The sequence below is a fragment of the Apium graveolens genome, unplaced genomic scaffold (genome assembly GCF_009905375.1).
Source record: "Apium graveolens cultivar Ventura unplaced genomic scaffold, ASM990537v1 ctg100, whole genome shotgun sequence".
Lineage (NCBI taxonomy): Eukaryota > Viridiplantae > Streptophyta > Magnoliopsida > Apiales > Apiaceae > Apium > Apium graveolens.
This window is the reverse complement of record NW_027417058.1, coordinates 34487-106575: the sequence shown is the minus strand read 5'-3', so window position 1 is coordinate 106575 and position 72089 is coordinate 34487. Positions and strand designations below refer to the sequence as shown.

General features: G+C 32.3%; 5 protein-coding genes across 5 annotated transcripts; 3 read left to right on the top strand and 2 right to left on the bottom strand.

The window, feature by feature from the left end:
• The first annotated feature begins 4289 nt into the window (after positions 1–4289).
• LOC141699662 (protein FAR1-RELATED SEQUENCE 5-like) lies at positions 4290–4715 on the top strand. The gene has a single exon (XM_074503510.1). The coding sequence runs from the start codon at positions 4290–4292 to the stop codon at positions 4713–4715; it is 426 nt and encodes a 141-aa protein (XP_074359611.1).
• Positions 4716–4751: 36 nt separating this feature from the next.
• On the top strand, positions 4752–5449 carry LOC141699661 (protein FAR1-RELATED SEQUENCE 5-like). Its single transcript, XM_074503509.1, has 2 exons — positions 4752–5330; positions 5384–5449. The coding sequence occupies exons 1-2, from the start codon at positions 4752–4754 to the stop codon at positions 5447–5449; spliced, it is 645 nt and encodes a 214-aa protein (XP_074359610.1).
• Positions 5450–13102: 7653 nt separating this feature from the next.
• LOC141699660 (uncharacterized) lies at positions 13103–16160 on the bottom strand. The gene is made up of 11 exons (XM_074503508.1): positions 15786–16160; positions 15128–15412; positions 14969–15031; positions 14824–14889; positions 14661–14729; positions 14499–14567; positions 14343–14405; positions 14115–14225; positions 13638–14027; positions 13287–13535; positions 13103–13117 (listed from the first exon to the last, which is right to left on the bottom strand). Exons 1-11 carry the CDS (start codon positions 16158–16160, stop codon positions 13103–13105), a joined length of 1755 nt encoding a protein of 584 aa, XP_074359609.1.
• A 19479-nt stretch (positions 16161–35639) lies between these two features.
• On the top strand, positions 35640–37067 carry LOC141699659 (uncharacterized). The gene is made up of 2 exons (XM_074503507.1): positions 35640–35780; positions 35877–37067. The coding sequence occupies exons 1-2, from the start codon at positions 35640–35642 to the stop codon at positions 37065–37067; spliced, it is 1332 nt and encodes a 443-aa protein (XP_074359608.1).
• A 9418-nt stretch (positions 37068–46485) lies between these two features.
• On the bottom strand, positions 46486–47297 carry LOC141699663 (uncharacterized). Its single transcript, XM_074503511.1, has 2 exons — positions 47145–47297; positions 46486–46975 (listed from the first exon to the last, which is right to left on the bottom strand). The coding sequence occupies exons 1-2, from the start codon at positions 47233–47235 to the stop codon at positions 46614–46616; spliced, it is 453 nt and encodes a 150-aa protein (XP_074359612.1). The 5' UTR covers positions 47236–47297; the 3' UTR covers positions 46486–46613.
• Between the last annotated feature and the right edge of the window lie 24792 nt (positions 47298–72089).

Below are 72089 nucleotides of genomic sequence, written 5' to 3'. Positions count from 1 at the left end.
ATTGATATTTATATGGTTGGATCATGAAATAATATTTTTTTAAAATTGAAATTATCAAAAATTATGTGTTAATTTATGAAGAAATCCGTCATAAATTATTATCTGCAAAAAAATTGAGAAAAGACAAATTTACCGCCCAAATTTTGGGAAAAAGTTAAATTCCCCTCTTTGATAACTTACGACGAATTTTAATTTCCGTCGTAAATTGGATGTTTCAATATTTTCCGTCACAAATATTTCGTAGTAAATTTAGATGAAATATTTTTTTATTTAATTTCAAATTAAAATTTTAATAAAAATATTTAACTTACGACGAAATGTTCAAATCGTTGCAATTTCAAATGATTTTTATTTTCCCGCCAATTGTTTTTGGGAAAAAGTTAAATTTCCCTCTTTGATAACTTACAGCGAATTTTAATTTCCGTCGTAAAATTGACGATGCGATATTTTCCGTCACAAATATTTCGTTGTAAATTTTGATAAAATATTTTTTTATTCAATTTAAAATTTTAATAAAAATAATTAACTTGCGACGAAATGTTTAAATCGTCGCAACTTTAAATAATTTTCATTTTTATTTTTATTAATTTTATTAATCATAAGTTGGGCGCGCATTTTTTCCCGTCGTAATTGGCCTATTTTATTGTAGTGGAGTTACTCATGACTCGAGAATTGTTTGGAAGTTTTGTTTCTGTTATTTGAATTCGCGCACAACTAATATTTGTTGTATATATATATAGAGTCTTATTTTAATACAAACTAAATTAAAATACAAACTACACCTTCCACACACAATTACACATTATTCCCTCCATTTTTAATTGAATTTTTTCCGTCAATTAGTGAACTCTTTTTAAAATCTAATTTCACTATATTTTTCTACATCATCCAATAATCAGTATGAATACCATATTTGATATGTTTCGACGATAAATCACTAATTATGTCTACGAGAATCACTAAAAGTACTGGTTCTGAAATTAGTACTGATTTCAGTTTACTGATTCGGGTAAGTTGAATAACTGATGTGTCGTCAAAATATAGCAAATTTGCTATGCAAATCGATGAGTGGGAGATGAATAAAAATACGGTATTTTTTTTTTAAAGTTAACCAACTAATGGGAAAAGTAAAATTAAAACGAAGGGAAAAGTGATTAAACATGCGGGTGTAGTTTATATTTTAATATTGGTTTGTATTTGAGTATTTGCCAATATATATTATATACTAAAAAAATCACATCCATTCATATCACTGATGATAACTAAATAGTCGTCAAAAGAGAATATCCAGAAAATAATATGTATTCAGATTTAAGGGAATTAATCAGGAGCCAACGTGGGTTGGGGGGCAGTCAGCCAACCCACAACAATGAAACATTGCGGGAGGAAGCAATGTTTCAATACGGGTCTTGACTTCCGCAATATTTCATTGCGGGATGTCGCCATGCACAGGAAACATTGCGCACTCCGCAATGTTTCATTGTTGGGTAGGCTCCCGGTTTTTAATGTCCAAACTGCCTCTCTCTTTAGCTTATTCTAATATTTAACTTATTTATATAAGTATAAAAATAATATTAATGTTCAATAGTAATTAATTTTTTAAAATATGTTAACATTAAATATAAGTAGTAGTAATATTTTAAAATATTATCAATTTTAATAATAAATTTATCAATTTTATTTTTTTCTGTACTTTTTCTTTAAATTATCGTATGAATAATTTTAGTTTAAAAAATAATATTATTAATTTTATACTTTTTAGTGAATTGAGTTATTTTAGTTTAAAAAATTTATCAACAGTCAAACTTATTTTTTGTGCAAAACTTATTTTATGTGCCAATATTTAATAAGAATTGACTGGTCACACACCGCAATGAAACAATGCGGCAGTTTGGACACCCCGCAATGCTTCATTGCGGCAATTTCAACAGTCAAATATTAATAAGAATTGACTGGTCAACAGAGCAGAAGCTTGACGGACACACCGCAATGAAACAATGCGGCAGTTTGGACCCCCCGCAATGCTTCATTGCGGCTATTTCAACAGTCAAATGAATTTTTTCAGCAAAATTTTTTCTGTGCTAAATTTAATTTTGTGAATTTTAAAATTCAGATTTTCACCTATAAATAGTCCTGCCTCATCTCATTTTTTTTCAACATTCTCTTCTCTATTTTCATTCAACATTATCTTCTCTAATTTCCGAAAAATGGTTTGCTACTATGATTATGACAATAATAAGGTAATTATCGATGGTGTGGCTTATGACGGGCCTGAAGGAGAAGAAGACATGGCAATAGCTCTCCGCCGTATTCAAATGGCGCTTGAGCGCAAGAAAAAAAAAAGAAAATGAAGCTAAAGCGAAGGCGGAAAAGTCGAAGAAAAAAAAAGACGACGATAAGGGTGATAAAGGCGGTTCTTCCAACACCGTTAAAGTTTGATCATTCCCGTCGACATAAAATGTTATTATGTATTTTTTTTGAAAAAATATTTGAATGTACTCCATTTATGTTTGAATGAAATAAATTATTTAATGTTTTATTTTTCTTGTACTTGTCCAATTTATTTTATCAAGTTTAAATTTTAATAAACAAATATAATGCTAAAATTTGAAAATGTGAAAAACTAAAAAAATGAAAATTTATCGAATTTTCGTTATCTATAAAAAATATAAAAATGGACATTTTACCTGAATTCTTTCGAAATAGAAAAGGACACGCATGCTTCTAATTTCTCATGTCCACTAATAATCTCTCAATATCTAATTCTTTGTTTAGATAATTGCATGAGATAATTGATCCGACGTTGATATTATTATTAAGTTACTCTTATAAACATTTATATTTTCAAAATAACATTTAACATATTAAATGAAATATAATAAGTCTAGAAACTATTTTTTATAATTATTTTTGATTAATTTTCTAATTTTAAAGAAAATAACAAAAATAAACAACCCAACCGCAATGTTTCATTGCGGTGGACACTTCCCCCCGCAATGAAACATTGATGGGGTACGTTGTAAAGTTTTTTTAAACTGCAAATATTTACAGTTGTTGGCTTGGGGGTTTGTACAGTGCCGCAATGTTTCATTGCGGCCATCGCAATGAAACATTGCGGCCGTGCATTTAATGCACACACCTACCTTAAAATATCTGTATTTTTGAAACATTGATGTTTTTACTGCTTCTTAACATTCTGCTCAAATTTATTCTTCTGAAAAAAAGGTTAGTATTCAATATCCATGGCTTCTTATTTATTTGATTATTCAAGTTCATCTAGTGATCATAACGATTCTAATTATGTTACCCCCCACACAAAAAAGAGGGTTTATCATAAAATCTTTAATGATGATGAAGTAATAGATGTTGATAGTATTGAAGATAAAGTTAATGATCCGGGGAAGCGAAAAACACATAGTGATGATGATGTTGGTTTCGGTTGGAAGAATCACGATGTTCACGGTGATTCCGATGATAGTAATGATTCTTTTAATGGCGATGATGATAAAAAAATTAATGATGAAAATTTTATTGGAAATATGAATGATGTAGTTCCTTGTGTTGGTATGATGTTTGATTCGTTGGATGAAGCGGAAAGTTTTTATCGAGGTTATGGTCGAAGTATAGGGTTCGAGGTAATTATTCGAAGTAGTCATAAGCATTCAAGAAATGGTGGTATATCGTCACGTTTGTATATATGTCGAAAGGGTGGAAGATTGGGCCCAAAACCCTTGGAAGTTGAAGATAGGGCTAAAGGGAAACGACCTCGAGATGTTATTCCTCGAACTTGTTGTCGTGCTCGTATGTGTGTTGCTCACAAAGTAAGCTCAAACAAATGGGAAGTAACCAAGGTCAACCTAGAGCACAATCATGCTATGGTTACATCGGATAAGGTAAATTTCATGCAAAGATCACGCAACATAGATCCGTTTACCCGATCTTTGATTGAGTTATTCAACAGATCGGGTATCGAGACCCCGAAAGTGATGAATTTACTTAGTGAGACGTGTGGTGGTATTGAAAAAATTGGTTTTTCCGCTCAAGACGTACGAAATGTAATACGTAACATTCGAAGACGGGTTTTTGATTCCGGTGATGCGGAGTGTGGATTGGTTTTGTTACGAGACTTGCAAAAACAAAGTGATGGCAATTTTTTCTACCGAGTGGATGTGGATGAGGAGAATCGGGTTAGGGGTTTGGTGTAGGTTGATCCTCGTTCGCTTAACGCGTACAAGAATTTTGGAGATGTGGTGACTTTCTACTCGACATATCGGACTAATAGGTATGACATGCCTTTTATTCCAATTACGGGAGTGAATCACCACTACCAAAATATTTTGTTTGGATTTGCACTTATAAGGGACGAGAAAGAGACTACTTATAGATGGGTTTTGAAGACTTGGTTGGAAGCGGTCGATAACAAGCTACCTATTACCATTATTACGGATGAAGACATCGCTTTAAGAAATGCCATTTCCGAGGTTATGCCTAGCACCAACCATACATATTGTACGTGGCATATTAGTAGCAAGTTTGCCGAGAAACTATCTACTTTGTATACTCAATACTCGGAGTTCAAGACGGATTTTAATGCATGTATCTACAAGTCATTGTCACCAACGGAATTTGAAGGTAGGTGGGAGGACTTGAAAGAGAAATATGATCTTGAAAATCACAATTGGCTAAATGATATGTATGCAATTAGACGGCAATAGGTTTTTGCTTTCACGAAACAACATTTTGCCGCCGGTATGACTACCACCTCAAGGAGCGAGTCTATGAATTCATTTTTTGATGAGTATGTGAAAGCGTCGATCGGGTTGAAAGAATTCATTGAGAATTCACAAAAAGCTTTGGACTCACAATATTTACGGGAGGTTCAAGCCGATTTTGACACCGAGTACAAGGAAAAGAGACTATTCTCTAACTCGTTAATGGAGATACATGCCTCCAAGATATACACAAAAGAGATGTTTAAGCGATTTCAAAAAGAGCTTCAAAAAAGTCAATCTTTTGTTGTGAAAAGTATGAAAGGTTGTGGAGATTATCTTTCAAAGATGTATTTGGTAGAAAAGTCCACATTGCCGGAGATTAATAGAAGGAAATTTTTCTTGAAGGTTTCCATCGACGAGAGTTATTCTTGTACAAGTAAAAAATTTGAACATTCCGGGATGATTTGTAGACATATGATCCATTACCTTAACAAGAAACAAAAGACGATGATACCGCCAGATCTTGTAACAATGAGGTGGACAATAAACGGAAACAAAGTTGCGGGACCTCTACCGTGTACCCCTTGGATGCTTGGTAATGTTGTAGAATCTCAAACGGCAAGATATAGTGGATTGTGTAAAGCTTTCCAAGGTTTGTCCGTTGTTGGTAGTTGCTCCGTTCCGCGGTACAATTACTTGATGAGCGTGATCAGGAGAGAAAAGGAGTATGTGATTAAGTCTTTTCCGGGAGAAAAGAGAGAGAAAAAAATAAATGAGGACTATGAAAGTGATGAAGAAGATGATCCGTTATTAGATCCCCCAAGGTCACAAACAAAAGGACGTCCAAAAGCGGGTAGATTCAAAAGTGGTATCGAGACGTCAAGTTCAAATAAACAATTTCGAAAGTTAAGCAAGTCAGTGATGGAATATTCATTAGTCAAACTAAATATATTTTTGATCTTTTAAAGAAGTTTGATCTAATGGATTGCACATCTGCAAAAACTCCCATGATCACTGCAACTAAATTTGAACTAAACACTACTGAAAAGTCTGTGGATATTTCAAGTTATAGAGGCATGGTTGGCTCACTTCTATACTTAACAGCTAGTAGGCCAGATATAATGTTTGCTACATATTTGTGTGCTAGATTTCAGGCTGATCCTAGAGAGTCTCATTTAATAGCTATTAAGAGAATCTTCAGATATCTCAAAGGAACACCAAACCTTGGCATTTGGTATCCTAGAGATTCTGGCTTTGATCTAACTGGTTATTCAGATGCAGATTATGTAGGTTGCAGAATTGATAGAAAAAGCACAACAGGAACCTGTCAATTTTTAGGAGACAAGCTTGTGTCCTGGTTTAGTAAAAAGCAAAATTCAGTTTCTACTTCTACAGCTGAAGCTGAATATATTGCTGCTGGCAGTTGCTGTGCACAGATTTTATGGATGAAAAATCAATTGCTAGACTATGGTTTGCAAGTTGAAAGGATTCCTATTTTCTGTGACAACACAAGTGCAATTGCCATCACTGAAAATCCAGTGCAACATTCAAGGCCAAAGCATATAGACATCAAGTACCATTTTATAAGGGAACATGTAATGAATGGTACTGTAGAGTTACATTTTGTTCCAAGTGAGAAGCAACTTACAGATATTTTTACCAAGCCACTGGATGAATCCACATTTTCTAGGTTGGTAAGTGAGTTAGGTATGCTTAATTACTCTTGAATTTATCTAAATTATTTTGCAAGTTGAAAAGTAGCCAGAAATTTAACTGATTTTTAGTATTGGATGAAAATTTTGGCTAAGTCAAAATTTGCATCTCGACGGATGACCGTTATCCATCGAGTTGAGTCATCCGTCGATATACAAATTGTAAATAAAAATCAATTACTTTTCTGGAGTATTTTAAAGCTCGACGGATATCAACTTATCCTCATCCGTCGAAGTGTCTAAATCTTAACCGTTAATTCCCTGAACATTATTCATCGAGTATACTTACAGTTTGTAAGCATTACACGACGGATAATGGGTGGAATTTTTACAGTTTATTTTAAAACGGCTATTTTAGACAATTTCTATTGGGTAATTTACTTCTCTTTATTATTTTTATCAGTTGATTTTGAGTAAAGTATAAAAGTTTATTTCATTCTAATCATTTTCTTTTATCATTCTCAAATTCAACTGTGATATTTCATTCTCTCTCAAGCAAAAATCCTCTTTCTCTTCAAGCTTTTCTTCTCTAACAATGGCACCCGTAGTTAAGATCATGTCACAGACTGGGTTCATCTATGAGAAGAACAACTTCACGGCCTTGATCAATAAGGGGATTCAGCAATCTGAAGACTATCATAAGATGATGGACTTCGTGAACAACTGCAAGTTAAGTTTTGCCATGCTGGAATCACCCACAATTTATTGTGAAGTTGTTGAGGAGATGTGGACAACAGCAATCTACAACTCTACTGACAAAACCATCACTCTAACCATCAAAGGTAATGATCTCTGTATCAATAGTGATGTCATAAAAGCATGTTTCAAGATTCCTGATGATAATGTAACTGCACCACACACTGACACTGATATTGTCAACATGCTCAATTCCATTCATTATGCACTTCCTACTGCAAAATTAAGTGAAATTAGAAGACTAGGTCTTAAGAAGGAATTGAGTTACTTGTGTGATGTAGTAACTAAAGTCTTTTCTGGAAAAATCAGTAATTTTGATTCTGTGAACATTTCCATGCTTAACATGCTATACATGCTAGTTACAGACAAATATTACAATTTCAGTGACCTTGTTGTGTATGAGTTAGGTTTTAAATTAGGTGACTTAGCCAAAAGAGGAAAGAATATTTACTATGCTAGATTTTTTATGCTTTTGGCTAACCATCTTTGTCAAGAGATTGAACTTGAGAACCCAAACAACAAATTAGCTTGTTGGGTTCAAGAGAGAAGAATCATTGTAGACTTGAACAGAGCCAGCCATCACAAGGATGTGCCAATGTTCTATTTTCCTGCAATGCTTACACCTCAGGTAAGTGAGGTAAGCTCATCCAGACCCTCAACTATTCCAATCTCTTCTATTTCTTTGACTTCAGGCATAGCTATGGCAACTGTGACAATGACCAAACAGTTGCCTACCAAAGCTGCCAAAACAACTGCAATTTCTAAATCCAAATCAAAGAAAACCCCCTCTGGTATCTCTCAAAAGGTACCAGTTGAAAAATCTACTAAAGCCAAAGAGGGGAGTGTGAAGGAGGGTAAGATAGGTGAGGGAAGGGGTGAACATCAAATAAACCCCAAGGATAAGGTTGGAGAATTGAGTGAATCCCAGCCTAGCCACACTGCAGTTTCCCAGCAAACTGTAGTGCTTAAAAAGGACAAAAGCTCACTTCTAGCTGCATCCTCCCAAAAGGATGTGGCTATTGAACAAAGCTCACATCCAAGAGCACAGGCTAAGAGGGTTAGGGACACAAGCTCACACCAAACTTACACTAGAAAGAAGAAATCCAAAACAACTGGGGATGCACAGGGCACACACTTAGTGCAAACTGGTGCTAAAGACACAGTCCCTGCACCTTCTCAAATTCAGATTGATGTGGCTCCAACAAATGTGGAGTCACAGCCAAAATCTCTCATTATAGAAGCCACAGAAACACAATACTCACCAACTAACTCACTGGAAGTGGACATGATAAACACTTCAATTCCTGATTCCCCTTCTTTAACTCTGTTGGGGAAGCCAAAATCCAGTGCAAGTGAGCATCATCTTTTAGATGATTTGTTGGCTCACTTGCCAATTCTTTCTGATTCTATTGTGACATATGTGCCTCAAATAACTTCAATCAACACAGAGTCAACAATAGTTTCTCTTCCCACCTCATTCATTTCCACTCTCTCGATGGATATTGCTCATCCGTCGAGTAGTGATTGTATCCCGACGGATAAGCTTAACAGCAGTTATCCGTCGGATAGCTTTACCACTCACCCGACGGATATCACTTATCCGTCGAGTGTCTCTGCACAACTTCAAACTTCAATAATTTTAAGTGCAGAAGATTTGGTGGTAATACAATCACTCTTAGGACTGAGAGAGGAGAGTGCATTGAGTGAGAGGCTGGGTTGCTCCCAGGCAAAAGGAGAGGAAAAGAGTGAATCTCAGCAATCCATTCATTCAGGATTGGCAAAAGTGAGTGAGAGGAGTCCCACCTTAGTAGGTGAAGGTGAGGGTGTGAGGGTGGGGAGCCAGGGTGAGACCCTGATGCAACAAAAGAGAGAACATGAGAGAAAGGCAGGTACTGGAGAAATAAGGATGGAACCAGCCATTGCTAGTGAGTCAATGATTGTGGATGATGCTGAAAAAGAAAGACAATTTCAGCAACACTACAAAGCTGTAATTGATAACATTTCCGTGGATGCTGACACTTTTACTCATCCTGTTTCAGCCTATCAACTGTTGGCTGCTCAGGGCAATGTGGAGGCAGAGCAGACTTTGAATTTAGTGCACACCACAGAATCTCTTCAAAGAGATAAAGCTGCTGTGAACAGACTGCCTTCTCAAGCTGGAGAGCCATATGAAGAATTTGGAGTAAATTCTGATGATGATGACTCTGGTTCTTTGGATTGAAGCATGAACATAGGGGGAGCTGAAGACCCAAGTTCTGCTTTCAGTTTACCTAAATGGGCATGGGCAAAGGAATTTTCACAAGGGCAATTTGAGGTGTCTTTGGTAAAACAAGTCATAGCTATTCAGCAGGCCCTTCAGGAAGCTTCAGATGCTGGCACCAAGGCTGTTCTTCAAGCTCACCTAGACTCTTTGCACTTAATGAAGATCCAACACACAAGACAGAATCTCAGTATGGATGAATTGAAAAAGGAGATAGCTGACTTAAAGACATATAACTCTGAGAAGCTGGATTCAATAATGCCATATGGTACCATGCATGATCTATTACTAAGGTTGAGAAGAGAATCAGATTCTGACAAGAAGATAGCCAAGCTGGAGAACAGAGTTCAAGTTATTGAGAATTCAGTGGCTCTACTTCTTCAAAATCAACAGACTCAGATAAATCTTCTTATGCAACTGGCTAAAGCACAAGGCCTAACTCCTCCACTTGATGATAACAAAAAGGGGGAGAGAGAATCAAGTAAGGGGGAGAAAGGACCAACTGAGGGGGAGAAACTTCAAGTTCAAGGACCAACTGAGGGGGAGAAACTTTAAGTTCAAATCAGCAAAGTAATTGTACCTTCAATTTCTATCTCCAAGCCACCAGTTGCAGATGGTATAGATCTTATAAATGCAGCAGCAACAAATTTGAAAGATGCTGATAAAGAAGAGTTGACTCTGATCAACTGGAAAAAGATTGATGAGGAAATACAGAAAAAGTTTCAATTAGTCAAGGAACCAGATCAGTCAGCCATCCATCACTCTCATGTCAAGCCAATCAATGTGAATGAGATGAGCATGAACTATCTGGAGAAAGCACAATCTTCCTGCATCAAGACTACAAAGGCTGAGATAATTCTTAAACCAAGGGCAAACTATCCAAAGTTATCTTTGAAGAACCCTATGGATTCTGTGTATGAGACACCCAAGCCTGATGAAAAGAAGCTTCTGTCAAGATCTATTCTCCTCTACAAAGATCCAGCTGATTCAGCCTCAAGAAAGAGAATTGCAAAGATATTCAGAAATGGGAAGGAAATTTGTGTGGTAGCTGGACATCCACAATTTGCTCATGCAAAGGAAGAAGAAAAAGCCAGATTGAAGCAGGAAAAGAGGCAAGCTGCTCTAGATGCAAAGAAGTCTAAACAAAAGAAAGAACAGCTTGCTATCTTGGCCAAGCTACAGGCTGTGAATTCTTCTCAACAAATTCCCTCTCAACCATCTCAAGCTGCTGAATTAGAGAAGAAGATTGAAAAACAGAAGAAATCCCGAAGAAAGAAAGAACTGGCTAAAAGAACAAAAAGAAAGTTGGATGTTGTTGACAAGGAATTGGAAGATCAATTTCCAAAGGAATCCACTCAAGCTGAAACTCAAGCATCAAAGCCCTCTGTGGTGTTTGAAGACATAAGGGTGGTGGACCCCTACAGGAACATACATGGAGAGCCTATTGTGCCAAAGGATGAGCCAATAGAGTGGGATAAATTACCAATTCCTGACTTCAACTTGCCAATCCTTACTAAGCCAAGAAGGACAAAATCAAGGGCAGTCAAGAAAGTGAAGCTGTCACCTCTCAAATCCAAGTCAGTAGTCAAAGCTCAACCCAAGGTCAACAGGGGAGACTACTTGTACTTGTGTGACATCAAAGAATTCTCAGATCTAAACCTCTATCTGGAGGAGCTGGATGAGGTAAGGTTAATTGATGCATACAGAAACCTACCTGAAAGGTTGGTGTTCAAGTACAAAGGGGGAAGGGAGATTCAGTGGCCTCTTCACAGGATACTTCAAGAAAGCCAAGCTGTGTTGATCAAAGTCTACCCATCCTTTAAGAAAAACTTTGGGTTCAATGTAACTGCAAGAAGATTAGTATTGAAGAAGATTGAAGAGCTAAGGAGTGTTAGAGCCAAAGATGCACTACCCAAAACTCTTATCATCCCATACACAGGGAGAAGAGTGCATCTAAGGCCCTACTGGCTGATGGAATTCATGGATGACAAGGGTGTGAGAAGATTCTTCAGATTAGAAGTCCAATTGAGTATCTCTAGCAATGAGACTCTCTTGGAAATGCAAGAAATGTTAGATCTCTCAGAATCTGATGAATTAGAATTCCACAGACAGCTCCAGAATCAAATTGAAGAAAACAACAGAAAGCTTGGAAGAAGATCCAGACCTTCAAGAATCTAGAAAAATCTGCTCAGACTAGAGGAGCATCTTGAACTGACTGTGAGCCAAACCTTGTACATTTTTGTTTAAATTGAAGCACTTTCAGTTTTATCTACTTATCTTTAAAGGTATATGTTTAGGATGTTTTGTTATCATCAAGTATCTCTTAATTTATGGCTACAATTCCAGTAGACATAAATTGGGGGAGATTGTTGTGAATATGTTGTGTACTTGATGATTACCTAAACAAAACATCTAAGTAGATTTTACTTAGTGAAATAAAGTAGCACTCGACGGATAAGAATTATAGTCCCGACGAATAACTCATTATAGTCCCGACGGATGATTAACTTATTATCCATCGAGTGAGTAGCTTATGTAATAATAAGTTTGTAGCACAGTGTTGTATGCACCTTTGTATAGAATATGAAGTAGCATATAAGTCATGTTGACTTTAACTAGATATGCAGAATAGGTTGATTAACTGTACATAAGCAATGTCTTCTAATTCTGTATAAGTGAAATGAAGTCAAGTGCCAAAATAGCTACCAACGGATGATTAACAAAGCTTCGACGGATGATCAAATGACTATCAACGGATGTTTAACATAGCAGTCGACGGATGATCAATCAAGTCATCGATGGATGATCTGAAAGTCGACGGATGATCATATCAAGAATTCAAACATCAGTTGAACAGTGAAAGCTGACACACAGCCGTTGAGTTGGATACGAACACACTGTGGAAGCCCATTAACTGGGTAATAGAGGACGAAAAGCAGCAAAGATCAAGACTGTTAGATTTTATATTTGTTCAGTCTTTTTGACTTTGTAATCTTGGTAATATATAAACCAAGAGAGTAGCAAATAGAAAAACAACTGAGATAGCTAAGAAATAACAACAGAGAAATCTTTGTAAGCACTATCTTTAGCATTTCCTGTGTTCTTAGCAGTTCTATTTTGTGTAAGCAGCTGTGAGCATTTCTGCACACAGAGTCCTCTCGATATATTAAATATATCTCTGGTGGAATTGTTTAAATCCACCAGAAAGTTTTTAAAGACTCTTGTTTTTAATTACTTATGTTTAGATTCATTCAAGTTTACATTCCGCATTGTGCTAATCAAAACAAATATATCCATAATCTAGTTGAACATTTTTATTTCAAGAAAAAGGTTCAAGAATTCCATTCAACCCCCCTTCTGTAATTCTTGCTATATTGTTAAGGGACTAACATGAACCTAACAAGTCATTATTTAATTATTAATCTATTTAAAACTACTGGTAGGGAATTAAAGAATGATATTTCACGGGAAATGAACCTAACAAGTCATTATTTAATTATTAATCTATTTAAAACTACTGGTAGGGAATTAAAGAATGATATTTCACGGGAAATGAACCTAACAAGTCATTATTTAATTATTAATCTATTTAAAACTACTGGTAGGGAATTAAAGAATGATATTTTACGGGAAATGAACCTAACAAGTTATTATTTAATTATTAATCTATTTAAAACTACTGGTAGGGAATTAAAGAATGATATAGTTACCATAATGATATTTCACGGGAAATGAACCTAACAAGTCATTATTTAATTATTAATCTATTTAAAACTACTGGTAGGGAATTAAAGAATGATATAGTTACCATAATGATATTTCACGGGAAATGATCCTAACAAGTCATTATTTAATTATTAATCTATTTAAAACTACTGGTAGGGAATTAAAGAATGATATAGTTACCATAATATAATACTGGAAGGGGTGAGCGATGTTCCCTGTTGTGTCTTTGTCGTCCCTAAGCGGATCAATGTTTAGCACTCTCATTTTGTTGAGATTAACAACAAACAAGAACCAATGAGAGCTATCACACGTGGGGAAAAATGCAAAGTCACAAAACTGAAGAGGCAAGCTACCCCCCTTGTTAGCATAATCTCTAAAGAACCTCTCCATTGACTTCTTGGCATCACCTTTTAGGGTACTCGGAGAAGCCTACAATTACAAGTCAAAAAATAGGTTAACATTTATACAGCATAATTGATATCTGTTTATAGAAAAGCAGGTTGGAGCATTGCTATTTGTTTAATAGAGTACCTTCAAGTTAGGACAAAACTCAAGTGCCATCGCCATGAAAAAGCTAGGAGCAATGAAATACCGCCTGGGCTTGAAACTTTCAGTTCTGGGAATTTTTTCCCATTTTTCCCAGAGTTTATCCTCTCTAAGTCTCAAGAGCTCACCATAGGCATTGAGAACATCATCCTCCACCCAAAACTCTGGTCGCAAAGTTGTTACTTGGCTATGTGTAAGAGGATAAGTAATGCCCCGCTCACTGTGATCACGCCAAATGTAATCAACCTCTAAACTCCAGAAATGCCGATACAACCACCTCACTTTCCGATTTTTTAGTGGCCTTGTCATATCACCACGCCGCTCAGGACCACCTCGTTTCGCCGCATCCTCCGCCAAATCTTCAATTGAGTCCATCTACAAAATAAACAAAAACACAATTAGCATATTTGGAACTAGTTAATCTAAGGCCATTTACTTTAAAAAAGAGTTAAGAGTTATTACATCAAACATGTCCCGTAGCTCACTAGGAACAGAAGACTCGCCTATGCCCAAATGTACATATGGAGTGACAAGGGAGGAAGAGGCCTCTAAAGATTCTGGAGTAATAGGCATCTGCAATCCATAAATTAAGTACACATTTAACACTTAGTTTAATCCATTTGTAACTAGTTGTAGGGAATTAATCCATTTTAATCCCATTTAGTTGACATAGTAGGGAACAAATAATACCTTTAGTGGAATAGGTTGAAATGTCATAGATCTGTGGAATGGTGTTGGAGTAGTATAATCAACCTGCAATTGGAAGCCGATACATAAACATATTCAACACACGAAGCTAAAATATTTTAGGTGCATAGAATGACAATATTTGTTAAATATTTGTACCTGAGGGGGAATGGATACAGGTGTCGGAGCAATGGTGGGTGAAAAATCAGCAGGAGATTGAACCTCAACCTGCAATTTGAAGCCGATACATAAACATATTCAACACTCGAAGCTAAAAATGTGTAAGTGCATAGGAGGACAATATTTGTCAAAGATTTGTACCTGAGAGGCAATGGATACAGGTGTAGGAACAGTGGCGGGTGGAACATCACCAGTAGACTGAACCTCAACCTGCAATTACAAGCCAATACATAAACATTATTCAACACAGGAAGCTGTAAATATGTAAGTGCACAGGAGGACAATATTTATAAAATATTTGTACCTGAGGGGGAATAAATACATGTGTAGGAGCATGGGTGGCTGGAATATCACCAGTAGACCGAACCTCCTGCAATTACAGCCGACACAGACATATTAATCGAAGTTCTATGATGCATGAAATGAAAGCTTTTGTTAGAAATTTATACCTCACGTGGACGTTTAGGGGGGACAAGTATTGCGGTATCCTCCTCGGGACCACCGGTCTCATCCTGCCATTAATGTAAATTAAAGACACACAGGTCATTTACATATTCAATAGACGAAATTAAAAAGATCACAAGTTCGTGAATGATAGTTATTAGTACCTCACGAGGACGCTTCTGAGAGATAGGGGGCGCTGTCTGTTGCGAGCTACTAGGAGCTGTATCATGAATGTCTACCTCACGTGCATCTCCAGCAGGAGGCTGACGCTCAACAAGAGGCTGCTGAATATCTTTCGGTCTGATGAAAGCGGGCCTACTGTATCCAAGACCCTTCCACTCAGTCATTACCCGATCATAATGTGCGAGAAAATCGGGAATGACATCATAGAACCAGCTAGGAGGGTCGCGCATGTGGATCATGTATGTCATCTTCATAGCACTCTCTAACTACAAATAAATAACGATAATCCATTTTACAAGTAGTTGTAGGGAATTAACGATAATTCACGGGAAAATAACCTAAATAAGTCCTTATTTTCATTTTTAATCCATTATACAAGTAGTTGTAGGGAATTAACGATAATTCACGGGAAATTAACCTAAATAAGTCCTTATTTTCATTTTTAATCCATTTTACAAGTAGTTGTAGGGAATTAACGATAATTCACGGGAAATTAACCTAAATAAGTCCTTATTTTCATTTTTAATCCATTTTACAAGAAGTTGTAGGGAATTAACGATAATTCACGGGAAAATAACCTAAATAGTTGTAGGAAAACAGGTAAAGACTACAATTGGAAACAAGTGAAGAATACCATACCGCATCACCCATCATCTGTTGAGGGTACCAGTCACGGGGCTGTATGATATCGCCCTCAGGGGGTACACAACGAGCGATCCTCATCTTACTTACCCGTCTATACCACTGCATATACTCAGCGAAAGATACAAACCCGCCCTTAACAATCTCCGGCCCGCCCGTAGCCACATAACTCTCCCACTCGGCAATATACTGCTGATGCATAGCAAGACGGTGAGGCCGCTGAAAAGAAGACTGTCTCTCCAACCTCAGAACAGCGTGGTCAAACGGATCATCCGGTATATGCTGGCACATCCCAAACTGTCTCAGTACCCTATCAGAATACTGGTACTTAATGATCTCAAATGCTACCAGCGGGATACGACCAAGAGCCATATGACGACACACCGGGAAATGAGTAGCATCAACATCATCAGGATCAGCCTCTCTCTCGTAAAGTCTGGCATACGGCTGTCATGTCACCCAGTGTAGCTGTAAACTGTCCAAATCACCCCGGTAGTTACGTGTATGGTGGTGGGGGTTTACTCTACTAACCTTCACTGGCTCGGCCCACGCGCACGCCCTCGGCCACCAAATCTCCTGCTGAGGCGCAATCTCCGGCCTCCCGGGTGCCAATCTCTCGTAAGCCCACAACATCAATAGCAGACTACACCCGTTAAAGGTGCGAACAGACCTATCAGCCGACAAAGTCAGTGATCTGTACAAGTGTGCCAAAATAGCTGCACCCCATGCATAATCACGAATCTCCGACTCCTCCATCAGCAGCTGCATATACCGGGGATGCACCACGTCCCGCGAAGATGTAGGGAAAAGCACGCCTCCAATAATAAATAACATATAGGCTCGTGTATGCACTCTGCACTGCACCTCAATCTGAGCAGCATCCATATCTCTGGTATCAGCTCTCGCCCCGTACCGGTTCCTCAGCTGGTTAAAATGCAGCCCATCCTTATAGAACTCCCTGCGCTCCTGCTCTGACATAGACGGATCCTCCCAGTTCTTCATGAACCACGCCTTCGGGTGCTCAAGCTCGTCCTGGGTGAGAGGACGGCCAGTAATCGGTAATCCCATAATCATATAAACATCCTCCAAAGTAATAGTCATCTCCCCACACGGCAGATGGAATGTGTTAGTCTCTGGCCTCCACCTCTCAATCAAGGCCGTAATGAGTCTGATGTCATTTTGCCGAACCACTCGGGGGTTGCCGAACGCCCCAAAACCAGCTGATCTGGAAGTATATGCCACTCACCCATCCTCGCTGTCAGCTGTCTAACATCTACAGTATTCCTGTCCCCGCCCTCCCAGATCAGACTGCTAATATGGCGGTCCTGCATAGTCAGCAAGGATCGATCAAGAGGTCCACACTCCATGTCCATAGTATCTGCAATATTTTAAACCAAAAAGCACATCAGTACAACTCCAAACAAACAGTAATTACGAAAAAGAAAACAAACATTCTTTCAGCTTAAGAATGATACTCTTCAGCTACTTCTGTGTTTTGAAACTCCAGTTTTCGATATGTCAAAATTCTGATTTTAGTTGGACTAAACCTGTGGCTCTTTCTTTAGCCATGGAACCAGCATTGAGAATCTTGAGTAGAAATTTCAATGCTGTTACTAACAACACCAATCCCACACCTTCTGAATGATAATATTATTTATATGGACTCTTATGACTTGAGTAGTAGATATAAGATTAGATAATGTAGCATGATTCCACAATTCTTGGTTAAAATACTGGTTATACATTTGTTTTAAAGATTCTCTTATTAGATATACATGAAGAAAGAAATTAGTGAGGAATGGCAAAGAATACTAGAATAAGATATTCACAATATTTTTGTATCAATCTGGTGTCTCAACAACTGCAGAAGATATAGGTAATGACAAGTTTAAGAATTCTTACTATGTTCTTATAAATAAATGACATTCTAATGAGTGGAATGCCATCTTGTAGAGTTGCATTATCACAATTTGTGGACATAAAAACTCTATCCAGAATGCAACAAAAAACAAAGTTTACTGTCAGATAAATTGTACTTGAATTCAAGCAATGATCTTAAAATATTGTACTTCACACCTTAACGGTTTAGACAACTGATGTAAAAAATCTCAAGCTTAAGAATGATACTCTTCAGCTACTTACTAATGTAAAAAACAAACTAATTCTCAGAGGACTTTCATCAAACACTTCATTAGCATTAATAAAAAATTAGCTTAAAATAAAAAAAACTACAAAATACACACAAAACCCATCTAAATTACCCCTAATTCGAAACCTAATTTAAACTAATTATTAACTAATTTACCCATAATTCGAACCCTAATTATCATATAATCAACATAATTTCGAACAAATATCACATTCACATAAAAAAATTGCATAGTAATCGAATAAAATCGCACTCAAACTCAAACTCATTGTATAATCGTGTGTGTGTTGGTGTAATCGTGTGTATAAGTGTGTGCATAGCTATAAATCGTTTGTATACCTGATGAACAAGAAGATCAGTGGAGTGGTTGTGATTGAAATTGTCTCAAATCGTTTCAATGTCGCTGATGGTCGTGTTTGAGTGTCTGTTTTTGAGTTTCTGCGTGTATATGCGAGTATCTGTGCCTGAGTTTCTGTGTCTGTGTGTAAGGGAAAACGACTACCGCAATGAAACATTGCGGGGCCGCAATGAAACATTGCGGAGGTATAATATTTGTGTTTATTTGACATTATTAATGTTTAACATTATTAATATTTTCAAATTTTCAAATATTTTCATTTATTATTAAAAATATTGAATAATTAAAATATTTAAATATCAAAAATATTTTCCTTCATTATTTTAATATATATTATTATATATTTAAATATATTAATTTCATTTTAATGTTTCAATACTTTTAAAATATTGAATATTAAATATTAAATATAATATTTAATATTATTATAAAATATTTTATAATATTTTTTAAATATTATATTTTTAATCAGAAATATTAAGAATAATATCTTATTAAATTAATATTTATGTAGTTAAAAAAGCATTGATAAATGAATTAACATAGGAAAAGGGTAAAAAGGGGAATGGAGTATGTGGGCCACTCCCGCAATGTTTCATTGCGCCCTCGCAATGAAACATAGCGGCAATAGCGGATCCTAGCCATTCATTTTTTACTTCAATGGTCCTGATTTGTTGGTTGGATAGGGTCTCTATCCATACCCTATCCAACTATGCTGTGGATAGGCACCCCAGATTTAATATGTATCCAACATTTGTATATACCTTAAAGTTTTGCCTAATCATCCATTACAAGAAAATACATTAGCACAAATGCATCTTTTGGGGGAAATGCACTATAAAACCAGTTTATTTCATATATATCAGAGACAGATCTACAGATATTACACAATAGTCTTTCAAAGAAATTGCCATGGCAGGCATATGTTTCGCGATCATACAGATTGATACCCCGTAGGTATCAAACATCGTAGATTTGTTTCATGAAGAGTTTCCAGAACTTGCGCAGTAACATGGAAGCACAGGAAATTTAGTGGTCCGAGATTCTGCTTGACCGGAGCAGAAAACGGGAGACAAAAGTTGAACGGATTATATCAACCAGAAGGCGAAACTTTAGAAATATAAAAATGATTGGTACAAGAGCAAACAAAAAAAGTACAGGAGCTCCAGTTGATGTATGATGATACGATAGGAAAATGGCAGTGCAAAATGCTATGACCATGGACACTATTGAGCCGAACAATGTGGTAACTCCAATCATCAATATACAGGGTAAAGAGTGTTGAAATGCAAATTTATTGACACGTGATGTGAGGATAGATAAAAACATTAGCATCGAGGTCGAGGATAAAAACATTCCAATGACTTCTGATATGTATAACAACTCCAAAGATACCTTGTTTAACAAAGAGGGATACCTTTCATTATCATTACCACCAGGTACTGTAAAGGCCGCAGTAAACAATACAGTAGCAATAAGAGCTGCAACCAACATGCATGATTTAGCCACTACCTTCATCCACTTCTCCCCCTCCTCTGATAATTTCTTTTGCTCGCGGTCGAAGATATCAGCTGGTGTGCTTCCTTTGTTATTCTGCATATGTTTATAGGCTGGTGGGACTATCTTTTCCACAGCCTGTGATTGCAAGTAAAATTTATTTCATACTAATTGTTAAAATATATCTACCATTAAAACTTAAAAGCAGTACATTCATAAGTTACAAAGAGGTAAAAGACAACTACAGCTAAACGTGGACGCACGTCGATTAAACAGTTTTATAGAGATCAATGAAGATATGGTTACCTGGTACCAACGTATTGCTTCCTGCATTTGAAAAGCTGCTCCTGCTACAGTGTTAAGCTTATCCTTTGGAGCTAAAGTCGCCGCTAAGTGAAGCATATTGTCACCAGTTTTTATATCGGCATAAGTGGTGACTAACCTCCTGACTTCATCCATGCTGTGAAGTAAATCGAAGATACTTTCATGGCGATGCTCAACAGCAGCATGGAACATGCTGAGACCGTTATGAGTCTTCCATACAAGTTCTGGGTAATAGTCTATCAATAACGTAAACACATGGAAGTTGCCTCGTCTAGCTGCATCAAACAATAGCTGTGGTGCCTTTCTAATAATGTTTGTAATGTCCAAGTCTTCGGTTGAGAAAGCAAGTTCCAGCATAGTCTTTAACAGTTCATATGACTGAATTTTAGTGATTTTTCTCTACCTGCTTCCTCGGAGCCTATTCATAAAAAAATAGAAAAAAATCTTCATATATTTTCAATGTAGGTCGTTCTGATATAATGCTCATTCACCAAATTTATCTTCTGTTTAGACTTAGGAACTAACCCGAATAAAAATACAATTCCCATCCTTCCTTTGTACTTTTATCTTCCATAGGCTTTGCAGCAAGCACTTCCAGTGCGTTGTGAGACACTGCTAGTTTCGGGTTGTTATTTATCATCTTCAGGGCAATATCTGCATCCATGTCAAATTGTCAACAAAAGAAAATAGAGATATATTTAGGTCTTGTTTGTTTCAATATAACCCGACTACATAACTTAAAATTTCTTGGATTCGAAATAAGTTGCGGTGTTTGGTTTAATATATTTTAAATTGAGTAAGAGAATTTCAAATTTAATGATTTTTGTAGTTATAGGGGAAGTTAGCTATCATGCTCAACCATGATCACCACAATTTACATAGCTATTAAATATAAAAACATTATTAATTACTTACCAAAATTAACTATGCAAATTCTAATAACATATCAATAAATCAAACACGTATATTTTAATTAATTGGGAACTTGTAGCTTAATTAGTTTGGAACTTGTAGCTGTAACTTAGTTATAACTAGAAAGTTTAAGTAATTATAAAATTTAATGAAACAGACGAAACCTTAGAGCAGTGTTACATCAACAAAATTTGATTAACAAAAAATTACAAAATGACATGACACGTGTTTTAATTGGGTTGTTTATATAAATGCAGGGTCTCATTCCAATCAATACCTACCACATTTCATTTTGTAAAAAATTTTGTATACAATCTTGTAGATTTAACATTATTTATATATTTATCACAAAATTCTATAAAAAAAATTCACAAAATAAATTTGTAGAAGATATTGATTGAAATGTACTCTGCATTCACATCAATAACCCAATTAAAACATCACACATCATGTCCCAAATCATTTCATAAGTTTTTTATAAACCAATTTTATGCATGTAATACTACTCATTTATCTTTCTAATGAGAACTATCGTACTAAAAATATAATTTAATATGAAAATTGTGTAATCTCTAATTCTACTTGAGGTAATGCGTTCATATTGATATATAATTAACGCTGCTAGATCAATATATAATACCATAGACATTGGCTTAAAAATCAATGTCCGTATGAATTTCTAACTAATAATATCTCTACAATGTTCAATATGTTTAACCTTTAAATATCAATTTCATCAGCGACGTGTAACATAAGAATTGGAAGTCTTTATCTCAAATTTGAAATAAAATTATAGTTTACCTTACGAATATATAAAAAAGAAAAATATGCATGAATTCTTTTACAAATAATGATGCCTTGGGGAGAATAAAAATCGGTCAGAGTAAAATGATGTTTCTAAATTAGATATTTTTAGGGCCGTTTATGAACCGAACCGAGTTTTTAATTTCTGTTTAGCAAATCGAATTGAGCAGAGATTTTTTATCAAACAGAATAATGTGTTCAAGTTCGACATCGAGCTCGCTGACTAACAACCCGAACTTGAGCTTATTTTTGAACAAACACAGCCGAGCCGGAGCTCTAATCGAGCAGCTCGTTAAAAATAAAAATAAAAATAATAATAACTTAGTTGGCCAGCCCAACTGATTCAAGCCCCATCCAACTATCTAAATATTTTAATCTAAGTTCAGCCTTTAATCTCAGCCCAGTTAACTGAAACACTAAACTTACATTATCAATCCTCTCTCCTTTTCATCTATTCTCATCTCTCTGGTTCTTCCACCCTGCCTAATTTTTTATCAACAATACACACAATCGTACAAATAAAGTGAACAAAGTGGTTATAAATAAAGTGAAGAAAGTGGGATCAATTAAGTGAACAAACTGAAGGATTTTATCAGCAAAAAAGTGCAGCTTTGGATTTGGGATTCAAGAAGTGAATGGATTTAAATAAGTAAAGATATTCATTTAGTTGGGTTTTAGATTTAGTTTTTGATTTGGTTGTGATTTCGTTATAAAGAATTTGTCCTCGTCTCTTTCAACCTACCTGTTAGTAGGGATGTCAATTTATACCGAACCGATGAATACCCGATTCGTACCGATGCGATCGGGTTTTATTGGAGCGAAAGAGTTTTATTAGATTTTAAAAAGAGTTCACCAATTAAAGGTAAAATTCAACTAAAAATAGAAGGGATTAGATGTAGTTGTGTGTGAGATGTTATAGTTTGTATTTTAATTTAGTTTGTATTAGAGTAAGACTCTATAATTATATACTCCTTCTGTCCTCAGATTCTTTACATACTTTCGTTTAATGTTTGACACGCATTTAAGGATATTATAAAATAGAGTTTTATAAGTTTTTTTTTTAAAAAAATTGTATAAAAGTTTAAACATTATATTTTTATTAAATGAAAAAAATTAAAATTATTTAGAAAATCATGTTTTACGGGAGTCTTAAAATGCGTGCCGATTCCCGGTCCCCCAATGTAAACATTCCAGTGGGACGGAGGGATTATATATTAAAATTTCATTTTTATAAATTTTATAGTATATGTTAGTGTGTATGTGTACTATAATATAATAATGTAATGGGGGATATTTTGGTTCAACAATTATTTCCATATTTTAATTATTAAAAATAAAAATAAATAATATCATATACATGTTAAACTACTAAATTATTAGTTATAATCTCCTTATATCGTGTTAAACTATGACCAAAACTTGTTCTACTAAACTACGACACGGCTTCTTCCTACTCTTTTTTTATTTTTATTATAAATTTACAGTTATTATATATTTATATAAATATATTAAAGTAGTTATATGATTGGAAAAACAAAATTTTAAACTTATTTGAATATTAAGAAATCTGTTCACACCATATTTAAGTTAGTATATATAATCATTAAATAATTTATTTATAAAAGTTTTACATGCCAAGTCCAACGTCGTGGAACGAGACCGTACACTCTGATGTCCAAGTCCGCTGCCATGTTGAGTGAAGTCATGAAAAGTCACATGAATTATTTATCGCATGCTTTAAGTTATAGAAGGTCGGAGATGCTCTTACGTACCAAATAACTTCGATTGTTCAAATAAAGGATTAATGCTAAAGATGCGATTACAAATTTGGTATACTTGATGACCTAATTAAAGCTCAAAACCACCAAAATTTAAGAGGTGAACATTCGGTTTCTATTGCACACCACACACTTTACTTTTGCTAGGCCCATTTAATCACTTTTGGTATACATGATGCCCCCAGTTTTGTGTTAGTTGGAGTCTTCGCTATACACTAGCCAAGTCTATCCACTCAAGGTGATGAGGATGAGCTATATCCATCATTCTTCTATATTCATATATATATATATATTCAAGAGAGAACCTCTAATCCTAGAGAATCATTGATTATTATAATATTTTATTAAATTTATTGTTAATATAGAATAATAATTATATTTAAATATAATAAAAGGTTTACCAATTGAATTTGAAAAAAAAATATTTTAAATTTCATTCTATTGTGAAATATTTTTGGTTAATTATGAGTTTACTCTGACAGAACCACTTTAAACCATTTTATCAAATTTTAATGATTTTTCAAATAAAAAATTTGTGCAACTTCATGTTTAATTTGGTAATTAAATTTTGTAACTATATATGATGAAAAATGAAATAAATTTTGTATTTTTATTTTTTTAAATGATGTTTCTCCACGGACCTCTATTTAAGAGAGTCATCCATGCATTGTCACCCTATATATATATATATATGGTGACTTATAAGTGCGTAACCGTTTATTTACGACCGTTTTTCGCCTCAATTTATAAATTTAATTTATAACTTATAAGGTGATAAGTTGAATGTTAGTAATGACGTACTTTTCTCAACTTATTTTGATTTTCATTGATTTATTAATCTCAGTTTTAAAATATATGTTTTTAAATATTAATCTAACTTCAAATTCAAGAATTAAGATAATATATTTAAAATTTATTTATTTTAGTTTATTTAAGAAAAAAAAATTCCGACTTATAAGTAAAATTATCCAAACACTTATTTCACTTATAAATATTTTTTAACTTATCACTTTAATTTATTTATTTATTTTAAGTTATAAATTATTTATTTTAAAATTTTCCAAACGGGAAAAAAATATTCAGGAATTAACTTATACCCTTCACTATCACAGAGTGTTCACCACAAATTTAAAGATGAATAAAAAATAAAATTTAATAATTTTTTTTAAAAAAAAATTTGTATAAAAATTTAAACATTCTCTTTTTACCAGAATTTTTTTTAAAAAAAATTATAAAATTATACTTTATTTTTATCTGAAAATATGTCTGAAAATATGTGTGATACACTTTTTCAGGAACAACAACAAAAAGTATTAGTTAGACAAGTTAGTTGTAAGGGTAATAAAAACTTAAAAGATAAACTTACCAAACAAGTCGGAAGAAATACACTCCGTGAGAAGTTCATCCTCTTCTTCTTCTGTCCAGTGAGCTTTGCTGTACTCATAAAGATACCCTACCATGGCTCCATTTCCTAAATTAGCAGCAACCATTATTGGCAGAGTTTTGTCACCACCACGAATCTGCCCCAGCTCAGGGTGTTCTCGGATCAACGCTTGTGCTATTTTGACGTTCCCACTCACTGCAGCTAGACAGAGGGCAGTATTACCAGCCCTATTTTTGATTGCCAGATCATCTTTTTTCATGAGCCCAACTAACTTCTTAACATACTCGAACTTGTCTGCTAAAGCAGAGATGTGAAGTGAAGTTTCCAATCCTTCAGTTATATAAGCACGCACAGCATCCGGATCTATTTTAAAGATTTCCTCAGCTTCACTCCAGTTTCCATTTTTTGCAGCTTTATAAAGGGGACGACCTTTACTAAGGTAGTCCTTTTTTTGTTCATTTCCGCAAGCTTCAAAAAGTAGAAAATAATGCACAAAAGTAAAAACTATAAAAACCTGTGTAATTAATATGTCACGTTACTTTGGATGATTTACCTGACTAATAAAAAGTTTAATAATATATGAGATTAATATCTAGGTTTAATTATATTAAATTAACTGTAGATATTTTTATTAAAGACATGTAAATTTAAATTTTAATACAATAAGCACTGTTGCAATAATCGGGAATCATACATAATTGGCTAATTTAATAATTTAGGATTAATCAGAAATCAAGATTTACCGGAGTAAAAATATATTTTAATATTAAAATATTATTTACTATATTATTATAATTATATTCTTTACTTATTAACAATTATATATTTATTATTATATCATAAACTCTATAATTATACATATTCAAATAAATAAAGTATTTTAATTTTATTGAATTATTATATATACTCTTGTTATGGATAAAAATTTAGGGTGTAATTAATTTTAGGATTGGTGAGCTCAAGGTTTTAATGACTACTCTAGTATTTTGTGATGTAATTCTTGAGAAGATACCTCTTTCTATGTCAATAATTAAATCAAAAAACATAGTCAGCTTTTGAATGGAGGGATCGGACCTTAATATAAACGCTGCAAGTCTAAGGATTAAGTTAGAATTGGAAATGTTGTTCTAATGGGAGGGATTATATTCTAAATAGAGGGAACCCTTTGTATAGACGTCCGAGTCTAAAATTAGATGAGAATTGAATAACTTGGTGGGGAAGTATTGAACTTTAAAATCTTAAAAGGTAGAATTCTGATTATTTAATTATGAATTAATTTTGCTTGGAGACTACTCCTTGTAAAAGTAGATAATAATGGGTATGTTAATTAGCATGATTTAATAATTGGGGGCTCGTGTCTCATTAAATGGATTTACTCATTGGATTAAATCAAATCTAATTTCATACAATATTAATTACGCGATCCTACTCTAAAAAATATATATAGAATAAACCGATTTCAGAAATTAAATCAATATTCGGCATTAATATGTTAAATCAGAAATTTTGAGGATTTTTAGAATATTAGTAATATATAATAATTTAATATTTATGTTTGTGTTTTCTAGCGAAAACATGCATAATTTTCTATCAAATTAACAAAAAGGCAAATACATATATAAGGTTGACTCGTAATAAAATTTTAAATTACTGAAGAGTTTTGAACTCAATGTAATGATGTAATAGTATTGGTGAAAAGGAAAAATAAATAAATGAAAATTTAATTTGATTAGAGAAAGGATAGGCAAGTACGGGAACGTAAATACAGGTGAGCGGAGCTACTTGGACTAGAGGTGTGTTGAGCAGCAGGAATGTTAATTATGGACTCGTGCACCTCCCCGTCAGCATTTAGTCCATTTTCCATGCTACTCCCGCCGCCGATATATATATGTATCAATAGAAAAAACAATAGAACACGACAATAGTAAGTAAATTATCGCCTCTTTTTACATGAATAATTAAATAATTAAAATATTCTTAGTCAGGTAATATTTAATTTTTTAATACGGACAAAAAAATATTTAAATTCTTAATCATATAAACAATTCTAAGATTAACTAACCACATTTAATAAAACATTTACCATCTCTGAATATAAGTTAATTATCTTTTTGGCCAGGTACTGTAATACGATAAATGGCCTTACTATATAAATTTTATTTATTTTTTTGCCAAGCGTATAAGTATTAGTATATCTAAACTCCTTTTTTAATTTACCGCAAAATTAGTTGATATTATAAAGATATTTTTCAAAAATTTTCCAACATTATATATAAAAATATTTTTTTCCAACATTTTGTAAAATATTTTAGTTTACAATTCAATAAAAAAATAATTTTCCCACAATTCCCAATTGTTTTCCAATCATCCATGGTAAACTTTTGGTTGTTTAAAAATATTTTATTTTCCTTAATTATAAGTTAAATAAATATAAATTCCTTATCAAATCACGTCAAAAACGCTAAAAATCCCATTAAAAATATTTAAAATAAAATCATAGGCAATAAACAAAAGAGGGTATTGTGTTTCTATTTGCAAATAAACAAAAAATTACTAGATTTTTTGTTTTTTTTATATTCTCCCTCCCCTCCTGTGTACTCTTCTATCTGTATACGCAGTATCTCCTGAAGAATCAAACCTTACGTACGCAAATAACATAAATATAATCAGTTCAGCAGGAATAACGGTAGACAAAGAAAATCAAATTGAGGTATTTATTTTTTCGAAAAACATGTACACGCTGGAGTCAAGAATAATAAACAATATATGCATGTGTAAACATTCATACACATCAACTTATCTCAGCATGCTCATCAGTTAAAAATAACCCAATCAATTATTGGAAAAATGAAATCAGGTGGACATGTGTGTATTTTAATTTGAAGTGAGAATAGTAAGATTCTTATAGAATACTATTTACTTCAATGGTAATTAAGTATACTTACCTGCAAACTACATATCACTCCATTACTCCAATGAAACACCCACTACACAAAAACGTTGAGCAACTATTTAAGGAAGAAGAAGATATACGCATACATATATAAAAGTACGGACTTTATCATAGTATATTTCTCACCTTGAATATTGCTTGCACAGTTGCACGTATACTGCAGTTTTATTAATGCAAAGAGCTCTACGTGGTGTATGTATATATAGGGTCGTTTTTTAAGGATATTTTTCTTTTTAACTGATTATCTAGTTTAACCAAAATATAAATTAATACTATGAATTGTCAGTTTAAAGAAGCTACTACTAATTAACAATATTGCAATGTTCCTATTTTCTTCTGAGTAAGGAATATCTCGTAAAAGTAGCTAAGAAAAGTATTCCACAAAGATATGTGGTTGTAGATGTGCGTTTGTGAAGACCATGAAGAAAGTGTAAATTTCTCTCCGATTTCTATACAATGATGCATGTAAGTGACATTTTATATACTGGACCCTGTGAAATTCAACAATGGCCAGAGAACAAGACAGGAGAGGAAGGAAGTGCGTGTAACCTTTAACCAGACTATTTAAATCTGAAAAATGCTATATTCTTAAAATTGAATACAAATTTTACACAAACTAAAATGTGGTAGATTTTGATTGTTAATGAGTCACATATGTTAACATGAATAATATATAACAATGAACCAATCCCACATTATTTATCATATTATTTTATAAATTTTTTTTTTATCTAATTTTATACATCTTGCGATACTCATTTAAATTCATAGTCAAGTCCATGGTCATCGTTGGTAAAATGGTCCCCATGTTTTATTGTGATATTTGAAATCTATTGGACCATTATTGACCTTATTATACATGTAATTTTCTTATGTATTTTCCTTTGCAGTTTCATGGATCTTTTGGTATATATCTTTCTCTTCCTCCTTCCTAGTCCCTAGCGCAAATGGTTATAGACTAGCTCGAGAAGTATAATTTGAATTAGAGCTATAAACGCGTTGGACAGGTTGCAAACATTTATTATATAGTAATTGAACCCACTTAAAATTTTTGAACCCGAGTCACAAAAAATAAATGCATAATTAATCATGTTTATGGTTCATCCCAAGTGTTCACTGCAAAAAAACAAAACTAAATATAACTGCACCAATGTCATCCGATCAAATTCAACCACTTTCGATTAAATTTAAGGGTGTGCGGCCGAATTTAGCAACAAATTTGACCGTTTGTGGCCGAATTTAGCAACAAATTTGACCGTTTGCGGTTGAATTTAGCCGCACTCCTAAATTCAACCTCATCCGATCGAATTTAGCCTTACCAAAAAAAATGGAAGGAATTTTACCGCCAACAATTTTTTTTGACATTCCTAAATTCAACCGATTTTGGTCGAATTTAATATTTTGAAATGGCAGGAAATTTCTCTCACTTTTAAAAAAATGGTTATAAAAGTGGGGGTAAATTTCCTGCTTTTCTGAAAATTGTAATTTTAGTAGAAATCAATTGTACTTATTTGCATTTGGTTATATTTATTATTTTCAGAATTTTATTTTTTTAAATAAATTAACCGAGTAACCTTTATAACTTTGTATAATAACCGTGGTATAAAAAAGAATACACAGAGATTTCATTAACGCTATTTGCGAACGATGTTGTTCGTGAACCGAGTTGTTCGAGAAACAGATATTAAAATTTATATATTTTAGTGATATGATAAAAAATTTAGAAAAAATTAACGTATTTGGTTTGCTATTTTAACAGTCAATCAGTAGTTTGACCAGTACTTCTTACAAGGGTTTAGTCTAATACTCAAGTTTCAATTTTTTTTAAAAATGTTTATAAGTGATCCAATCTTACAGATGTAAAAATCTATATATTTTAATGATATGATAAAAAATTTAGAAAAAAATAAATGTATTTAGTTTGATATCTTAACAGTCAACCTGTAAATTTGACCAGTACTTCTAACTATTGTTTAGTCTCATATTGATATTTCAATTTTTTAAAAAAATATTTATGATGATTCAACCTTATGGATGTCAAGATCTATATATTTAATTGATATGATAAAAAAATTAGAAAAAAAAATAATATCTGGTTTGCTATTTTAACAGTCAAATATTAGTAATACCGATGTTTTGATTTTTTTTAAAAATTTTAAATAATGATCCAACTTTATATATGTCAATATCTATATATTTCAGTGATATAATAAAAAATTCATAAAAAAGAAATGTATTTGATTTGTTATTTTAACAATCAATAAGTAGTTTAACCAGTATTTCTTACCAGTGTTAGTCTAATACCTATGTTCCGATTTTTTAAAAAATGTTTATGAATGATTGAGTTTTACAGATGTCAGTATCTATATATTTTAGTGATATGATAAAAAATTTATAAAAAAATAAATGTTTTTGATTTGCTATTTTAATAGTCAACAAGTAGTTTGACTAGTATTTCTTATTAGTGTTAGTCTAATACCGATGTTTTGATTTTTTTAAAAAGTGTTTAAGAATGATCCAATTTTACAGATGTCAATATCTATATATTTTAGTGATATGATAAAATTTTTAGAAAAAAATAAATGTATCTCATTTGCTATTTTAATAGTCAACAAGTAGTTTGACCTGTATTTCTTACTAGTGTTAGTCTAATACCGATGTTTTGATTTTTTAAAAAATGTTTATGAATGATTCAACTTTAAAAATGTCAATATCTATATATTTTAGTGACATGATAAAAATTTTAGTAAAAAAAAAATATATTTGATATGCTATTTAAATAGTCAACTAGTAGTTTGACCGATATTTCTTACTAGTATTAGTCTAATACCGATGTTTCAATTTTTTAAAAAATGTTTATGAATGATCCAACTTTACAAATGTCAATATCTATATATTTTGGTGATATGATAAAAAATTTAATAAAAAATAAATATATTTAGTTTGATATTTTAACAATTAACTAGTAGTTTGATCGATATTTCTTACTGGTGTTAGTCTAATACCGATGTTTTGATTTTTTTAAAAATATTTTTGAATGATCCAATTTTACAGATGTCAATATCTATATATCTGGTGATATGATAAAAAAATTTAGTAAAAAATAAATATATTTAGTTTGCTATTTTAACAATCAACTAGTAGCTTGACCGGTATTTCTTACTGTTGTTAGTCTAATACTTGTTTCAGATTTTTTAGAAATGTTTACGAATGATCCAAACTTACAGATATCAAGAACTACATATTTTAGTAATATTATATATATATAAAATATTTAGTTTGGTATTTTAACAGTCAAATAGTAGTTTGACCAGTACTTCTTACGAGTGTTAGTCTAAAACCGATGTTTCGATTTTTTTAAAAAATATTTATGAATGATCCAACTTTACATATTTCAATATCTATATATTTTAGTGATATGATACAAATTTTAGAAAAAATAAAATGTATTTTAATCATTAGATCTCAATTATTTTAATAAATAAAGTATAATTAAACATAATTCTAAATTTCACTACACATTCTTGTTAATGGAATTTATCATAAAATCGATCAAAATCAAAATTTCAATTTTTATTAAAATAACGAGTTGTTAAAATAAATTATAAATTATAATATTTTAAGAAAAAGTTTACCAAATTATAATATTTTTTATAAAAATTATCCGGATTTTATTTTTCATAACAAAAAATACGTAATATATGAACTGAATGTATAAATTGACACTCCTAAATTCAACTGACTGCGGTTGTATTTAGCCTGGGCACATCAGCGATCCGCGTGCTTTATATCCAACGTGCCAAATTTAAGCACTAAAAAATAATCCAACGGTTGGTATTATATTTTATAAAAAACCTATAAAACAGTATTATTATTTTTTAATTTTAAACCCCCACCCCGTGACCCTATCCAGAGTCCACCCAACCCCCGCCGCCTCCTCCTCCCTTGCTCCCCCTCTCTCTCTCTCAAATGTCCTAAACCACTTCTGAACCCCACACTTCACACAACTCTCACTGGAAACTTTATGTACCGCTTTACTTCGATGCACTCCCCTACCTCTCTCCCATAACTCATTTTTTAATTTTCCGATTCAAATCTCCAAAAATTTGGTACGTTTCGAAACTTATCAACTGCCATTTTTTATCTATCTATTCTTCTTTAACAAAGCTTATTCTCTAAAAAAAAAATACACAAATCTCTCTCTTTCTCTCTCTCTCCTATAGTTCTAAAAAATTACCATCTCATTCATCTTTTATCTTTAAAAGATCTTTCGTGCACTGATTATTCTCGAAAAACAATCTGGAGACGAGCTTGAATTCAGATTTGAGAGATTAGCCGGAGTTCGGGCTTGTTGTGGAGCTGGGTGCGTCGAAAGAGACAAGGAAAGAGAAGAAGCGAGGGTGGTGGGAGAGAATGCGGCGGAAGAGAGAGTCGGGGAGATGGATTGTGGAGGAGTCGGAGGTGGATCAGAGAGAATGGAGTTCAGAGAGAGGGTCTGAGGAAGAGTGGGAGAGAGAGATGAGAAGGAAATGAAGGAGGGGAGGGGGTTCGAATTTTACATACACAACGCCATAGATGGCCTATCGCAACCCCCTCCCTAAAGAATGTTACCTAATATGCTACCTTAGATAGGGCAGTTATGAGCTAATTTAACATTTTGTTTTTTATGTTAGCTTAGCCCAAACTGCGGCGTTGCATTAGGTCGAAATTGTTGCAGCTTGCAACATTCCCCTCAAAGTGTTATCTTAGAGTATCAAAACATAAATATGATGTTTTTTAAGATTAATTATCAATTTAAATTCATTTTCAAGAATTGAGGGTGATATACAAATAGAATGAATAAAATCTATGACGATATGCGAATTTTGTACATATTAAAAATTTAAAAAGTTAAAAGAGGAATTAATTAGCAAAAAAAGTAAAAAAAATGTTTTAAACCTAATAAAATTTTAAAATAGAATTTTTAAAAATAATAAAACATATAAATTATTGTCGTCTTGATATGAGCATTGTTATATAAGTTTAAAAATAACAAAATTAAAATATTTGAATATACATATTTATATAAAAAATAAAATAAATAAAATATTTAAATATTTGAAAATAAATTTATGAAATCTTAGAAATTTGATAAGGAGGTAAAATTTATGAAAACATTCAAATCAAGCGCCCAATTTTTTGGGTAAAAGGCCGCCTATTTTCAGCCCATTAAAATTCAGCTCTCTCAGTAACATTACTCCCCCTCTCTCATTCTTTCGCTCTCTTCTCCCCTCTGTGCTCTCTCAATCTTATTACTCTCTCTCTCGATCTCTTTCTACTATCTCTCTATCTACTCGCTATAACTTGAAATTTCTAATTAATAATTAAGTATTTGTATTTAAACTTAGGGCTCAATTGATTTCAATATCAAATTAGGGCTCAATTGAATGTCAAATTGGGGGTTTGATTCTTTATTTTGAGTTCAATTAAACTTCATTTAATCTCTCTCTCTCTCTCTCTCTCCCCCTCCCCCCTGCTTTCCTCTCTCCTCTCTCTACCTCTCGCCTCGCTCTACCTCTCTCCTCTCTCTGTGCACATACATCTAAATATATATAATTATATTTATGTGTTGATTTATGTATGTATTTTCTTATCTTCTGCTTTTAGTTTGTCCGTGTGTATATCTAATTGCGCTAATTTGATTAGTTTTTATTATAATTTGTAGATTGTAGATGCAGTTGTTAATTTGTATTACTTTGTTATAATTTCTTGATATGCCTCATCTTTATTTGTGTATGTATTTCTTGTTTAAGTTTGTGTGTGTATTTGTAATTGTGTTTCATTATTATTGACTAGTCTCTATAAATTAAGTTGGACATTTATATCAATCTTTTTCGATAATTGTGTTTGTGCAATTGCAGTGAATTGATAAGTTTATCTGAAAACGTAATATTGACTATTTCTGATGTAAGAATTGTTAGGGCAGTGGATGTTCTTTGTGTTTTGTGGGGTTTGTTTGTTTTGTGTGTTTTTAAGATTTGTGCTAATCGTTGGTTTGGATCTGTTATTCTAACTGTTGGGTCTCATCATGTAATTTTTTTTCCAAAAATTAGACCATTTATCAAGGACTCTTGTAGCAATTATTTTATTGTTTTTCTACTTGTTTTCTTCTGTTATAATATGAAAGAGAGCTGAATATATTGATTAGGTGTCTGAGTAGTCAATATTACGTTTTTCAATTAAAGGTTCGTTGGTAATTTATACAGGTATCAACCTGATTTATGCAAAAATACAGGGCTATAGAATGATTAGGTTTATTTACAGCAAAAATAGAATGATTAGTATAATTTAGGTTTATTAGCAAAAATACACCTTAGTTATCCACTTTAGTTACAACAACTAGAGCAAGTTCTGCTCTGTTATAATACAGGTTTAATATGCATGATAAAAGAGGTAAATCTTAAACTGTTTTGTGATAATAATATGTTTTTTCCATGCATACACAGAAGAAAATAAAAATTTCTTATTAAATTTGGCAAAGAAATTAAATAAAGAATAATACTTTCTCCCTATATAAGTTTCCATATAAAATGAGTTGACTGGGTAGCTCTGACATTGTATTTGAAAGCTAAAAAACTTTGAACGTAACCGGCCACTTTCACGTAGCTATTTAGTGTTTTACTTTCGTACTCTTACTCTTACTTTCTTACTCTTACTATTCACGTAGTTATTCAGTATAAGCTATAAAATTTCTGATATTGGACGCAGGTACTTGCAGTATAACAGAATCTGGAGCAATACCATCATCTCTTTTAAAAAATAATATGGTTTTAAAGTGAGTACCTTTCGTTTGTTTACAGTCTAGTTTGTATCTGGTATATCATTTTCCTTTCATATATTTAATCATCGGTAATCTCTTACAACTATACCTTTAAAACCTGCTAAAGATGAATAGCATTCGATGTTCCTCTTCTTTCTCTCACTGTTTAAGATTCATCTATCTTTTTTCCAAAATGAAAATAGAAATGCAAAAGTTTGAGTTGTAGTGAATGGATAATTAGTCGGATCATAATTCAGTCTGCACTAGAGTCCAAAATGAAAATAGAAATACAATAGTTTGAGTTGTTTTTTCTAGTTTTTTTTTTAATTTCCGAGCTAGTAAAAATTGTATTAAATTTGTGTGACCTGTCATGTGCTGCATGCTAGAAAAGCCATCCTTAGTGATATCAAAAACCTCAGTACAGTACAAACATAGACAACTTGATTATTGACTTATTTCCCAATAATCAAATTGTATGTTTTATATTGTGCCTGTCATTTAAGCTTATATTGTGCTTATATTGTCCCAATAATCATATTATATGTTTTATACTGAATTAGGGTGTTGCTTTTAAGGTGTTTTCTTGTGTTAATTGTTAGAATATAGATTACATATATATTCTGTTATTCTATTTTTAGTCAGTACATATTTAGTTTCCATAGTTTAATAGTCAAGGCTGATCTGTAGCCTAATTTGTAGCTTAGCAGGTTAGCTTTTAGTTAGCATTTAGTTAGCCTAAACATGATCTTGTAACATGTATATATCTTTTGGAGATTGAATGAAACAGTCACGGAATTGATTTCCTTCATGGTATCAGAGCAGGTTACAATCCTCTCTTGATTTAACCTTCTTCTTATCCTTGTTTCTTCTTCTTTCTTCAATTTTTTTTCTTCATGGCGACCTCTGCCTCAGCCTCGCCTAAGTTTCACTCCGCCCTTACCATCACTAATGTTAAATCTCTTGTTCCTATAACATTAGACAATGAGCAGGGCTTGTATCATTCTTGGGCTACTTTGTTTACTAATCTTGCTAGGGTTCATGATCTTTACGATCATTTGGTTCCACTAACTGAAGCGAAGGATAAGGCAGCTTACGAGGCATCTAAGTCTTAAGATCTGAACATTTGGAAGCGTTTGGATGCTGTTGTACTACAATGGATCTATGGCACCATCTCTAACGATCTTCTTCATGCTATCCTCAAACGCAATGACACAGCAGAAGGGGCGTGGAATCGTCTTGAAGCACTTTTTCAGGACAACAAAGCCTCTCGGGCTACTCATCTCGAGGAGGAATTTACTAATTCTGTTTTTGAGAATTTCACCTCAATGGATAATTATTGTAATCATCTACAATCTCTGGCAGACATATTGGCTGATGTTGATGCTCCTGTGAACAATGGTCGTCTAGTTTTACGTCACATTGGATCTTTACCAGAGGCATATAGTGGTACAGTGGATTTTATTCAAAATCAAGAGCCTCTGCCATCCTTTGAAAGTTGTCGTTCGAGGTTGAAAATGGTAGAACGTACTGTCAAGGCTCGTCACGTTCGTGAAACAGGTGGTTCTGGAAGTAAGTCTTGTGAGGCTGCCATGGTGGTTGCTGATTCTTCTGTGTCATCTGACTCCTCTGCCAGAAACAAGCGCAACAATAATAATAAAGGGAAGAATGTGAAAAATGGTGGAATGACAAAGGCTCAACAACATTTTAATGGAGTCGGGCCCGGTAAGACACCATATCAGCACCAACAATACCAGTCAAGGCAACAGTCCGTCCCTCAACAATGGCCTGGTTGGGGTGGGTGGACTATTCCGCCTTGTCCTTTTCCAGCATACTCCTGGCAGCCAAGACCAAATGCAGCGGCCAACCGTCCTCCCTCTTCTAAGTCCGGTTTACTTGGACCTCGACCTCAAGCTTTCAATGTTGCTGCTCCTCCTGCTCCAAACTACATGCCTACTACTCCGAGTTACACTCCCACAGATATTGAGGCTGCTATGCATGCTCTTTCCTTCTCTCAACCTGATGGTAACTACTATATGGATACTGGTGCTACATCTCACATGACAGCGGATGCGGGTATTTTCTCTTCTTATGTCAATTCTAGCAATAAACATCATAACATTGTTGTCGGTAGTGGTGATTTAATTCCAGTTGTTGGTCACGGCTACACTACATTGCCTCCCCCATATCCACCTTTTACTCTAAACCATATGTTATATGCTCCTAAACTCATTAAAAATCTGATTTCTGTTCGCCAATTTACCTCTGATAATAAGGTGTCTATCTCTTTTGACCCGTTTGGTTTCTCTGTGAATGACTTATAGACGGGGAACACACTTATGAGATGTAATAGCACTGGGGAATTATATCCGCTTGTCTCCACCACCCAAGCCATCTCTTCTAACAATCATTCTGCTTTTACTGCTTTGCCATCGGACATTTGGCACAACCGGTTAGGTCATCCGGGAAATGCTATTATTAAGTCTCTTTGTAGTAAAAAATTGATTGATTGTAATAAGGTTCGTAAAACTTTTTGTTCCTCTTATTCTCTTGGGAAACAGTCTAAACTTCCTTTTTCTGATTCAATGTCATATACATTTCTACCTTTTGATATTATTCATAGTGATTTATGGACCTCTCCTATTGTTAGTAGTTCTGGACATTGTTATTATGTTTTGTTTCTTGATGATTACAGCAAATTTTTATGGACTGTTCCAATTGCAAAGAAATCTCAAGTTAAACAACTTTTCTTCACTTTTCATGCTTTAGTCAAAACTCAATTTGAAATAAATATTAAAACTTTCCAATGTGATAATGGAACAGAATACTTAAATGGTTCATTTCAAAAAAATTTCGAGCAACATGGCATGCTTTTCCGTCTTTCGTGTCCTCATACTTCTCCTCAAAACGGGAAGGCCGAAAGACATATCAAATCCATAAACAATATCATTCGAACACTTCTCTCTCATGCCTCTATGCCACCTTCTTTTTGGCATCATGCCCTGGCCATGGCTACATATCTTCTCAATATCCTTCCTACTAAGATATTGAATTACCAATCACCCACTCAAATACTATATCAAAGTGATCCTGATTATTCGGGTTTGCGAATTTTTGGTTGTTTATGTTTCCCGTTATTTCCTTCTACTACTATTCATAAATTACAAGAAAGGTCGACTCCATGTGCTTATTTAGGACCAGCTCCTAATCGTCGTGGCTCCAAATGCTATGATATGTCTAGTGGAAAAATCATAATTTGTCGTCATGTTCGTTTCGTTGAAACTGAATTCCCATTTTCCAAAATACACAAACCACAACCACCAAATTATGAATTTTTGAGTGATGATGTTAATCCTCAAGTATTACAGTATATCACTCAGAACACCACACAACATGACATGCAGCCTGGCCCAAATGCACCAACCAACTCGTCCTCTCTCCCTTCTTCTAGGTCGCAGTCTCACACGGACCCAGAACCTGTTCCCCCTACCACTTCCCTGCACACTCCCCACGCTCCTCCTCCAAGGCCCACTAATCCCACAACCGTCCGTATGAGTACTCGTGCTTCTCATGGCATTATTAAACCCAACCCCAAATACTCTTCCAATTACCACACTTCCACCACTACAGAGATATCTCCTCTTCCAAAAACTCCTGTTAGTGCACTTCGTGACCATAATTGGAACAATGCAATGTTAGATGAGTTTAATGCTTTAATTGATAATGAGACTTGGGAATTAGTGCCTCGCCCACCGAATGTGAATATAATTCGATCTATGTGGATTTTTCGCCACAAACACAAGTCTGATGGTTCTTTTGAGCGCTATAAGGCTCGTCTTGTAGGTGATGGTAGCACTCAACTCAAGGGTGTTGATTGTGATGAGACGTTTAGTCCTGTTGTTAAACCCGCCACCATTAGAACGGTTCTCAGCATTGCTCTCTCCCAGTCTTGGTCCATTCATCAACTGGACGTTAAGAATGCATTTTTACATGGTCATCTCAATGAAACAGTTTATATGCATCAACCCATGGGTTTTCGTGACAAAAATTTTCCAGATTATTTTTATCTTCTGAAGAAATCTATATACGGATTACAGCAATCTCCTCGTACGTGGTACCAACGATTTGTTGATTTTGTTGCTACCATTGGGTTCTCTCATAGTAAGTCAGATCACTCACTCTTTATCTACAAGAACGGGTCTAATGTTGCTTATATTCTGTTATACGTTGATGACATTATACTTACAGCTTCTTCCTCCTGTCTTCGTACGTATATTATGAGCATCTTAGCTTCGGAGTTTGCTATGAAGGATCTTGGTCCTTTGAGTTTCTTTTTGGGCATTGCCGTTACTCGTAATGCTCATGGTCTTTTCTTATCCCAGACGCAGTATGCTACTAATATTATAGAACATGCTGGCATGTCTACCTGTAGTGCATGTCCAACTCCTGTTGATACTAAGTCCAAACTTAGTGCTACTGCAGACACTCCTTATGATGACCCAACTAAGTACCGTAGTCTTGCGGGTGCTCTTCAGTATCTCACATTCACCCGCCCTGACATATCCTACGCTGTACAACAAATTTGTCTTCATATGCATGCTCCGACTAATGAACATATGAGTGCTCTAAAGCGCATCATACGTTATATTCAGGGTACTCTGTCTTTTGGCCTCCATTTGTATAAGTCAGATATGAATCGCATTGTCTCATATACTGATGCCGATTGGGGTGGGTGTCCCGACACCCGTCGCTCTACGTCTGGTTATTGTGTTTTCATCGGAGATAACTTAGTCTATTGGTCCTCGAAACGGCAACCAACTCTCTCACGTAGCAGTGTTGAGGCAGAGTACAGAGGTGTTGCTAATGTGGTGTCTGATTCGTGTTGGATCAGGAATTTGCTTTTAGAATTACATTGTCCTGTTCAAAAGGCTACACTGGTTTATTGCGATAATGTCAGTGCCATTTACTTATCTGGCAATCCTGTTCAACATCAACGCACCAAACACATTGAGATGGATATTCACTTCGTCCGTGAAAAAGTGGCTCGTGGCGAAGTTCGTGTGCTTCATGTACCGTCTCGTTACCAAATTGCAGATATTTTTACAAAAGGGCTTCCGCGCATCTTATTTACTGATTTCAGAGACAATCTAAGCATATGAGAACCTCCTGCTTCAACTGAGGGGGTGTGTTAGAATATAGATTACATATATATTCTGTTATTCTATTTTTAGTCAGTACATATTTAGTTTCCATAGTTTAATAGTCAAGGCTGATCTGTAGCCTAATTTGTAGCTTAGCAGGTTAGCTTTTAGTTAGCATTTAGTTAGCGTTTAGTTAGCCTAAACATGATCTTGTAACATGTATATATCTTTTGGAGATTGAATGAAACAGTCACGGAATTGATTTCCTTCATTAGTTCTCTCCCTCTCTGTGTAAATGTAATTTGCATTAGCTTTTTAGTTTTTCATCATTACTTAATTATGTATTTTGATGGTCAAAAGCTTAGGTTTTGTGCTGCCTTTTTGACGCATAGAGCTCTTGTAAGTTAAAAATATATTCACACAGAATTAAGAAAACCTCTTAAAATATTATCAACCAAATTCCCCCATGATGTAGCGGCTGTGAAAATGTTTGTCCGAGGGCCTAGGGGGCCATTATAGTTCCTCTGTGCATTACATCAATTTTATAGATATTACAATTATGGTTTTACAAACAAAGAGAAAGAGTGTCAACTTTAGATATTTACTGGTTAATAGCTGGTTATCATCTGGATTTTAAATACATGTACTTGTAGGAAATGTGTCGAGCTTGTTTCATATATTTAATATATAATGCTTCATCTAACAGATATTTCATATGTTGTAAGTTTTTATAACGAAACCAGATGTGATTGCAATGTGATCTTGAGCATTATTCTACATTCGCTATGCCAATGACTGATTTCCATGTTTGCTTGGAACCTTATGTTTATTATCTTTGTTGGGATAATATGATATGTAGTACCATATTGCAGGTTCGAGTTAAGACTGCTCTCTTACATCAATCGAAAACCCAATTGATTGGTCCAAATTTCCCTGGTATCATTAAGCCTAGAGAGTGAAAGATCGGGATTATATTTGGGTACATTCACAAACCAGGAAGGATCGGAATTATTTCTCGATCTGGCACATTGATTTATGAGGCGGTGAGTTATTATTTAATGGGGTTCATACATTGAATGCTGCCTCTGATGTTTTTAAAAGTTGTATTATGTAATACACATGTTTGGAACCCTTTATTCATATGGTATTGTTTGGGAATGAAGTAGCTAATTTCTGTACATTAAATAGGAACTCCGCCACTTGTAAGTTGAATTAAGTACTGTCTTTTTTGGTTTTGAAATTAAAATGTAAATGTACTTCGTAGTGTATAACACTGGGCTCATTCATATGCAACAGACGCTGTTCTTTTTTGTTAAAAGATTGATTAAGTAGGTGCTGGGTAAAAACTATAATTTCTTTAACCATTATGATTTCATGGAGGATGTGTTAATATGAATATATAGTTTTCTTAATTCAGTCGGGAAAATAACCATTTGTACCATCTTATTGGACTAAATAGGAATAAGAGGCCTGTACTCGGTCTGTAGTACAGACTAGAGCGGAATCTATATGTTTGATATGGTAGCATTGTCCATGTAAAATTCTTGTAATATTTCAGATGGTGGTAGCATTGTTCATGTTTGCTGGTTATTAACTAAGTTATGAACTATGTTTGCTGGTTCGATTTCTTTCTTGCAAATAACTTAGTTAATATTTCAGGGAACAAAGAAGACTTACAAGAGAAAGCTTCACGTGTATAAAAAGGGAAACGCCCGGATAGTGGAGTCGAGGAGAAAGTGAAGCAAATTTAAGCAATAGCTTCTAGTAGTACTTTTTAAAATTTATAATCTTGGGCTTTTCTTAAGTAAAATATGTGAACTAGCTTATAGTTAGTTTTGACGTTTAATTTGATTGTATATTTGGATGTTTAATGTTTGGTTTGGATGCATTATTTTGCAGTATGAAATTTTATAATTGTTCTTCATTTTATAGAATAAGCATTTCAATTTGTTTGTGCTAAAGTGTTACAATAGCCTCCTAAACTGTTACCATATTATGTTTAAAATTATTTATTAGGCTAGTTATAATGTTACAACAGCTTCTCAAAGTGTTACATTAGGTTCTATGGGCCCACTTATCACGTCATCAAGACAACTCAGCACTGTGGGTCCCACACTTGCCATGTCAGCTAGTAGGTCCCACCATGGGTCCCACTTTTTAAAAACATTTTAAAACTCTAAGGTAACATAAAAAATAAGTTACAACTGATCTCTCTTTCTGGTTGTCTTAGCTTGCTAAGGCAATATATAAACAAGTTAAAACACGATGTTGCCTTAGGCACCAAAGATGTTACCTTAGACCCCAAAGATGTTACCTTAGACCCCTAAGGCAACATGGAAAAACCTATCTTTAAGAAAATATTACCTTAGCTTAAAAGTGGGGCAAAAACAACATATTCACCCCCTAATGCAACATTGTTTTGGTGTTACAGTAGGCATTTTATGGTGTAGTGATATTTGCATTTTTTGAAGCTCACCAGAATCTAAGAATTTTCCAGCGAGGTTTTTTTTAAAATCTGGTGCTCGTTAATTCGACGACATTCGGTCGAATTTAGAACAATATTTATAACTATATACGGTCAAATTTATAGTTTATGTGGACTTTTCAAATTTTCTCAACAATTCAATTTTTTGGGCGGGGTTTTCAAATTTTAGGAGAAAAATAAATTCAACCGCTTTCGGCCGAATTTAAGCAGTCGAATTTAGCCGCTCGTATACTAAATACGACTGATTTACTAAATATGACTCGAGTGAATGCAACCAGTCCAAAAATCGGTCGTATTCAGTTAAATATGATCGAAAATGGTCGAATTTAACTAAATACAACCGATTTTTAAACGGTCGTATTTACTCGTTTTTCTTGTAGTAGTCAGCTTGGATTAAAAGTATTTTTTAATTTTTTCAAACAAGAAGGGTTGTTATTGATTACAGTATTTCTTTTGTCATGCAATTGATTACAATATTGATTACATAAAACTAAATGTTTAAAAGCACTTAAATCACATGCGTTTTTGAAGTTATAATAAGCTTTACGACAAATTATATATTGCATTACTGAATGCAAACATGTTTCATTTTGTTGTTGGACTAACATCATCTTGTCGTGATTAGATATAAGGTAAAGGTTTAAGTCATAGTAACAAGAGGTATCATAACGTGCATTTATTTTCCTGATGAACCAGAAATCAGATTCCCAGAGAAATAAACTTAGTAGCTTCGTGACCAAGCCTTATATTTCCACTTAATTAATCAGCTAATGAGTATATAATGTATGAAATACTTGCTATATTATCGTGTTGATTTAAATTGAAAATATAAATTTTAAAATTCACACCCAACCCTAAATTGTTGCTGAAAATTTTCTAATCAAGTATCTGGTTGCATCATATCGGTTAAGTCATCCAGAAATGAAGTCTATTAACGGGTTCAGTTTGATCAATTCCTAGACCTATGTAGTATCTAGAAATAGTTTAGTGTTGATATTATTTTGTTTGTTAGATATATATATATATATATATATATATATATAAGTCTCCGTTTTACTGTAATTGATAATTTTTTTTTTGTCGGAGTAGGTGATAAAAAATTGTATTATAATAAGATCTTATTTTTCTCTATTTTTTCTTTATAATTTATCTTGATATTAGGTTGGTACGACATGTGATTGATTGACAGATAATCGATCATGATGGCTTTCACATTTTGGCTTTAAAACATATATTTCGATTATTGATTTTTTCTCTTCTTCTTTTCAAATCATTTTTTTTTATTTTTTTGGATGATCAGAGTTTTAATCATGATTGTTGTTTTTTTGTTCGAATTGGTTGAATTTCTCAAGGGTACATATTTTGCTTTTTGTTAAGTTATTTTCACTAGTTTCATTTCAATTTGATATCTCATACATGCTCTATGTTTTTCTCTCTTTGATGACATTGGCTCATTAATAAGTCATTTTTTCCATTCTTTCCATATCATCTTCCCTTTCTCTTGTTGGTGTTTATGATGAGGGTATTTCTGGACACATACGTATATCTTATTCATTTTTTATCTGGTGCTCTAGACATATTGGCCTTTCACATGATTTTTTTATCTTGTGCTCTCGGCACATTGCCTCTTTGCGAGATTATTATTTTCCATTTGATGTTTTAGGCACGTTGTGTTGCTTACATAGGCATGCATGATAATGTATTCAACAAGGCTATCTACTTGTGCAATCGCTTAAATGTGTGATCTTTACCTATGAACAAACGCATTCCAAAATGGGATAATGGAAGCAATTCTTATACTTTGTAATGTCTGGATTATTTATAAAAGAAGATCTCTGATCGTGTCCCGGAAATCAGAAGAACATCATATAAAAGAGTTGTAAAAAGAAATAAAATATTACCAAGTCTTAATTTGAGAAGTTCAGACTAAACCAGTCGAGAAGTGTCATACAGTTATAATTCAAGAAGTTTGATTGTTCATTCGAGAAGTGCATTTGTACTAATTCGAGAAGTGCATTTGTACTAATTCGAGAAGTGCAAAATGAGTTAATTCGAGAAGTCTGTGAAACCTGTTAGTTAAGTTGATTTAAAAAATATGCAAAGCCAGATTAGAGAAATTAGCACAAGAAGACAATTCAAGATGTCCTGAGGATGCTGGCTCAAGAATGTAAGATTTAAAGAATCTCGAGGTTCACAATAAGATAAACAATTGGAGAGATAAAGGATAATCATTCTATCAATCTATGAGTGATTACTTCACACAACATGGACTGACAATGAGACTCTACAACTTCACGTAAAGAACTTCACGTAAAGAGTGAATTAAGGAAAAACAGCTAAAAAGACATGGTATATCTTACGGACAAAAGGAAATAAAACTATAAATTATCGGCATTCTGCTTAAAAGTTAAAACGTCTTGAGATTAATGGGTTTGTAAATAAATTGGACTTTGGAAGGGGTATTCATCAACTATATCCGTAGTCCGCGATGGCGCAGTTATGATTTGAATTTTTACAAACAGTACATTGGGGTACGTGTTATGATTTGAGTGTTTGATAAGGTAGTTGAAACAGTACCGCACGCAATTTATTTCTATCATTTTTATAATATTAATTAATTTATATTATATTTTATATTATTATTAGAAGTTTTTTATTTTATTATCAAATTATATAAATTGATGATTTTATTCGACTACCACGTCTACAATTTTAACTATTATGTTAAGAATAAGTTCATTATTGTTATTATTTTCATAGACACCGTTTAATACAACAATATTATGATTTATATTATGTCAAACTTGTTTTTTTTTTAAACTATTTTAGTGATTTATTCTATTTGATGTTAATGTAATAGTTAGTATAATAATTTAACAAAATTTATATTGAACAAACTCATTCCAAAATGGGATAATGGAAGTAATTCTTATACTTTGTAATGTCTGGATTATTTATAAAAGAAGATCTCTGATCGTGCCCCGGAAATCAGAAGAACATCATATAAAAGAGTTGTAAAAAGAAATAAAATCTTACCAAGTCTTAATTTGAGAAGTTCAGACTAAACCAGTCGAGAAGTGTCATACAGTTATAATTCAAGAAGTTTGATTGTTCATTCGAGAAGTGCATTTGTACTAATTTGAGAAGTGCAAAATGAGTTAATTCGAGAAGTCTGTGAAACTTGTTAGTTAAGTTGATTTAAACAAAATATGCAAAGCCAGATTAGAGAAATTAGCACAAGAAGACAATTCAAGATGTTCTGAGGATGCTGGCTCAAGAATGTAAGATTTAAAGAATCTCGAGGTTCACAATAAGATAAACAATTGGAGAGATAAAGGATAATCATTCTATCAATCTATGAGTGATTACTTCACACAACATGGACCGACAATGAGACTCTACAACTTTACGTAAAGAGTGAATTAAGGAAAAGCAGCTAAAAAGACATGGTATATCTTACGGACAAAAGGAAATAAAACTATAAATTATCGGCATTCTGCTTAAAAGTTAAAATGTCTTGAGATTAATGGGTTTCTAAATAAATTGGACTTTGACAGGGGTGTTCATCAACTATATCCGTAGTCCGCGATGGCGCGGTTATGATTTGAATTTTTACAAACACTACATTGGGGTACGTGTTATGATTTGAGTGTTTGATAAGGTAGTTGAAACAGTACCACACGCAATTTATTTCTATCATTTTTATAATATTAATTAATTTATATTATATTTTATATTATTATTAGAAGTTTTTTATTTTATTATCAAATTATATAAATTGATGATTGTATTCAACTACCACGTCTACAATTTTAACTATTATGTTAAGAATACGTTCATTATTGTTATTATTTTCATAGACACCGTTTGATACAACAATATTATGATTTATATTATGTCAAACTTGTTTTTTTAAAACTATTTTAGTGATTTATTCTATTTGATGTTAATGTAATAGTTTAGTTAGTATAATAATTTAAAAAAAATTATATTGAATATGAATGTTTTCAATTGTGAATAGTTATACAAATTCAATTTTTTATAAATAATTATATATTATTTTCTTAGAATATTCAAAGCATTCAGATCACATAAATCGCATCGTACAATATTTTAGCGATGCAGTTTAAGCAATTCAAAATTTAATAATAAGAAAATTTGTCAAAAGAGCAAGGCACGGATTTTACAATACTTTAAAAAGTAGGAAAAGGGAACCTGTACATCTGGATCTACTACATAAGTGACTACAATAAAATCTTCCAAGTTAACAATAAAAGAGTTAATAATTGATAGAAAGAATGAATGCAGCAACTAGAAACACCACTATGTTTGCCATTGTTATGGTGGTTCCTTTGATCATAAGCACCACCAGCACCCGCACCAGCAACAATTCCTCCATATTTGGGTAAGACATTACTATCACCTCCCCCGACTCCATGTCCGTAACTACTTCCGTGGCTGCCACGAGCTGCGGCAGCATGGCCCCCATGACCTCCTCCACCGCCCCCACCAGCACGTCTATTGACGTTGCTCACAATTTTTTCTTTAAGTTCTGTCCCTTGTTTCACCATATTTCCCTTGTGTCTAATTTGCTCCTTGTTGCTTGCTATAAAAAGTTACAGCATTGATTATTATTGTAGATGCAGATATTAAACAAGAAAAAACAAAGGTGTCGCTGATGAAAAAAGATACGAGATTTTGATACAAAAATATAAATATTTAGAGTTTTATTTCATTCTCTATAACGGAGTTGAAATAGCATCAACCAAATGTACCTGGGTTTGATATAAGTAGTGGAGGACTATAAACTGATGCATGGAGATGTTGGAGTTGGACAAACAGCAGAAGCACTGGTAATATTCTCATATTTTATATCACTGTACACTCCTCCTCTCGATCTATATGTATAAAATTTTATTAACAACTTTGCAAGGTTTTTAAAGTAAATTAGATGTACCGCGTTAAGTTTTACCTTAACTGTTAAGCAAAGTATTTGATTCTTTGTTTCTGTTTGATATATGGACAGGTAGTGGAGGCCTAAGTAGTACACACAACTTTAATGGTACAACTTTTGTTAAAATTATTTATTTAAACTGCTCTTATTGTCTCTAACCCTTACTTGGTTGTAACATTAAATGCTTGTTATTTTTCGTCGAAATTGCCACGAAAATGACCCGACCTTTACAAATCTCAAGGGACAGTGTCCAGACAAAACAAGAGAAGGGGGAAATAAAGCAAAATGTGCTGAGCCCATATAAGTTAACAGCAAACCTACATAGAAAACCTAAACACTGGAGCTTGTTTAGATAAACTGCATAGTATGACTCCTAGTTAGGAAGAACAGCTCCTTGTGTGGTGAGAAATGATCTCGAGCAGGCCCGATGGTCACTGGGACTGAGAGATATGCAGCTGGGGAGAGGAGGGCCAAATCCCATGTCCATCTATGCTGAGAGTTAAGGAGGCCCAAGTAGTTTGTAGGCATAGATAAAGTTAGAAACCAGCCTATTACATGACAGTTTCACAAGTAACATTTAATATTACAAAAACTTTAAGAGGACAAATGCGCGTAGGATACTAATAATGGAAATGTTTACTACTGAAACCAGAAATTTACTACTGAAAAATGAATTGAATTCCCGGACCATCACTATACAGTATACAGTATCTTTAAGGTGGACTTACCACTGTTACATTGCTTGGGAGCCTTGAACTCTAAATATGAACTTTGATCCAAGTTGAAGGCTGGACATGTGAACCGGTGCTTCAATCCAAAAGTTAAAGAAAGCAAACAAATTCGTGCTGAGAAACTGTTTAAATTTAGTAGTAATTAGAGAGACTGTGAGAGGAAGTGAATTCATGATAATAGTACATCTCTGATACTTTATTAATTCAGTTTTATTATTTGGGCCCAAGCACGTATTAGCATATAATAGCTTAAAACCCGTGTCATGCACGAATACAGATTTTTTTTAATATTATATAAATTTATTTTTGAATTAAAATTTTAAATTTTTTCATTTTAAATTTTATATGATATGACTTCATGATAATTATATTAATACTCGTATATGTTCATAATTCTTTTAGAATAGTTAAACTTATTTAAAGTAATATCCTCAGTAACGGAAATAATTTTATCGAGTTTTTATTTTATTGAGAGTAAAAATACAATGTCCCTTTAAAAAGTTATTATTAGCGAGGTTATTACATAATCAATTAATTATAGCTATTTAAAAAAAGATAATATTACCGATTAAACGATATAGTTTTATTGATAATTTTATATGTGTTTTTAAAAAGGAATAATTATAATTTTAATAAAATTTAATTTTTAGTTCAGATCAATAAGATACGAATTATACTTGGTCGGACATTAATTTAATTTATCCCATATCAATGGTTTACATTATTTTTTTTTACCTCGAGGCCTACTGTCCCACCAAATTCAACTAATTATTTTTAGTTTAATTTTAATTCTTTTAAATCTGGGTCAATAAGATAATTTTGTTTTAACCCTGATAATTAGTATATATAATTTTGTTTTAGTGGGTCGATTTATATTCTAAATTTAATTTTGTGTTTGTTTGGATCAATTGTATAATATATTTTTTATCCCGAATGAATAATATATATTATTTTATTTATCCTAGTTCAATAGTATTATTATTTTTTATTCGGATCATTAATATTTATTATCTCGAGGCACATTTATTCATCAAATCCAACCAATTACATTTAGTTTGCTTAAATTTATTTTATCCCCAAATATCAATTAGAATAATATAGAATTCAATATAAATTAGAATTAAAATTGGTAGAAGAAGTTGACTTTAATACCAATTATAATGATTTAGAGTTTGATATGAAATAGAATTTAAATTTTTAGAATAAGTTGACTTAAATATAATTAGAATTAGAATTGATTGATCGACGTATTAAAATTAGAATAGTTAAATTAGCGTAATTAAGTAATTTCAACATGTACGGACCGACTAACAAACTTTTAATATTTCGTTTATCATAATATAATATAGATTTATGGAAACTTATTACCATGACTCTAATTATTTTACAAACCCTTGTCGATTAAACCTAACTATCTTACCAACTGATCCTAATTAAAATATGTATAAGAATTTAATTTTATACTTTTTTATACTATTTTACGAACCAAATCTAATATATATATATAAGGCTGTTCAAAATAAAAATTAGAAACCTAGTTAAATCTGACCGGTACCAGGAGAAAGGTACAGGAGAAAAGTAATAAATCACTAATTATGCTTAAGATAATCACTAAAATTAAGAAAGTTTTGAAATTATAGTAATTCCGGTTTAGTGATTCTGTTAACTTTAAATATTAATTTATCGTCGGAATATAGCAAGTATAGTATGCAAATTGATCGTAGGGAGATGGAGAAAAATATAGTGAAGTCGGATTTTAAAAAAAAATTGTCAATTAATGGAAAATATTAAATTAAAAACAAATATAAAAATACTTACGTAGAGATGTAAAAAAGAAGTTTGAGTTGGAATTGAAGGGAGGAGAGAGAAAGAGTTAGATAAAACTTGTGCGGTGAAATGAGGAGAGAGAAAGAGCCGATAAAACTTGTGTGGTGAAATTCAATTCAAGCTATATAAAATTAGTGGTCATCATTTATTTCTAGTTTTTTACGATAAGATTGGTTTCTATATCACCTACTATATAGAGAGAGAGTTGGATTCGGTGGATACCAATATTATTTGGAGACCGTGAGATATGTATAAGTACCGTTAAATTTTGTAAGATTGTCGGGTACAGATGAATGCAAAGTGAGAGAGGGATTACCTAAATAAAAAAATGTAATGTTATAAATATTATGTTAAAAATATATTAAAAAAATAGAGCGCTAAACTTTATAAATAGAGTGTAGTAGTTTAAATTATAAACTGTAGTACATTTAAATCCAAATAAAAAAATAATGTAACATAATTAAAATCTTACGTAAAAATTTTATTTAAAAAAATAGAGTGCAAAACATATTGTACAACTTTATAAATATAGAGTAGTACTTCAAATTATAAAATTTAGTACTTTTAAACCTAAATAAAAAATATAATGCAACATGCAGAATAAAATATATTAAAAAATAATGTGCAGAACATATCGTAAAACTTTATAAATAGAATGTAGTACTTAAAATTATAAAATATAATACTTTTAAACCTAAATAAAAAATATAATGTAACTTGCAGAATAAAATATTATGTGAAAAAATATATTTAAAAATGGAACGCAGAATATATTACAAATTTGTAAATAGAGTGTAGTACTGAACATTATTAAATGCAGTAATTTAAATCTAAATAAAAAATATAATGCAACTTGCAAAATCAAATATTATGTGAAAAATATATTAGAAAAAATATAGTGCAAAATTTAGTGTAAATGTTTTTATAAATAAAGTGTAGTACTTTAAAATATAAATAAAAAATCTATAATTTAGCATGCATAACAGATATATGTGAAAAATATATTCAAAAATAGAGTTCTAGTGCATAACTTAGTCTAATAAAAATTATAATGTAATATATTTGATGTGGAGTAAATGACAAAGAAAGTTTATGCATAAATAAAAACTTAGTACTTTTAATCCTAAATAAAAAAATATAATATAACTTGCACAATAAAATATTATGTGAAAAGAACTATTAAAAAATATAGTACAAAATAAATCATAGAACTTTATAAATAGAGTGTGATACTTAAAATTATAACATGTAGTAATTTTAAACCTAAATAAAAAATATAATGCAACTTGCAGAATAAAATATAATGTGAAATATTTAAAAAAATAGAGTGTAGAACATATTGTAGATTTTTTATAAATAAAGTGTCGTACTTTAAAATCTAAATAAAAAATATAATTTAAAATCAACAAATAATATGTGAAAATTATATTCAAAAATAGAGTTATAGTGCATAACTTAGCCTAAAAAATTTATAGTTCAATATATTTGATGTAGAGTAAATGACAAAAAAAAGTTTTTATGCATAAATAAAAAGTTTTTATAGTTAAAAAAAATTATATTGAGTAAGGAAAAATAAACTACTTGATGTATGTAAAGTAATACTCTTAGTTTTAGGTTTTATTTTATACACTTGTAATGTAATATAAGACGTCCATCTCATCCCATCTAAGGGCGACTCCAAGTCTCCAAATAAAAAAAGGACTCTGCTAAACTTTTTTATATATATATATATATATGTTAGTCGATCATTTTAATTCTAATTGTTATTAAAATAAACTTCTCATATCAATTTAAATTCTAATTTATATTGAACTCTATATTATTATATTTGATATTATATTTGATATTTAAGTCAAGTCCTCTAAAAATTTAAATTCTAATTCATATTGATGTTTATATTATTCTAATTGATACCGAAGTCAACTTATTCTACTAATTTAAATTTTATTTAACTAATTTCGAAAATGTTTATATTATTCTAATTGATACCGAAGTGAACTTATTCTACTAATTTAAATTTTATTTAACTAATTTCGGAAACAATATTCTTTACTATAACAAACAATTTAATTACTATATATAAATATCTATATCTATACTATCAAAAGTTATTTTATCAAAATATAATTCAACTAACTAAAACAAAATCATATATACTATTTTTCGGGTTAAAACAAAATCATCATACTGAATCGGACTTAAAAAATTAAAATCAAACTAAAAATAATTAGTTGAATTTTGTCGGTGTAATTAGCATCGAGTCAAAACACAGTAATATAAACTACTGATTCGGGATAAATTGAAGTTAATATCAAACTAAGCATAATTCATATATTATTGATCCACTAAAACTTAACTTCTAATTAAAATATAATCTTTTTTATAAAAATAGGTAGAAATATCAATAAAACCATATTGTTCGATAAGTATCATTATCTTTTTTAAATATCTCTTATTAAATAAACCATGAACAAATACATGTATTAATATATTTATCATGAAGTCATATCATTCAATTCAAATTAATTTTTTTGAAAATTATATAATATTAAAAAGAGAGTCGTGCATCGCACGGGTCTTAAAATAGCTATATATATCTATACTATACTATAATAGCCGAAATAAAAATAATTTAGTTCAACGCTTTGATTCAACGATAATTCCCTAATTTTGATTATTACAAAAATAGATAAATAGTGTTATATATCTAATAAACAACTAAATTATTAAACTACTACTAAATATAGTATATTTATCCTACTAAATTACGAATACAACTTATCCTATTATTAAAAGATATAAATAATAGTGTAATATATCTGCTAAACTACTAAATTATTAAACTACTAGAAATAGTCTATTTATTCTACTAAATTATGACCACATGTTATTCTATTATTTTTATTATAAATTTATAATTATTATATATTATATAAATATTTTAAAAATATAATATAACTGGATAAATAAAAATTTAAAATATTAAAGGGAACCCCGTGCATCGATGCACGGGATTTATGCTAGTAATATTATAATAGACGAAACATTAAAAGTTTGGTAGTCAGTCGGTCGGTACTTACTGAAATTACTTAATTACCCTTACTTAATTATTATATTATTTTTTACTCAATTACCCTCTCACCTCTTTTAATTAATCAACTTAAGCTAATTAATAGTAAAAGAGAAAAACCAAAATTCTCAGCTCATGGAGTTTCTTTGAACTTTTCTTCGATCACATAATCTCTCTCATCTCTAATGTCCCGTATCTAACAATTGCAAATACGACTCTTGAGTTAGTAAGGACTCTTGAGTTAGTAAGGAATCTCTTCGTATGTAAAATACCGTAAGGTTGGATATGTATCAGTATCACGGTGAACTTGAGCCTCCAAATATCACGGTGAACTCGAGCATCCAAATTAAATGTTAAAGATTAAATAAAAAATAAATACCTATATATACGTAATTTTTACTATTACATTAAAAAATAAAATTAAAAATAAAGTAAATATAATTTGTTGGATGTGAATAATATAAGGGGCTAAGTTAAAACAAAATAATGCATTGTATTGATATACACTAAAATCAAAATTAAATTGAAACTAAAGATGATTTTTATACTGTAAATATGGGTTAAAATAAAAATAAATTCTATCTAATTCGTCGGAAGATATAAAAGTTTGATAGTTGGCTTCTTTGCACAAATTTTTGGGTGTATATAATTATGAGTTTTTTCAATTTTCATCATATCCGTACAATTTTATTAAAACAAAACTATATATAATTTGTTAGGGAGTATAATGAGGAATAAAGCAAAATTAAAACCATAAAATAATTAGACCAACTAGAACAAAATAATATGTACATTTATCCGGTCTAACATAAATTTACTACTTATGCGAGGTTAAACAAGTTGAATTAAAATAAATCTAAATTAAATTAGTTGAATTTGGTCGATATAATGAATATTAGGTGAATACAAAATAATGTTTACAATTTATTCAGATAAAAGAAGACTAAAATACAACTAAAGATAATTGGTATATTAATGATCTGAACTACAATTTACCTTTTAATTAAAACTTTATCTTTTATGAAAATCCATATAATTATCAATAAAGCTATATATTTCAATCATTAATATTATTTTTTAAAATTAAAATACCATTTCTTTAAAAACTATCAATAACTTACACACGTGTAAATTTATAACTAATGTCAAATCATAATATTAAAATTTTAATAAACAAATTTCAAATCTAAAAATTTTCAATTTAAAATAAATTCACAAATTTAATATAATGTTAAAAACAAGATGGGCATCACACACATGTATACTTATAATTGTTTTCAAATCATATATTTAAAAACTTCAAATAATTTTTTTTTAATTTTTAATTTTTTTACTTCAAATTAAATTCTAAAAATTATATAATATTAAAATCGATTCGTGTATCGCACGGGTTTTAGGCTAGTATATATATATATATATATATATACTAGCCTATAACCTATGCGATGCACGAACTGATTATAACATTAATAAATTTATTATTTTATAAAAATAAATTATAAAAAAAATAATATTTATATATTATTAAGATTAATGAAGTTAAAATATTTACGTATTATTTTATATATATATTATATTATTGAATGATTCAAAATTTAGATAGTTTAAATTTTAAAAAGTCCTATGAATAATACAAGAAAGCCTATAAGAAAGCCTATAGGAAAGTGGGAGTATTGAATAACAGTGGGGACCATTCGTTTATATGGATGATTTGGTAGTTTTTTTAATATTGTTTTTTTGGAGTTTTCTCATAAATACTTAAAAGTTTTACAAAAAATTTTGCAAAAATATTATCACTTATTTAGAAAATATTGCAAAAAAAACGTTTTGCAAAAATATAATAATGTTTTGATATTTTCAGAAGTTGGTAAAATAGAAAATAATTTTACAAAAAGTTGTATTTTTGGTAAATTCCCTATTTTTTTAATTTTTTCTTGATTTATTAATTATTTTGTTATATTATAATTTAAATTACTAAAATTAATTTTAGAAGTGTTCGGATTCCTACAAAAGAGATAAAAAGAAGTTGAGTGCGATTAGAAATTAAGTTGGAAAATAATTAATAGAGTTTGTAGTTATATTAGATATATGATTTAATTGTTTTAATTAAATTATATTTGTTTAAACTTTATTTTTTAAGGTTTAAACATACTTTTTAGGAAGATATTAACCAACTGACCAAATGAAACCATGTTTCGTTTATAATAGTATAGTATATATAGGCACATGAACAAATATAAACTAAAATTAAAATGAAACTATAAACTAATCTAAATGACCCCCCTAAAAGCACCACACCGAACTAACCTCCATCCTCACACATAAAATATCAGCTTTTCCCCTCCGTTCCTAATTTGATTTTTCCCGTCAAATGGTAAGTTATTTTTTAAATCCGACTTCACTGTATTTTTCTCCATCTCTCAACGATCGATTTGCATACCATATACAATATATTTCGAAGTAATTTTTAAAAAAATATTTGTTTTTAGTTTCTATTCTAAAATTGGTTAGAGTAGCCCCCAATATATATATATATATATATATATATATATATATATATATTTAAGCCCAATATATATGTAAAGCTGATGATTTCCCCATATAGTTCTTAGCCAATAACGTTTGACCTTCTCAATACACTTAAGGGGTGTATTGAACTGAGATTTTAATGGATTATTAACAATACACGGATTTTAGTGGATTTTTTAAATCCATGGATTATTTTTATTCCATTTGGATTTTATTTTTAAAATCCATGGATTATTTTTAATCCATATGGATTTCATTTGTTTTCTTTTAATTCCATATCAATCCATAGAGTTTTTGTTGAATTTTATTCCATTGATTTTGTATGGATTCTTGTGGACTTAAAGTTCAGATGGAATTCAGTTCAGACTTGAAATAATGTATATATATATTCAACTCACCGTTCTTGATCTCTCGTGAAATTGTATCCTTACATTCACATCATGCCGCAGAAACTGGTATTCTTGTTTCTTTTCTTGCTCATCATATTTCCTCAAGTTACATTAGGTGACTCTTCTTGCGAATCCGAAACCGAAGTTCGTAATGCAAGTAAAGCTCTCAAGTACAAAATACTAGAAATAATATTAATTTAGCAACTGGATTTGTACATGTTCTTCCCGATGCTACGGAAAGTTTAACATCTCCCTGTTTGAACCAAAATCCATGGGGGAAATTCCCGTTTGCAGGATTTTTCGCGATGATCTCAGCCATTGGAACTTTGATGATCGAATGCTATGTTACTATTTTCTTTTCCAACTCTAATAAATCTCATAGCACTGCAGCAGCAACATCTAATGATGGAGAGAATGGTGATATAGAAAAGGCCTGGATAATAATCTGTATGTTCATAGGCCTGGATATCATACATGTTACATTGTTAATAGTAATAGGGTATATAAACTGATACACAAGAGTATCCCAAAAATACCATAAGATTAAGATTTGCGAAGTGTAAAAATTTCATAAAATCAAGAGGATATAAATTACAAATTGAGGAATAAAACAAAAGCAATTCAGGATGCTAAAATGTCATTAGCAATTTAGGCGGGTGTTTTTCATTATTCTTCCTCGATTTCTTCTTCCTCTTCATTTATAGGGGTAGTAGGTCTATCATTCCACCTTGCATCAGCAATGCTAGTTCTCTAAGCATTAGCGTCTGCCCTTTGCTATTGTTGATTTAAAAGATTTGTATCAAAAATATCATCCTCCATATCAGAAGACTGGTCCTCTATCACGTCAATTGGAAATTCATCAGAGCGACATTCTTTTCGAAGAAAGTTGTGTAATCCAGCACAAGCTAATACCAACTCAGCTTGTGTTTGAAATGAGAATGGAGGTGCAACTTTAAATATTATAAATCGTGACTTGAACACACCTAAAATCCTCTCAATCACATTTCTCAATGATGAATGACGGAGATTAAATAACTCATCTGCATTTTTAGGGTGACGACCTTCACCATTAAAATCTTTTAGATGGTATCGTACACTACGCTTAGGAGATAAAAATTGACGACGATTAGGAAATCCACAGTCTACATGATAATATTTTCCTGAAAGTGAAGTGTATAAATAAGTATAAGCTAGACAATGAAACTACAAGATCATCTATATTAGAAAAACAAGTAATGACATATACCCGGGGGAAGTTCAAGTCCATTTCTCCTTGATAATGCATCATTCAACAATTTTGAGTCATGTGCGGAACCTTCCCACCCACTAAGCATATATATAAATTCCAAATCAAAGTTGCAAGCGGCTAAAACATTTTGAGAGTTAATTCCATGCCGATTACGTTAGCTACTTACTTCTCGACCTCGTACCATTGCTGGGATATGAGTGCCATCAATAGCACCAACACAATCCTAAACAAAATTACAATTAAATTCATTCAGAAAATATGGTTAACATTCTAAATGAAATCAGACTGTGATTATATTAGTGAATCTTAATTCCAAGAAAGTACCTTAAAATAAAGATAAAATCTAGTACTTCCAGATATTTTAGGGGAGACACCTCCGGGCTTTACTATCATTTGTGGTGCTATAGTGTTCAAATCCTTCAGAACCTTGTTAAAATTTTTACTAGTAGCAAAGTGTGAACGATTAAACCTCTGTCGAACATTACAGTAGTGATCGTTGTGCCCTACGATTATTAGAAAGGTTTCTACCATTTCTTCAACAGAAACATATCTCATATCTTCCAAAAAAGTCCGCTCTCTTATTATACTACACAGCTTGAGAAAGATATTTTGGATACATACGATATAATTCACGAAAATTATATGGATCTTCTTTCATCAAATTATTGACAAAATCAGATCCGGTCCTTGGTCGTCGCATAAGAGGACGACTAATAGGTTCATGCATTGAACTTAAATAATCTCTTAAGACAGTTATTATTGCATTAACTGTCATCAATAAGAACGTAACCGTCTCATAAAATTCATTGTTTGTCTCTGCTTCTATCTCTTCTTTGTCTACTTTATTTTCCAATATTTTTTCATAATCCATTACCGGGAACCTACACCAATAATTGATAATAATTAAGAAGGGAAAACAGTAAAGCAATTACTTAACATCTTCTGTGAAGCTATTTTGTATGCCCCTGGATAATTAGAATTGTTCCGGCCTACATTTGCATGACGAACTGATGAATGCACATAATATATTTATTTTATGAACTAGTCAATCATATCTAAACAGCTAAATACAAGAAAGAATCATATCACTAACACATATGTTGTAGCTGCAGAAGAACTAAAAGTGTAGAGCTTTTTAAGTCTTTCTCAAATTACTCTCAATGTTTCTTGTTCAGAGAACAATAGATCTAGGCCAAGCTCCACTAAAAATTTCTTGTTCATGAGTAATTCCGTTTCTGATTTTACCTTGTGCACGCCTTATTAGTATGCACAAAACATGATTGAACTACTTATATGCCCCAGGAGATCAAGGTGTCTTCCAAAACTCTCAACACATATTACAGGAATGATTGGTTGCACACGTCAATGGTCAGGAGGACTTGGTTTCCTGAAGAGGCAGTGTCAATCCTCTACATGATTAAAGCTATTATTCCAGCCCCTATGATTACAGTTATGTTCAATTTCTTCCCCCGTATACCATTAACTTGCTTACTGCGATTTAACATAATTACTAATGTTTCGCTAAATAACATGGTTTTAACTCTCTTTCGTCCTTTGCTTTCTTGAACTACATACTCGTACATACAATATAACTTGTAATTCTGAACCTGGACATGTATAATGTAAAACTTAAATAACAAAGCAAGACAGGCAAAAGTAAAGAAAGATGTTTACTTTTATATGTTAATCAAAAACAATGCTAAAAAAACCAACATAAAAGGGTGCTCAAAAGTTGCTTACTACTGATAAAGATAGAAGTGATCTTTTTGGTTTGTTACTGAATACTTTCTTTATTTCTTTTACTGTGGTTTGGCTTCATCAAAGAATGTCATAACAAAATAATTTGCATCCACCTTCACAAGCTCCGGGGAACACCTTGAAAAAAAACTCCACTTTGAGTTACAAATGCTTGAATCTCAGTTGCACGATCGAGATTCTGAGGTCTCTGTTATAAATCTTTTTCCTCAAACTAGTTTTATTCTTGATTTATAAGCCTTTAAGATTTATAACTTAAAGAAGTAAATACTAATTTATACTACGACAAATACGAACAAAATTTGGGCAGTGTTTGAAATCTCAATATAGCAGAGAAAATTAAATCAATCAAAAGTATGTTGGATAGAAGCAACGGAAGCAACTTACCCTCTGAAATAGACAAAGCTGGAATAATACAGGTTGCAGCAGTACACTTGTAAAAACTACAACCGACAGAAAGAAGTTTAAATTAGCATGATATATTAACAAGTAACTTACATACACAATCAACGATACTCCAAATTGATCAATAGAAAATGTATTAAAAAACATAGTCATCATAATTTTATTAAAACCAAACTGTAATAATAATACACCCAATCAAAGAGAAAATTTTCCAATTCAATGCATAAATGATATAAATTTATTCAATAATTATGAAAGAACACTTTAAATATTATTTTTTACAGATCATGCCGAGTATCCAATTTGTTCGTTCTTCGGGCGTCATTCTCAAGAAACAATCCTTTTTCGTTTTGGTGTCGAGCAAGTTAAATACCTTTAAACGAACATCTTCACTTAAATTTGGAACATCCTTAATAGCATCCCAAGCAGTATAAGTTCTCTCATTTTCCCTCCTTTACAATAAGCCATAAACCCCTTCAAAAGTGCTTGTAAGCTTAGCAAGTTGTTCTACAATATCATGTTTAGGATTGTTGCCACTTGAGTTAGAACTTCCCTCGTACTCGCTTCTGCCTCTTTTGGTTGGAAGTTTTTTCTTGGATAACTCAAAAACTTCAGGAGAACCTATCGGTGATGAGTTGTTCAGTTCAAAGCCCTCAAGATTATAACTCAAGTCATCAATGCACGTCTCTTGCACTTGACTAGCTTTTAGTGTCCTTGCATTAGTAACACTACCCAATCCAATCGAATTTTTACCAACTGCGATTCCGCCTCCAACAACAATTTGTAAGTCCTCATAATCATCACATACTCCATTGCGTAAGTTTCTATCTTTTGGATGAGCCTGTCCAAATAATAATATCACGCAAAATCGTTAGTCATAATATTTATGTGCTTATATAAATATAAAATATAAGGATTTGGATTTACCTTTAGGTACTCATCCCATACTTCATTTGGAGCAGTGAACCTCTTTGAAATTGAGTCATAACCAAAACCAGAATTAAACTTCAAAAGAGTTGTGTAAGAGATCCATCGATTTTTAAACCATTTCAGTCGACTATAATAATTGTTATAATTATTATTACACCCAAGTTTTGAATTTATAGAGGGAAGAATTCTTTTTTCCACAATTTGTTTAGTAAAACACCACTATTGTTACGCCATCCTTAATTTACCGCATCAACCATGATTTCTAACAATGCGTTGCTCTCTTTTGTGACCATTGATCATAACCGTTTCTTTTTTAACAATGTGTACATCAGCCATAGTTGCACTAATGCATTATCATCATGTAAAAATGATTCGTTATTAACACATGTAGTACTATTTTATCAATCACTCAGACATGCATGGATATATAATAAAAGCATTCAAACACAGCCATTCATACGAAAAAAAACATATATATATATACATGTATGTATACCAAAATCATACAAAAAGACACAATGCCATGATTAGGGTTTTACGTACCTGAGAAGGTTGGGAAGACAAGCAGCGAAAAGAAAAGTTGGATGTATGGGTCTATTTATATTGGAGAGCTTTTTTTACTTGACTAATTTTTGATATTTTGTTGTGATTTAACAATGCAACCGAATCTTGTCTTCTCATGCATAATTTCATGATACAAAATGTTCATATAAAATCTCCTTCAAATATTTTAAAATCCATGAGTTAATAAAATCCATAAATATTTGGATACCCAAGGATTTTGATTGATTTTTTAGAATCCGAGTTGAATACCTGCAGATTTTAAAACATATTTTCAAATCCCAATTCAATACATTCAGATTTGATAGTATTATTTCAAATCCCAATTCAATACCTTCGGATTTTAAAAGATTAATATAAAATCCAAGTTCAATACCAACTGATTTCAAGAATCCAAAAAAATGAAATAAAATCCCAGTTCAATACACCCCCCTAAGATTTGGCAATGAGGTTTACACATTTTATAAACGGAAGTCGGTTTCCCAATATTATATCGTGGACGCGTTTCAGTCATTGTAAGGATCCTCATCTCAGACTCAAACAAACTCCTCTCCTTTGTAAATTAGGATATTTAACTATCTTCTTTACAATTTAGGATACCTATTTTAATTTAAATATGTTAAAAAATATTTTATTATCAATATTTTTGTGTGGAATTATTATCAATATTTTAATTTAATTACATGTAGGATATAGTTGTGTGTATAAGATAATTTATATTTTAAATTATACATAAGAAATGTTTGATGAGTCTTGAACACTTCTTTAAGTGTAGTTCTTAAAATTATCTCTCTTACTCTTATTATATAACTGGATTGGATATGATGTCACCTCACCGTTCTCGATTTCTCCTTTACATAAGTATAATATATATCTAATGATATAATGATTTTAAAAAATATTTATATATGCTTGTCTTTGTAACCCGTGCAATTAACGATAATATTTTTAGTATTTTAAATATGATAATTTACAATTTTAATAATTTTAGATAGAAATATAGTCTTTAAGTTTAGTTAATGAGATTTTTTCTAACTTGAAGTTCACTCGTACCAGGTTCCAATTAGAACGTCTTAAAATGAGAATGGTGAGAACGGGTGCTTTATATAGTTGAAACCTGATGATTTTTTGAAAAATTGAAATTTTAAATTTGGTAAATTGGTGATTTCGTGCAAACCAAAATTTGTAAAATTTATCACCGATTTTAACTACGAAAATCGTCATTTTTCACAGTTCTCATTTTCAAGAAATTCTCATTTGAGTAAAAGCCGAAATATTCTAAATTTTACACTTAATATTCAACTGAAATTATCTTGAAATTATAAAGAAAATAGTGATATGAATTTGATATTTAAACTTATATTCACTATAGAATCGTACTTATACTTTATTTCAATCATTAAAATACTATTTTTTAGTATTTGAATTATATTGCTCTAACAACTTTCTACACTTTTTAACATTAGATTCATGGGTTCTCGACTATATACTTAAAGATGTCATGATAAATTCGGTCTAATTTTGATTTGACATTGAAAAAATCAAAAGAAATGGGAAAAATGGGTAAAAAGCTGAATCGACATAATAATATATTTGTTTAAATGTTTCACAAATTCACACATTAATCTCACTATATAGTCTATATATATCCAATTAGATACATAATTGGACAATTTTCATTTCTTTAATTATAAACTCATCTTACTCAGTGTTCTGAAAAGCGCAAGTCGGTGCTAAGCGGTGGGGAAACCTTCTAGTGCTTAAGCGGCTAAGCGGGCGCTTAAGCAGATTTTAAAGCAGACCATTAAGCGAATAGTATATATATACATGTATTTTATTTATTTATTTATTTATATAATTACAAGTTGTGGTGGCTACGAGTTTTATACCTATATTCCCTTTCAAACTAAACTTTTGACAATTTAGATCAAAAGACAATCCATACTTTAATTAAGTTTTTAATAATTTAAAGGCACAAGTATAAATATAAACAGTAATGTATGGACAGTGAAAATCATAAACATAAACATTGGGGATATTGGGTTATTAAAATCATCAATTCTAGAGGCTTTGTCATGATCTGCTTCACATTCTTTCACATTTCTTTGTCAAATTCAACACCAACAACAAGTATTATGAAGCTATTATGTCGTATGCGCATCGGTATAATATATTATACACCTAGAGAAAAATTAGGAATTTAACCTTGAATTTAACCTTGAAAGAATCTTGAAAGTTGAAAATGGAGGCGGCTTGATAGACTAATAGTTGATAGCCAGCAACCCTAATTTCCAAATGATTAATCTCCGGATAGAATGAAAGAAAAGAAGTAAAGAAATCAACTATATGAAGATCTTAAATTTTTTAAAGCGGTCAACACCGATTAGTCGGCTCAAACCCGCTTAATGGCCGATTAACCGGCGCTTAATTGAAAAAACGCATAAAGTGCCGATTAGTGCAAAAGCAGTGCGTTCAGTAGTCCGATTCCGCCTTGTCGCCCACTTAAAACGCTTTCTAGAACACGGATCTTACTAGAAGAATTCAACCATCGGGTATGAATTAAAATTAATGATTTTTTCACTATATACGAGAATAGTACTGATTTGAACAAAAGTAATATGTATTGTTTCAGTTATTTCAGTTGATATGTGATTTGTATATAATACCTACATGTACAGACTATTAATTTAATTTATAACACTTATTTTTTAGTACGTCTAATTTTTGATATGGTTAATTTATTTCGAGCGTTCCTTAATTAATCCAAGTAAATCATGAGTAGGTAAGATGCCCGAATTAAATTGAATATTAATTTTCAAAATACTACTTTTCGTACAATCTTATTATTTCCTCTTAACTCTTGTCATTTAACATGACATCCATGCTTTAGCTATCAGGTACCCCTCTAACCTCCAGAATTTGTGAAGTCACTTCTATTTAAATTTAGTCATTTAATATTATTTAAATTTTAAATTTATTTCAAATTTGAAATTAATAATATAAATGTTAAATACAAATATTATTTATTATACATAAATATCTTATTGACATAATTTCAAATTTAATATTTTGTTATTTAATATATTTAGAATTGAACTTGTCATTATCGGGTACCGAATCTCGACTTTTGATAATATTTTGAAATTATCGTTTTTACTCGTATCATATAGATAATATAATTAGAATACATATTCTATTTATAATATTTTAAAAGAAAATTTGAAACTTTCTATTTTATAAATTCAAATACATGCTCTACTTAAAATATATTAAAAAATAAACTTATCTCTTTTATAAATTAGGATATACTCTCCATTTGTCATGGGTGAAATTTTTATATCCCTGTCATCGGTCAAACATGCGGTCAAACATGCATGTACCCTTTTTTTCACATCAGCTGAGACACACACTTGTTCAGCTGAACCGGTGTAACGTAGTATTTGGTTATAGTATTGTGTCCTTAGCTTTGTCTTGTATACTGCTGATCCGTGTGTTTTACTTTTGGGCCCGAAAAAGAAATTCAAACTTAGATCCTTCGTAATTAGGGTATATCTTTTCTTACAAAACATAAATTATCTCCTTCATAAATTAGTATATTTATATATGTTAAAAATATTTAAATTATCAATATTTTCAATACTATTACATATAGGATATAATTGTATATATATAAGATAATTAATATTATAAGTTAGATTTAAGAAGTGCTTGATGAGTTTTGTTACCCAGTAAATATATAATTATTTAAGGGGGGTTGGATACAATTATATCAACAAATTGAAATCAGGATGTAAGATCAATAAAATCAATATCATATTATTAATTCTGATATAAACTGTTACAAAACTCTCTCAAGAAATTCTGATGTTCTTGAAAGCTGCTGGATTACAATGATACTCGTGTAAAATTAATCAGCAAAGATAACATATTATGTGTTTATATAATATACAGTTGCTCTATCAATTACAAGATATGTCTAAAAGATATTTATCATATTTCTATACATATCTTAATCAACAGCTACGTTCATACAAACCAGGAACCGACACTAAAATACTCCTTAATTACTGGGACTGTATAAATTAGTAGATCCTGATTTATTCTGTGATCATGACGCCTAGTCATATCCTGATGACTTTCTCAATCCTGATGCAAATCTTGACGCCATGCAAATCCTGACTGATGACAGATCCTGATTCCCAGCAAATCTTAATTCTGACTTAGAGCATTTTCTCCAAACAATCTCCCCCAATTTATGCTTTATAGAATATGCATAAATTATATGCTCTGTGATGCCAAAAATAAGAAGATAAAATGTTGAGTAGAAAGTTGTAGAGCATACTCAGTTATTGCTGTTGATATCAATTTCCCAGTTCTTCATTAACCCCTGAGTATCTCTTTACAAAAGCTTTGACTCTCTCATATGTCTTCTTTCTGAGAAGTTTCTTTAGCCCGATCTTCAAATTTCTTTCATAATCAGTTTTTTCATACAACTGATATATAACAACTTTCAAATTTTCAATTGGAGTCCTCTCCATTATCAACTCATCAAGTAGTACATAAATGGTTCTCAGACCATCATGATTCAATGTTAACTTCCTTGAAGTAAGAACTATTTCAAACACACCCCTTCTCATGTTTACTTTCTGATGTTTGTAGTTCATATACATAGGAGTATAATGCCCAAATTACTCAAAATCTCTATCTTGAATTCGTATACATATACACAAAGAACTATTTAACTTGATTTGATCCTTTGTATTATTTAAAGAATAAAAATTAAATTAATCACATTAGTTATCGTATGAATTCTTACATATAGATCGAAAAGTATTTTAATCTTAAACTAATATTTATGACACTTTCAGTCACTTATCACCCATTTATATCTAAACTACACAAATAAAAGTAAATATCAGTAATCTTTAACTCAAAGATCACATGTAACCAAAATATTTTTCATCGCCTGAATCATCAAAGCCTAGACAAATGAAATTGTAAACATAGTACGATATACTTGTTGGACACATTTTGAATAAAACATCTTTTGCATTTATTTATAATGCTTGATTTGTAACTTATAGGTTTTTAATTTTGTAACTCCTATAATAATGATATGATTTTATTGGATCATTAATTGGGAGGTTACAAACTTTATTAATTTTTAAGTTACACATTTCCCCCTATAAAAAGAGACTCTTATCTCATTGTTTGATGGACTAAAAAATATATATAAAGATCATTTTCTTGCATTCCTCTTGGAGCTCTAGGTTCTTGTTTCTGTGAGATAGAAAGGAGTATTTTATTAGTTTGTAGAAGGCGGGTCTTCAAGTGCTTGAGACTACCTTTGTTCATTGTATCCTGGGAGACGGAAGCCACAACACCTTCAAGCACACACATAAGGGGCTAATATGTTTTAATGATAACGTGGTGCTCACGTGCCTCGAACGATTTCCTTGGTATTTTGTTCTTGTATTATTGATTTCAGGCAAATTCTAAACATGTTAGGTCACACACACTGTAGAGGGGGGTGAATACAGTGTATAGCACAATCAAATCGAACTTTAATAACTCAAGTAACAGAAAACAAACTTTATTCAAAATAATAAACTCTGTTACAGTATGGAACTGTCCTCTCTCAGTGATGAACAAATATCACGAGAGCTGCTAGGGTTACAATGAATAATCTTCTCGATAATGATAACATTTATAGTGTAAACTTTATGTCTATGTTTATATACTATACAGTTACAAGATATTCGCTAATTGATATGGAATATAATTCTGCTTCCTAAAATATATCAATCAGATATCTTTTCTTCCAAGTATTCTATTCTTCATAGAATTCCTTCTTCATGCATATCTCTTCTTATGTTTGTCTCGATCTTCTCTTCCTGTAAATCAGCTGCCTTCCTTATCTGAACATTTCCTTTAAGTCCTGATATTATCTTCTGATAAATATCTCCTGATTTTTAAGTACTGGCGACTTAAGTTCTGACTTCAGTATAAGTGCTGATTTCAGTTAAGTACTAATTTGTCCTGTTTAAGTAAGATCTGAAAACTAAACATAAATCATATTAGACATGATATTATCAAATATATCTAACAATCTCCCCCAACTTGTAAATTAGCATAATATACAAGTTAACATATATGTGATGATGTCAAAAACATTAAGTACAAATGCATGAGAATTTGACTAGATAACTACAACTTACAGTCCTTAAAGCTTTACCAACTTTAACTTCTGATAACAACTTCAGTCTGTATTCATATCAGAATTTAAGCCGTTGTAGATCTTGACTTGGCTTCATCTTCTGATCTCTCTGATGTCAGGAGTTGTTCTGAGATAGTTCTTTAACAAACATCTCTCAGCATATCCGAGTTCATCAATCATCCTCCTTTTAGCATCTTTAAGTTCTGCAGAATCTTCACCAGTTTGAAAGATTGCAGCCCTCAGATCATTAATTTTAGCTTTCTTTATGTCTTGATCCAGTCTGATCAAATATGCCTTGTCAGACTCAAGATTGAATTCCACAGCCCTGTAACCCAGAAAGGTAGTTATAATCTTAGCAGAGTTAGGCTTCATCTCAACAATATCACCCTTGTGATCTCTGTACTTTGGAAGATATGTGCTGTCAGACTTAATAGAATAAAGCCTTTTCTGTCTCTGAATTTGACTCTTCAAATAGTTTGCAGCACTTTCTGTTATTTTGTCATTCACTTGAAGTAAGAATAATACATGTTCCAATTCTTCATAATACTTCAGTGGAATGGTATTTTCCCTTATATGATAAACCCTACCATCTGTCATGAAGTACAACAAGATGTGTTTTTTCAAGTAGGTATGGTAAACCATCTATATAGATTCTAGTTGATTCAATCTTTCAGGAGTTGCTCCAATACCTGATTCACTTAAGAAAGTTGGATCATTGGTTGTGTTCTGTGTTCTTCTTTCATCAGCACTTCCCAATCCAGTTTTATCTCTTGCTTCCTTTCCAGTAACCACTCTTGCTTCAAAACCACTTGCAGCAGTTTTCAAAGGTTGAGTCTGTTTGGCTTTGGTGAATCCTGGTAGGAGTATCTTTGAAGGTTTAACATGAGCAATGTCAGAGGTTTCCTTTGATTTATCTTCTGATATCAAGTTAACTTGAGCTATGTCAGAGGTTACTTGCTTCTTTGAGATATTAGAACTAACTCTATCTTTACCCTGAACAACTTGAGCCATGTTAGAGGTTGTCTTAGAAATTTTTCTTGAAGTCAGAACAAGATCATCATCTTCAATAGTAATTTCTTCATCCACAGGAGGCACATAAACCTTGATAGGTTCACCAACTTTCTCTTTGCCCTTGGACCTTGGATCTATCTGCAATTGTGATTTAGTCTTGGTTGCTTCAGGATTTGTTCTTTCCTTTATCACAATGCCTTTGACTTTTGGAAGTTTCTTTTTACCAACAGAAGCTTCAGATTTAGATTTGACTTTTTCTGACTTAAGTCTAGCTTCTTCTTCCATCAAACTTTCCAAGTCCATTCCTGGATTCTCCTTTAGAAATAACTGTCTTGATAATTCTTCATCAAGATCCAAAAGTTCATCAGAACTTATCCTTTTACCAGTAGTAGAATTAATTCTTTTTCCAGCATTAGAACTTGTCCTGTGACTTGTAATTTCAGCTCTTCTTGATGAAAAGCTTCTACCTTGACCATGACCTCCACCTATTCCAGAGTTTCCCTGGTCATCTTTTTCATCATCCTTCCCCTTCAGTGTCTGATCAGTTTTGCATTTGGACTTAATTACTTTCTCCCCCTTTTTGGCATCAGCAGGTAAGAGAAGAGAGACAAGCAATTCCACTGAGGCTTGGATTTCATCGAGTTGAGATTGCTGAGAAGCTTGATGTTTCAAAATATCATCAATTTGAGACTGTTGCTTCTCTTGGGTCTTCTCAATGTAAGCAACTCTGTCAAAGGTAGGTTGGAAGAATTTTTTCTTATCAAGTTTCCTAGTCATATCTTGCTTGAGCAATTCTTCCTTAACTTGACGTAACTCTGCATGAGTTGTTTAATGGAGACCTTGCAGATGTCTAGTACTCAATGTAGTGACTCGAAGCTGTGTCTTGAAATCATCATTAATTAACATTTTATCAGCTTTTGCCAAGTGCTCTGCAAGAATCTTTTCAGATGGAACAAAGGTAACTGAGTTCTATTCCTTAGTCCACTCCTGTCCTCTAGGAGTTTCACTCCAATGTACTGGTGCTTCTCCTTGTACAAACTTCTTGACTAGTTCAGATTTAAAAACAGTTTGTGGAGGTGCATGTCTTGAAGGACCAGCTTCATCAACATCTGCATTTGGAGCAGCATCACCAGTATCATCAGCATTTGCAGCATCAGAACTTACAGAATCAGCATCTTCTGATAAAACAACAGTATGAGAAGCAATCGAGGCTTCAGCATCATCCTCTAAGTGCTGATCTGTTTCCAAGTTCTGATCAGCAGCCATATCCTGATGCTCACCTATAGTCTGATCATCAATATCTAGATGCAGAGAAGGTGTGGTAGATAATTTTGGAGTTTGAGTAGCATCAGTAACAGGTGTTGTTGATGGATTAATTGCTTGTTGGAGCTTCTAAGTAGAGAACCTCAGGCACAACCAGGTTTGGAATATCAATTTCAGCACTTGTGCCTGGGTCTACAGGAGATACAGTTTCATGTACAGGAGACACAGATGGTGTGTTTTCCCTATCTGTAGCAGCTTCCTGAGTTGGGGATAATAAAGAAGAAGATGCAGTAGCTTCAGCAAATTCTGGTTCTTTTGAGATCAGAGAATCCTGATCTCCTTCCTTAGCTGCTACCTCCTCATCATCTGAAGCTGGCCTTTTAGTTCTCTGTTTCTTGTATCTCTTTGAAGGTGGGGATTCCTTGGGAGGTTCTGCAGAAGTCATTCTTCTAAGCCTTTTGAGAAGCTTATATCCCCCAATTCCAGAATCCTTCTGAGAAGGAACCTTCTCAGCTTCTGTAACAACAGGTTCTGATGCAGAAACCTGTTCCTCACTATCAGACTCATCTCTCAGAACAATCCTCCTTCTCTTATGTGGTGTCTGAGGAACAGTCTTTATCCTCTTGGGCTTGGAAGATGAAGGCTTCACAGTGGGTGCTGAGGATGAAGGTTGAGCTGTCTGTGAAGGTGTGAGATATGTTTTAAGATATGTTCCGAGGGAGGGTTGAGGTATAGATGTATCTATGGTTTGTTCTGATGATGGGTGTGGTGTTTGAGATGTGGTGGTAGATTGAACATCAGGATAAACAGATTTATAGGTTTGAGGATCAGCATTTACCAGGATCTATTTTATAGACTGAGGAATCTGTAAAGGTCTAACCACCGTTTTCTTAAGGTCAGCATTTACCAAGTCATTAAAAGCTCGTTTAGCAATTTTAAAGGGTGGGTATAAGTGACTAGTAGGTTGGGGTTCATCAGCATAACAGAAATTATATATAAGCTAACAAAATCTAGCAAAGTAGACAACATTCCTATCCTCTGTCATCCTATCCCCAATAAAACCTATCACAGCACTTGCAAAATCAAAATATGTTTGGTTAATAATAGCATACCCGATGTGCTGACTCATTATAGGAATGGCATCAAAGTTAGAACACTTAGTCCCGAAGGCTTTAGTGATGCAGCCGAAGAAGAAGCTCTATTCTTTTCTGATGTGTGCTCGTTTCAACTGTCCAAGCTTAGCCAAACTCTTTTCATACCCCAAACTGGCCATGAGCTGCTGTAGTAATGGTTCCTCCGGTGTTGAGAAAATGCAGCCTTCTAGTAAATGTAAGGCCTTTCGAACTGTTCCAGGAGTTACCACATGCTCATCATCATTGACTTCAAAAACAATGCTGGGAGTACCAGTTGCACCACCATTATCAAAATGCCCAGTCCGCCAAAACGTCAGAACTTGTTGGCTTGAAAAGACGGAAGGCTGGGTCAATGCATACCCAATTTCACTGTGTGCAATAAGATTTTGCACAAAATGTAACTCAGACGGAGCTTCATCATGATTTAGAATTGCAGCATAGTTGTTGGGAACGAACTTTGCTCCATCGATGATCAAATCCTTAGGTGCCATGAGAAAAATTGAAAATTAAGATTGCCTGTAAGGTGTTTAATAAAATGTCTGTATGAAAAACCAACGTCAGGAGATGAGAGAGAGTAAAAGCAAAGAAAGAGAGATAAACTGTAAAAGTAAATAAAAGATTGTATAATCTTCTCTCTCTCTTACTTATACTTGGTTAAAAAAAATAACCGTTGGACACCTGTCAGACATGCAGCAATAATGAATAGTTAATGGGCACGGGAAAATAATAATCATTACTTATCACATGCAGTTTTACAAGGAAAAACCGTTCCACTTACCCAGTAATCCCATTACTTGAGATAAGTTAGTTTTAATTCAAAATTTAAACTGTTCCCGCTTATTTAATTAATTTTGCTGCAAAATCAATATTCTGAAAAAAAATCAAGTGTGAGAATGACCAAAAAATAAATCAAGTAAACAAGTGCTGATATTTTAAAATCAGAACTTAATTTAAATAAAAAATTAAAAATGGTCATCAGAATATGGATATATCAGGATTTAACAGGTGCTAGTAAAATTGCAAACATCTCAGAAACAGAATCTTACAAAAATAAGAAATTCCATTAATATATTAAGAGAATACATCCATGAAATTGAAATTACATCAAAGCATTACAAGATTGTCCTAAGCTTCTAAACCTAACATCAACAGCTTTTGTCCTTGGCTAAGAAGCCGGACAAAGCTGACGATGAAGAAAAACAGGAAGAAGAAAATAAATTATTTCTTCTTCCGACTCTCTACAAAAAGAATAGCGAGTCGAATGATTCACTCTTGTTGGCTGAGAGCTTCCAGCCTTTCTTCTTCCAATAGCTCCGGATGGCGATGGTAGTCCATGTAAAAGAACAGGAGGTGTGTGAGAACCTCCTGGGGAACCGAGTCCCAAATCTCATCAGGAATGACAGTTACGTGCCATTCCTGCTGCCAATCCTCACAGCTCATCTCCATGTTAAAGGTCTCATAGTTCAAAAACATATTGTAGTTCACCATGTTTGTGTTGGTATGAAGGAAATGAGAGTGAGTGTGTGAGAAAAGAAATGATGTGTAGGCTGATTTGAGGTGTTGGTTTATATAGGTAAGAGAATGCCAGGAGATGCAAGGAAATTTAATGCTGACAGGTAGAAATAATTCTACCTCGTCTCCCTAGACTGGGAAGAAGAAAAACAGTCATTGGAAAAGTAACACAGGGTTTAATGCG

What these genes read in the sequence shown, in the direction of transcription:
- LOC141699662 (XM_074503510.1), top strand. Translation starts at nt 4,290, where the DNA reads ATGCCTTTTATTCCAATTACGGGAGTGAATCACCACTACCAAAATATT.
- LOC141699661 (XM_074503509.1), top strand. Translation starts at nt 4,752, where the DNA reads ATGACTACCACCTCAAGGAGCGAGTCTATGAATTCATTTTTTGATGAG. An exon ending in ATGTTGTAGAATCTCAAACG is followed by an intron (nt 5,331 to 5,383) that starts GCAAGATATAGT and finishes CGTTGTTGGTAG; the next exon opens with TTGCTCCGTTCCGCGGTACA.
- LOC141699660 (XM_074503508.1), bottom strand. Translation starts at nt 16,160, where the DNA reads ATGGCTCTTGGTCGTATCCCGCTGGTAGCATTTGAGATCATTAAGTAC. An exon ending in AACAGATGATGGGTGATGCG is followed by an intron (nt 15,413 to 15,785) that starts GTATGGTATTCT and finishes ATTTATTTGTAG; the next exon opens with TTAGAGAGTGCTATGAAGAT. An exon ending in CTGTATCCATTGCCTCTCAG is followed by an intron (nt 14,568 to 14,660) that starts GTACAAATCTTT and finishes TTCAAATTGCAG; the next exon opens with GTTGAGGTTCAATCTCCTGC.
- LOC141699659 (XM_074503507.1), top strand. Translation starts at nt 35,640, where the DNA reads ATGGCGACCTCTGCCTCAGCCTCGCCTAAGTTTCACTCCGCCCTTACC. An exon ending in TGTTTACTAATCTTGCTAGG is followed by an intron (nt 35,781 to 35,876) that starts GTTCATGATCTT and finishes AACATTTGGAAG; the next exon opens with CGTTTGGATGCTGTTGTACT.
- LOC141699663 (XM_074503511.1), bottom strand. Translation starts at nt 47,235, where the DNA reads ATGAGAATATTACCAGTGCTTCTGCTGTTTGTCCAACTCCAACATCTC. An exon ending in ACTACTTATATCAAACCCAG is followed by an intron (nt 46,976 to 47,144) that starts GTACATTTGGTT and finishes AACTTTTTATAG; the next exon opens with CAAGCAACAAGGAGCAAATT.